We start from the raw sequence: 72,089 nt of genomic DNA on the forward strand, positions 1-72,089 counted from the left end.
TAAAATATATGTTAAAGAGTCATAGGAAGTCTGTATTGTTGGATCTGAACGAGATAAGCTTGGGGTTAAAGCAATACCTATTTCATCACCACTGAGCGACCATGCTGTGAAAAGAACTCCGGTGTACACATTGGGAATAGAGAATCTGAACAACGGTTGGACTTCGCTTGAAGCTGACAGGTCGCTTCGAGTAGCAGCAGGATCAAGTTTCTCGATAAAGTTATCTATGCTACAAGCGGTAATTCCTACCTCAGAGAAAGCAGCTATCACGTCAGTGACGTCAATTCCAGTATCATAGGCACCACGAACTGCTCCACAAGCCGCCTTCGTGAATCCGTCATTATACTTCCAATAGAGCAAATTCGCCTTTAAAAATGCTTCATATGCATATCTTATATCTATATTATAACTAGTTACTAGTCTATAGAACACCGTGTTATAAATCCCACTACTGAAATGCACGTCCATGTTCCATTCATACAGATCCACGTGATTAATAGAATTACCGTCTTGTGACGGATCCGCGAAGTATCTAAAAGCCTTTCCACTACTCTTAACCAAATCTGCACCCACAAGCCAATCGTTTTGTCCGAAATATGCCTCCGAGACCTCTCCTGCCATATCTGAAAATGATTCGTCAATCCCACCAGATTCTCCTTTGTAACGCAAGTTGGAATGCTGCGTTGTAACACCATGCGCCAGCTCGTGACTGACCACGTCCAAACTAACAAGCGGGTACGTCATGTAGTTTCCGTCACCAAACGTCAGGACGTTGGTGTTCGGATTATAAAACGCATTGTCAACATTCTTTCCGTAATGAACTTGTACGGTGGGTTTCAAATCCTGTGTATGTCCGTACCAATTTTTCAATACCTCGCCAGCAATAGTAGCGAAGAAGTAAGCGTCTAAAGCAGGCGAGAAGGCACCATTAACGGAGTCTGGGTAGCCTTCAAGACACGTGAAGTTTGCAACAGGAGGATTTGCAGAGTATCTGGACCCTTTCAGGTCTACAACCTTGACAAATTCGTTTACCAACAGACAAATATCTCCGGACACTGTGGGGTTGAGACATCGAGGTGGAACGCCATAACTGTACTGTTGTGTTTTAGTATTTCCACCGATTCCTATCGCTGCTGTAGGACATCCGCTTTGAGAAGGTGTCCAAGTAGGTTCTGTCGTGACTGTAGCTCTCCATGAGGGAGACCACGACCAGGACGTGGAAGGGGTGGAAGAGATCAGGGTTGTGAGCCATGGGTCAGTCCAACGAGGAACTCGAGATTGAGTTCCATCAGCCTGCCATGAGGTGGTTGCTTCTATAGGTGCTTGGGTAACCATTTTGGGGGTCGTAGTTTGGGTCGTTTGAAGAAGCGGGCTTTTTGTGGGAGGTTTGGGAAGAGGAACTGGGGAAGGTTTCTGAGCAACTGTGGTCCCTAACGGCATGTCATTTGTATTTGGTAGAGTACTTGGATTTCCGGTAGTGACGCCAAAGTGGGGCGAGGTAGGTACGGGAAAAGCTTGGTCCAGAGTGGGTTGAGCTGTATTGACATCAAATTGTGCGGAAGTGGGTATTTGAGTCACGGGAAGAGCATTCGGTTGGTCTGTAGTTGCTACAAATTGAGAAGGCGTGGGCACAGCAGTAAACGGAATAGGGGCTTCTGTTGTCACACCGAATTGAAATCCAGTGGGCCATTCTGTAGGATTCAATGGTTCTTGAGTTGCTACAAGCCGTGAACCATTAGGGTTTAAAGTTGGTTGCGTTTGATCTGTCGCTCCTATTGGTGACCCTGCTGAGAAATTGATTACCTTTGTCCCAGAGGATGGCACGGTGAATCGAACCATTTTATTGAAATTATCCAATATTTCACCAGAACATTTATCAATGGTGTAAAACGGGTGACGTTCGCGAAGCAGAATGAAAAGATCCACCTCGTATGCTCGGTGTGCAACATTCTTGTCGTCCAAAAAGATTGTTTCGACAACTAATTTTTCAGTAATTGGCGTATCGAGTGGCAAACCCTCAGCGTTGAGGACAATGGATATTGCTTGACTGGGAGTGATAGTACAATTAGCTTCGGCAGGCAGATCTGGTTCGATGTTGACCACTACCGTTCCTGTAATGGCACCATCAACATAGTTCCCAAACGAATCTACCTGTGCTTCGACTCCAGCACCGACGACTTTTTTGCCTTGATACAGCTCTTTAAGACGACTTTTCTCCACACCTTGGGCTGTTCGAACTGCATTTGTTTTTAGTAAATCGACGTCGTTTGGCAATCGCAGGACGTTTTTCAATGACCTTGACCTTGTGGAATAAAGACTGAAACTACGAGTGTTGAGAGTGATGTCCTCTACGTTGATGACATGGGCTGTGTGACAAAAACCAATTACCATGAACACTGAAATACAAACAAAAACTAACCAAATATCCACACGCCTTTGTGAAACTTACTTCGGAACTTTGCTTGGGTACATTTTGTTCTGATTTTGCGATATGATTTAAAATATGATTTATGACTGTTACCCAAATTTGTGTAATGTTCTGTTCAATACAACAATCGATACAATTAAAAATGGGGATTGTGATTAAATATGCAACGATGAATGTCGTATATAGCCTACGAGAGGCTGAATTTTGGCCACGATGGTCATTTGTTTTATTATTTTTTTAAATCTAGTGGAAAGATTTCAACAAATAAAGCCTAGTGCCTTGAGACTCGTAATCCCTCTTTGAGTAATATAAGAAATAATGTTATAAGTAAACAACCTTACATCCTCACCTATTAGTATATGAAGACTCATTCTGGAACCGTTCCTGAAACACAAAACGATAAATTGAGCTGGGTTAAGAGCAAAGTGTGATTAACACCGAAAACTGTTACTGGTCATTTTGCTAGCTTGTTGCACACGATATTTTGTAAATATATATGTCCAGTTTCAAATAAAACGCTTTTAACTCTCAAATCTTTTTCTTTTGAACAAATTTTGACGTGGTAAGATAAATGCTAATTTGAATAATCTCTTTAAGGTATACGTGCAGACTTTCAAAATGTAATTTTTCAAAAATATTAAATTTTTGAATTCATTGTGGTGAAGCTAATGAGATGATATAAAATCATAATTAATTACTCTAAACGGTTTAGTCAAGAATAAAGAGTAATCATGTAATTATGATATGCAAATCCGATCAGAGAAACAAATTTTTTAAAAGTCATGAGTTTGAGGTAAACTGTAAATAATCGGAAAAATGTTTATTGATAGGAAATGCCTGTGATCTCGGAAATGAATTAATTATTTTTTTGAATAAAATAGGCTAATTAGGTCAAATATCTTAACCAAATTATAGAATATAATTTAACACGTACTAATTTTAATCATGACGTCATTTGTTAACAAGCTGAAAAGAGAGGGACTTAACAGGTAACCTTGTAGTGATCCTCATTACTTCTTACTTTTGTGTATCATATTCATCAAGCACATGAAATAAAATTGAGTTTTACGCCCGAGACAGGGGCGAGGTATCTGAGATTGCCCGAATCTCTAACATAGTTATGAGATTTTTGCCCGAAAAACTTGCTTCCGAGGCTGCGAAGGGGTGGGATAATTTGTAATCATATTTGCAATATCAGTTCATCATCTTCAGAATATCATTTTGATGAATTTTATAAAATTGATGAAAATGACCAGGAATCATTTTTGAAACATTTAGATTAATTTTTAGCTCTAGTAGAAAAAAATGGCAGGGGTCATGGAGTCAGGAATGGTCAAAAATTTTTAATCGTTGACCAAAGTTATATTTTTAACTGACATAAACCTATTGTCTTGTGTTGCGGTGAAGATTATCCTGAAAAGAATCTCACGCATTCACAACTACACACGAAACCAGCGATTTTATTGTAAGATGGAGAATTTTAATAAGACTTAATTATAGCAAGTCGACGATAAGAAGATTTACTCGTGTTAAGACATTAAAACATATAGTAAACGGTCAGAAGGTGCTGTCTAAAATTGTAAACACGTTTTTTTATATTTTAAAATTATCCTTGGATTTAAGATGAATTTTTGGATTAACTAACAAATAGCCAGAGAGTGTGTTTCTGGTTCAAAAGGTTTAAGATACTATCAATTAGATAAAATTCTTAAATTCGCCATATTAAGAATATAACCATGCACTCAAATAAATGTTGTGCGTGCATAAACCGAAAAATATTGACACCGAGATTTTTGGTTGGTAAAGGTCATGGGTAATGTCTGTAATGAACAAGTTAAGCAGTTTTCGTGCGATTTATTACAGCTTTCGAGTTCAGGTCGAAGCTGTATTGTTTTCGTTATGTTTTTTTATTACAGCTTTCGAGTTGAAATTATGCCCTGAAGCAAATGAACAGAAACTTGGTGCCGTTGGCGTATATTACTGTGTCTGAATAAGCTTGAATTTGAAGATAAATTTAGAAATATAGGAAAGTGCTCTCTGCTTTTAAAACATTGATATTTTGACTTTGATGATCACAATTCTACGTCACTGATAGCCAAATTAATAGGATATTCCTATAGACATTTTGCTTTCGTAGCTGAGAGCTAAATTTCGAATATCCACATCTCTTTTTCAGACATGTGCATCTTTCACAAATATGATTCAAAAATAAGTTTTAGACTCACAATCCGGTTGAGTTTCATAGCGGAAATATGTTTAATCAGCTGGTAAAGCGAATAACCTGACAAAATCACTTGAAAAATCAAGAGTAAAAATCTGATATCCCACAAAAAGTTATAAGGGAGAAAATCGCATTTAAAGTATATCATGTTGTTGCTCCTTTTTTTATTCAAAGCATTTGAATATTTCAATGACAAAATAATGATATTGGCCCTTTCCAGATTTTTATTGATCTTATATCATAAAAATTGTAAATATAGTTTGACCAAAATCGCTTTCAGTGGGATATCAGGTGGTTGCTGTTCGTAAGACAATCATTTTGAAATACATAACTCGTTTTTGAGCAAAAAAAGGATTATCATTTGTTGAAAATTCATATTGGTTGTATCATTTATATTATGTATTTCAAATTTCTTACCTTATATTCTACTGTTCTGTTTCCGTGAGATCGACAACTATTCTTGATAGGAAGCCATATGCACAAATAACAATCTGTACAGTTTCACCTTCACTTAATTGCATTCACTGCGATTTTTTCAATGAAGTTTTTATTCGATTGATCAATTTAGTCTTGGTCATACTGCTAAAAATATTCATTTTATTTTTACACGCACACACAAGCTCATTATTATACAAAATTAAAAATTTCGTGTATAAAAATTTCAAACAAAAGGGAAGGGATTAATATTTTATCGGTGGCTCAATAAAAAGTTAATAAAAGGAAACAATAAGTGTAGTAGAGACAATATAATTATATACTGTGTTAACCCTATCATTCATATTTCAATATATTTTTCAAATAAAGAAAAGAAAGTAAATGTACGAACTTCTAAGATCATAATAAAGGACGGGTTTGTCTATTGTGTAATGGTGTCATCTTTTCAATTAGTTTTATTTTAGTGAAAGTTTTCTATGTTTTTAATATTAATAAGTGCATCTTAGTGGTTTTATCTATCTATCTATGAATAGTTGAAGGAAGAATTTATAATACACTCATGGAACCTGTTTGCCCCCTCCACCAGTTCCACCCAATAGAGTGTTCTGAGCCTATCTATAATAGAATAAGCCTTTGGGGGAATTAGATTGTCGAAAATCAAACGAAATCAAAATCGGTAGGCCAATAGCCTATGTCCTAGATGGTTTGGTAACGGTTGATATTTTTTCCATCCTGGTACTTTATGTCACCAGCTTATTTAGTTCTTCTCGGGTGTAATATATGTCCGGATCATAGAGTTATATAATAAGAACTATTTGGTTTGGATATTGAATGAATTTGTTGTGGTCTTAGTCTGTATAGTTTAGCACAGTTATCTTTGGTTTGTTCCCATTTATGTTGAAAGGGGTGGTAGGGTCTAATTTCCAATATTATTCCATTTTCATAGGCAAAGATTGCGTTACTGTTTTCAATGGAATATATTTATTGATAATTTCGTTTTAAAGAATAAATAATAAGTTTACTTCAACAAAAAAACGAATATTATACGCCACTTTTTGAGATTGCACCCCTTTCAGATACATTGATCAAAGATGGCGGCAAATATGAACTAAAACTTACAAGAAAAGTCAGTAACATATTTTTATTTGTATTTTTGAAAGTAATAAGCTTTGTCATGAACCCAGATTTATTCCCAATCCAAGTGTCATCGAAGTTTTATTTATCCTTACATTTTAAAAGCCATTTTGTCTTTTAGAACAAGTAGAAAACAAACTCATTGGACTTGAGTGTCTTCTTGAAAGGAACTGATCTGAGAAAAATTTGTGATTTGTTGGGCATTGTCATTTTATTCCACACCTGCAGTGCATGGCTCGGCAATATGAGTCTGGTTAGAGCTAGTCTTAGGGCAGCCTAGTCATAGGGCGAGTGAGAACCTTCAGCCCCTCTGTCAGTTATTCGGGTTGACAAGAACATGGGAAGAGACCCTGTGTGCTACTAGGTTGTGGACACCAACCAAAGATCCCTTTACTGTTTGAAAATGAAAAAAGAAGTAATGCCAATGGCATAGGTTATTGTACATAAAAATGTTTCTTTTTAAGTTAAATTGTTTCAGATATCTTGGTCAAATTTGAAAGATGTCGCGCTTCACTCCAGAAAATCCTTCTCCTTTAGTTCGAGGACCTTTAACACGATCTAAAGACAGAGTAAGATCTAAAACACCTCTGACACCTCTCCAACATTTAAAAAAGAAATTTGAAGAAGAATTACAATTTAAAGTAAAGAAAGATGATGAGATTAGTCCAATTTTATACAATCTTAGAAATACTCCAGGTAATTTTCTCTAGAAGTCCATCTTTATATGTCTTTTCCATATCTCTGAACCTTATGAATAATGTTTCTTTTCACTAATGATCCCATTGTCACTGACAGTTGGAACTTTTTTCATTTGTTGATAAAGATCAATTTCATAAAAAATTGAATTTTAAGTAGGTAAATTTAAGGTATAGATCTACTTTGAGCAAAGGTTGATAATAAAGAGAATGTTATTATTAATCTAAAGTAAATAACCTAACTGAATCTGAACTCAGTTTTGACTTGATCATTATTATTTCAGTTAAAACATTAAAAGAGAAACAGAAGGTATTGGCTAGGAAACATGAAGAAGTGAGAAAGAGAAGTGATAATGTTAAAGTTGGTGGTGGTGTGTCTCTGTGGCCAGAAATGGAAAACATGAGATTAAGACATGAAGAAATCCTACAGTTAATTTTCACATCTCTTTTACTGGTTTTACTACTGGCTATTGCCTTCTATAAGTTCCATGGTAAGAGACATCGCACTTCGAAATGCTACGTTGGATAATGCTAGGAAAGTTCTATAACATTGACATTTTATTGATTATGAAATTTGATAATCGATAATCGAAATTATAGATTCCAGCCCTATCTATGTCTCCTTTGAGACTGAGTTTGTCAACTTCATATCCAATAAAATATTTTTCTAGTTATGGTTTTTCAAAAGTTATGAAACTTTCTTTTCAGTTTCAGTTCATATTTGCCACCATCTTTGATCAGTGAATTTTTTAGGCTCATCACATATTTGCTGCCTTTTTAATAAAGAATTTTTATCATTATTTGTGTTTTCTAGGTTCATCACTATCCAGTTTAATAAGTTATACAGAAGAAATTCATAAATTCTCCATGATACACCCTGTTGATACAAGAAACAATAACAGTTTAAAGATGACTTTGTTAGTCTGGCATAAAAACTACAGAATATTAATAGTAAGTCATTCTATCGAGTTTCTTATAATATGTTAGTGTCAGTATGAAAAATATGTTAATACCACACACTTTCTCTTAAATTCTGCTTTGCTTATTCATTTCTATGAGTCTAATATTTGCATTCGAATTCGAAAATTGACTGATCAACAAAGTTATAAACCATTGAATTTTATTTATTGTTCATCAAACAAGGATTAATTCTTCCACAAATAGTAATGAAAAAGTGTTGTTCAAATGTAAACAAAAACCTGTAAATTTGTGTTCAATGGGATAAAGATTATCTCACATCTATAATTTTGCAGTTATGTCACTGATATTTTATATTTCAGAGAAAGATTGAGAGAGAGTTTGATATGACGAGACTATCCCCACCCTATCAGATGTTTTTATTATTATATATATCTGCCATCTTGTTACTGGTATATTTCCTTATTGATAATGTCTTCAGTAAAAATAAACTTTCACCTAGAAGAATTAAAAATTGGTGAGTAAATGAAGTTTATAAATGTATGAGAATCCAGCTTGAAAAGATTTGGTGATATTGAAGTTGCTATCTCGGTTAGTGAAATGTATCAGTACTGGACAGAAAAACAAAGGTTCTATCTTAGTTAATTGGACAGCAAGCTCCTCCTCAATCTGCGCCCTGCAGACCCTGGGTTTCATCAATCATTTTTAACTTAGATGACTGTTTCATTTTGACCATATTAATTCTGCTGGCTTAAAGACTCATTTTTGGCATTTTTATAAATCATGAAGTAGGGGGGAGAAGGAATGGCCACAAAATTGTAAATAGGGGCTCACTGGCAATTCTTTCACATTGATAAGAAATTTGAACATTAGTTCTGAAAGGGCAGCCCCCTTTCACACCTTTCCTCTCGTGACACAATAAAACATTGAGTCTTATGATTTACAAATTTGACAGATAATTTATTATTTCATATTTTCCTCTTCAGGGTGAGATTACTAATATTAGTAACAACATGGTCTGTTTTAATATCTTACTGGTTAATCTGGGCTTATAGACTTGAACAATCAGTACATCATAATATAATCCTTATAACAGATGTTTTGGTATGTGAATCGTATTTATTCCATGTTAAAAGAAATTTCGGAAGTACCAAGAGAAGTCTACTTCCAAAGCATAAAGGAAAAAGGACAATTCCATATTTAACTAGTGTAATAAATTTGTGGACCCTGTCTGCTGGATGGTACTTGGGCAAACCTCTTTGATATGAAGATAATCTGTATTTATTAACAGCAAGAGGAACTGTCTAGAGTCATTTCTTATTTAAGGTCACTTCATTTTCGTCTCTAGTTTTTGAGAATTTTTACAATTTGGCATAATAATTGTTGATTGAAAACTAATCTGTTGTTCCAATCTGTTTCAGGGAGATGTTATTGATAAAGATTTAGATGTAGAAGTTTTAAACAATGTGATATTTTATTGGAGGACACGATTGTTACCTCCCAGTGGGCGGAGCCTTATTTTAATATTAGGTGTATTACCTGTCAGTGATGTTATACATTATCTACAGTATTATAGTTTACCTATATTAACTGTTATTCTAACACCTATAGTTAAACTGATACTAGCACTCTCACAAATATACTCTTGGAAAAAAATTATATAGTGGAGAACTATTAAATTGAAGATAGATATATAGAGTCGAGCTGCATTCAACTAATTGCTGATAATCAGGAAACTCTGATATCATATATTACATATTATTTATAAATCACATTGACCAACATACATCATAAAATCTATACAACATATACTTTTGTCTGCATCCAGTATTGTACATATAGCTGACAGAGTAAACCTAAGTGATGTAAAGCCTACCCTTTCAGAAGGGTGTCTGTGTATTCAAAGATGTTTTGTTCGGAATTAATGTGAATGTGTCCTGACAAATCATGAAGTTATAAATTTAATCACAAGAATATACCAAAGAAGAATGATCTTATAATATTCATATATATATGCTCAACTTGTTGATATCTTTTTATAATTAATCTATTTTCTAGTTTTATTTAGGATTATATTTCATTTTGTCTGATTTTTTAAAATGTTAATTAATACTTATAGCACATGATATTGTAGAAATCTCCTAGTTGAAACTTTCATATGTATTTATTACATGATGAACAATACTCAAATGGGCATTTTAGATTATTTTTAGTTTTTATAGTGCTATAAATTATATTGTAATTCTTATTTTCCTCTTATTTTTTTATATTATTTGATAGTGCTGTATTTTAGTAATTTTATTTTCAAAAATACTTTTGTTTTATTTGCATGATAATTCTTCTCTAGTGGCTATGTTAATCCCTGTCAGTGATGCAGGTCGGATGGGCTGACATTAAAAAATGTGTCTAGTTGTTCATCCCAATAAACAGAGGTTCCTATGTGCTACAGGCTGTAGCTGGTTAAGATCCCTTGACAGTTGGAAATTAAAAGAAAGTGGGAGAATGCTGTTGTACTACAAAAATTTCCGGACACTGCAATGTCTTCATTTGCCCAATGAGATGCCGAAAAGTGTGACATTTCTCATACGAATTTGATGCATATCAAGGGAGCTGGTATATTTTAACTTATTGTACACTGCACAGTATTGCTTGTCTATCTTAGTCCAATAACTTGCACAAAGGTGTGGGGATGTGGATCTGCAAATGCCTTTTCTCATAGACTATAATTCATTCTGCTCTGTCTTGAGGGGTTGACTCAAAGTGAGAAAATGTTTGGAAGGATATCAGATTATTATTGTGAAGTGCAAAATGTAAACACTGGTTTGATAAAATGTATAAAGTACAAAGCTTGGTTATTAAAGTAATAATTTTAATAAACATATAAAACTTGGTGGTAGATCTATATATAAAAAACCTATCTAACTATCACAGAGGGCGATGGTTACCGATGATTACGTATATTCAATTTTCTGGCTTGTAACTTCAGAGAATATGACATTTCTTCTATAGCCCCGTCAGATGTCTATAGAATTCATTTTTTTTGTTCAAATTTTGAAAAAGACTTTTTCAAAATTATTTACAGTTCACTATAATTCTAGCACTTATTCAACTTATCCAATTATTGATGCTGTATTATTTGTGGCATTCTCTATATTGTATATAACTGTATCTGTGGTCTATTATCTTATAACTATGTGTAGAGAGTGATTTATCGTCTGATAACTGTATGTGTAGCACTATCTGATAATAATACAGCATCTTCCTGTATTCCACACATTCTTCTTAATCTTAATATCTCTTCTTTATATCTGAAATTACAGAAAATATAGAGAGCTGAAACTTAATAGCAAATTGCTAATGTATAGTAGTACAACAAGTTCTCCAAAAGGTTTTTTACATCTGAAATAGCAGTAAATACAGAGTGCTGACACACAGCTAAATTCTGATGCATATTGTAACAAAAAAAGGCTATAAAAGTCAAAATAAACATATTGATAAGTACATTATCTAAGTTACAGGTGCTCTGTAGTGTAAACTATATTGTGCACTACTAGATCTGTCACTACAACCACATTTCCACAAAGTGATCAGGTTTGAATTGGAAATTAAATGGAACAAGATCTTTTACTCATGTCTGCAGCAGTTGTTTCAAATAAATATTTATTCCTTTTGAAAACTCCTTTTGCAGTATTATTGAAAAATGCAAGTTTTTATGGCTATGAAAGTTGGAAATTATAGGGAAAACCTACCTTACTAAATGATTATCAATATAATCTTGACTTTCTCTCAACTGTTCTTTTAATACATTATTTTCACTGAGTAACCTGGCTCTCTCCTGTTCTAACCCTTGTTGGGTATTCAATGTAAACTCTCTCATTTGTTTACGTAAGCTTCCCCACGAATCACTACTAGGACCATCTTTATTATTATCACTACTATATAATCCCATCTACAAATACAGATATCTCTTAGTTTACATACATTATAAATACAAATATTGAAATTATCCAACCTATATTGCAGTGAGTTTGATTTCTTTGTTCTGAGTGAATGAATGAATAGATAGCACTAAGGCCATACAAAATAAACAGTCTGTATAACAGGCCCAAAAATACCTGATTGTTGCCTAAATATTAAATGTACATTAAATTTGTGGTAATAAATAATAAATGCTTTGGCTCACTCTGAATTATTCCAGTTGAAAATCTTAAAAAGCGCTGAATGAATAAATGAAACTATAATGTTATCAGATAGGCTATAGGGGAGTTCAGATGTAAGGAATAGGAACAGTACCCCGCTCATCCTCTCAAGACAATGCCTCCTTCTGGAGCCATACAGTGTCTACCTTCACCCCATGAGATCACCACAACCAATGTTATAATATTTGACAATCCTTTCAGTTTTTATAGAACATTTCTTAATAAGAATGACACATTTGCCATTAATTCATATTTAAACTCATGACTGAATTACAATTCACATTTTAGACCCTTTCCATTCCAGAAGTGAAAAAGCTCAGTTGTTAGCAAACCCCAAACAACACCACAATCTTTTAGAAAACCCACAGCTTACCCTTATTTTATGAGATTCACTATCCGATCTCATATTAGATAATTCAGCTTTTAGACGTCCAATTTCCTTCAAATGAGCAGACTGGATATCAGCATCTGATAAATTGAGGTGATGTTCGTCAGGTCCCATATCAGCCTCTGATATTCCACGAGCTTCACACAGTTGACGCATATTTCTACAAAAGATTGGAATATTATTTCAGTTGAAATCTTGAATAGGGTGTATCAACATGGATGAACACCATAACATGAATGACTGTAAATAACATGTTAATTAATTTTAAAATTCTGTGTACATGTACAAGAGTCTATTTCTACTAATAATTTACCTATAAGCAATCAAGACTTCTTCAAATTTACGTAGAATATTTTGTAATCGATGTTTGTAATTTTGAGCTGCTTGACTGAGTTGATTTTCTCGGTCTCTGTGAGAACGTCTGATATCTTTCAACATACTATGAGTGTATTCTCTCAATCGGGCTTCAGTTGCAGCATTAGGCACACCACTTCCCTTGTCTACATACTCCTAAAACATAATATAATTTGTATAAGTTTAGTCAAGCTTAAATATTATGTGGATTTTATGTCTTTATTCAAAAATAGAGAAAATTTTGATCGCTACTGTTTCAATTACAATTCATTCTACCTCAAATGAAAATGGATTGTACTATGTTCGAAAACATACTTGGATGGGCATCAGTAGCAGTTCCATGAATTATTAGAAGGAGGGGCTGAAAATGGGCCTCGTTATTGTCAAGGAGGCTCACAGGCTTTTCTTTCACATATTGAATAATAAGAGGGGTAGCCAAAACTGGGCCAGCCTCACTTCTGGAGAGCCATGGCACTGATGCGCATATATATCAGATGTCTAACCACCAGAGAATTGGAATGATTTTGATTAAAACAAGATTAAACAAATAGGGAGCTAACTGACTTAATTGGGGGACAACTGTGAAGGTTGAGCCTCCCCTGCACCCCAGTGGATTAACTTACTGAGATATCTTCTATATATTTGACTAATCTAGCTCGATAATCTTCACCAATATCTTTCACTTTATGTTGCATTCTATTTAACTGAGTCTGAATAGATTCATTTTCTCCTCGTAATATTATCAATTTCTACAAATATAAAACACTTATTGTATGTATAAAGAATGGAAAACTTTTCGCTCTTCAATATCATAAATTCTGAAAATAAATCCCCCTAAAGAAAAAAAGCAAGGGATCAAAAATATAAAAATATTGGTTCATTAGACAAATCTGAACTTTGACATACAAAGTAAGGATCAACTTTACTATGGTATAATAAAGCGAGCTATATAGTCACACATGTTCTCTTTCAAACATCTACCTCTAAGCCTGTAAAGTGAATGATAGATTGACCATATCCTTTTAATATCTTTAACAAAAGTTCAGAACAACATTATAAACTTACAGCATTTAATTCTGAAACTTGATGTTGTCTCTCTCTGGCCAGATTTCTTGCTTGTGTCAATTCCTTGTATATATTAGTCCTAAAACATAATTGTATAATCTTAAAATCATCCGACATATATTATGGCTTTGATTGAATCCGAAAGTTTGCTCTTGAGGCAAAACTTGAAAACATGTGGAGCTGGTCTACAATAAGTATTGTGAAGGGTGCTTCTAGCAAGGCCAGGCATTACCATTTTTTTTTAGGACCTATGAGCGAGGCAAATCTTGGAAACTCCATGTGAATGCTGTATCACTTCCAGACAAATCAGATAGTTAACCTCTTAAAATAACTCGTTTTTTCTTGATACTACGCCATATATAGAAAACACATATATAGAAAACACATATATAGAAAACACATATATAGAAAATAGAAAACACATATATAGAAAATACATATAGAAAAAGAAAGGGAAATTTCTGGTAGGACAGGCTTATGCGATTTTCGTGCATTTCTGGTAGTTCTGAAGATTATTTACATATATTCAAGACCTAAATGAACCTCCAAAAATGGCGAACCATGCACTTTTAAAACTCTGAAAAAATTGATAATGTATACTTACAATCTTCCTTCTAGTCTCTCAGTATCATTGCCTTTGTCTTTCTTTAATCTGGAAATCTCATTTTCATAGAATCGGTTCCTACTCAATATCTGAAAACAAACATTCATTTCAAATGGCTGCACAGGAGCATGTAAAGGAGATATGATGTGCTTTCTAATTATGACATACAAGGTATTGCCTTACTCTGAGTAAATACCTAGTTTGGGGATATGATATGAATGTAAAGCCACTTCATAACAGAGGTGGTGCTGGTCATTAAAGATTGGGCCTTTTCTGTGAAATCCACTTGATTATGCTTTAAGGATGATTTTAAGAAATAAGGGTTTGACAGTACTTACATTTTCTGCAGTACGATCTCTATCACTCTGATCACCTATAATTTGATCAACTCGAATACGACCATTGGAGTTTTTAGCCACCAGTGCTTTAATTCTGGCTATTTCAGCGTTAGGATCCCCAACTGTCGTATCTCCATTAGTTAATACTCGAACTTGTCTCATCAAGGCAGCTTTAGCATTCACTAGATTTCAACAGTTCAATGGCTAGCTCTTCATTTCTTGCAACCTATAATGACAATATTAATTGTAAGTCTCAGGAAAAGATCAACAATCCAAGCCCTCGATCCCTACCAAAGTTAATCTTTTAAGCTTTTAGCCGCTGATTCAAAAAGAGTTTCCTTTCTCATGACTGTCTAAACCCAAACTGCATGCTAGACCTTTCAACCTGATCCTCATTCTTCTATTGGAAGATGTCACTAGAAGGTATTGAGCAATGGAGGGAGGGGGTACAATGAGCAAGAATAAAGAATAAAGGGACAACAGAATTTAGTTCACTTACCTCCCTTGTGTGTTCTTTACTTAAAGCTGAATAATTTGATTTCAAGCCTACATATTCATCAGCTAGATCTTTCCTATCTTTCTCCATGTCAGCCAGTTTCTCCTTTGCATTCTTAGCTCCCTTTAAATGTCTATCTCTTTCTGTTTCTGCCTCTAATAACTGGTTTTCTAACGTTATTATCTGGAATAAACCCAAAAAATGAAGCACTGTTGACTAAAATGTTATTGTCTTAAATCATCTTTCGTAAGTGGTTTAAGGGTCCCTTTGTTTCTGATATTCTCTGATGTTCTATCATCATTATTATTTGTGAAAAAACATTTTTCATTTAGCAAACTGTTGGTTGCAACACTAAAATGAATTGCATTTAAAGTTAAGTTAAGCAATCAACAACAATTACTTACCTTATTTGTCAGTTCAAATTTGGTGGCTTCAGCATCCTCCTTGATCTTATTATTCTCTATCTGCATCTCAACTAGTGACTGAGACACCTATATAATAAAATAGACATGAAATGATTACTTCTATAGAAAATCAATGTCAATATCAGCACATTGAAGTAGATTTTGCAATGGCTCTGCAAAGATCTTTAATGTTGAAAATCTGTATCCTGGGCCTTTGTTTGTTTTCTATCTTAATGACCAGAGAAAAGGGGATAAAGATTAGAGGATATTTTGTGGCCAATCCCTTGACAGCTAGAATACAAGTGAACTATTGACACATACCTTTAGTTTCTCCTCCTCACTAGCCAGTAATTGTTGTGACAGATCAGTTTTAGTGTTAGATAAATTACCAAACTTTCCTGTCAGCGATTCCAATCGATGCTGTAATCTCTCATTCTGGTCTTTTAATATCAACTGGAAGAAAGAAGGATCAAGATTTAAAGTGTGTTTATAACTGTGAACATGCTCTGCTGCGTCCATTTTGGACATTTTTCAAAAAACACTATTATAATATCTGTCATCCAGTCTCATGCATTAACCAAGTTGATTTTTATATGCAGTATTTTTTTTCAATGTTTTAAAGCACCCAGGGATAAATTAAAATTCCCTAACATATGAATCAGAAGGTTTGGTATTCAACAGGCATGAATTAGAAGCAACAGAACTTACATTTTCAGTTTGTAACGCTCGTAACTCGTCATCTCCCTGTCCAAGGGGAATAACTTTAAAATTAGTTGTTGTTGGAACATCTTGAACTGTAGTGGTCACTTGTGGAATGGTGAAACCCAGTGGTGAAGCCCTCAATCCTTCAAATACAGGAACATTGGTCACTTCCACAGGACTGGACCGGGTAGTGGTTGTGTGGTTGATAACTGATCTATACTGAGCCATTAGACTCTGAAAGAGACAAAATAATTACATTTAGAACTAAGCTTGAAACTAACCTTTAAGGAAGCCTTTACTTTAAAAGGGCACCAAAATTGTAAGTTTTTGCTCTGAGAATCGTTTTGGAGATGTAATTTCATGGATTCCAATGGATTCTTATATTCTTAAATGCCTCATAAGGATATGAATTCATGAATGACAGATTGTACGAAAGATTAAGCCACATTATCTACAGTATTAAGATGCCACAAAAACAGAGATAGCCTGTCTAAGGAATGTTATTAAGAGATATTTGGACAAAATTAATAAATCAAACTCACTTGTGCCAGATTATCATTAACTATAGGAAAATTCTTTACTTGAGATAAATTCAGAGCAAATTTAAGAACACCATTAGCTATTTGTTCTGTAGTTCGTGGTTTTAAACAGATGATAGCTCTAGTTTTACAATTTCCTCCAAGTTGTTCTTTTAATAACTTACTCAACACACTCTGACTGGAGAAAAAATAATGAAAAAGATGTTTTCTCTTACAATGTTACTATAATAGGTTTTAAGAAGGGAATACTGCAGGTTTTAGTTCGTGATCAGTTAAATGAGAACTGATATCATCTTGTCATATACAAACCAGTTGAGTATAATGGGTGATATCAGTTAATTGGAAGTACCACATTCTCCTTGTTTTAATATTGAGGTAGATTATTTTTACTTAAGGAGCCATACCATAACTTATCATCTTTACGCCAAATCAAAAGTCCATAACTCACCAGTAAATTCAGAACCATAAGAGATGTCTGAACTAAACTGAATTTTTTGCGTGTAATGAGAATAAAGCACACATTGTAGAAAAAGTGTTACTTACTCGTAATTAATAATTCGTTCTGGTTGTGGATTAGCCGCTAAAGAAGTTACCACATAATTTAGACCAATCAGTGACTTACTTATATTCACCCGTTCTCTCTGTCGTAGCTCGTCAGGATGTACTGAGAGCTTCTCTAAACCTGGTAGTTCCACTACTGTTAATCGAGATTTATTGGGTTTCACACTCTCTCCTACTTTCTGAAAACACAGAAAAGATTTATTTATTATATTTATTACAGGCATCAGTTTATTTTTTAGATTTGCAATGATGGTGAACAAGGTTGTCCTCGAGGTCATCCTACTACCTATTAACTTCAAACTGCGTTTTATATATCACGTTTAGTTCTCATCTAAATAATAAATGACCATTTCAATTTCAATATTGTCTTTTTTATTAAACAATGTATATCAATTAATCTTCGCTAAAAAAAAAATTCAGTTCAGTTATTAAGATAACTTCATTGATATTAGCTGATTAAACCTGAATTTCTAAAAAATCTAAAATCTCTATAAGTGCATTGAAAATGTCTCAAAACTGGAGTTCATTTAATCTCAAGATCTCCATTATTTGAATGTATAGATATTTTTAGTTTAACTATAATCTAAAGTGTCAAGATATGAAACATGCACTATTCAATTCAATTCTTAACTTTACATCTTTGATAAAAATTTATCTAATAAAATTTATACAATTTTATGTAGTTTTTTAATCTAATAAAGATTCTTCTTCCAAATATTGTACTAAATATTGAATATTACTAAATATTGAATATTACTAAATATTGAATATTACTAAATATTGAGTATTTTACTAAATATTGAATATTTTACTAAATATTGAATATTTTACTAAATATTGAATATTTTACTAAATATTAAATATTTTACTAAATATAAATATTTTACTAAATATAAATATTTTACTAAATATAAATATTTTACTAATATTAAATATATGACTAAATAGTAAATATTTTACTAGAAAATAATCGATGATAATGATTCACATGCAACTGAAAAGAACAGGTTTGGTGGCATTACCTTCTCTTGTAATCAAAAAAGATTATGTTAAGCTTGGGACTGTTTGACTGAATAGTTTATCTGAGATTTTAATATCAAACAATAATATTAACGTCCATAAAATGCTATGAATGAAAGTAAATCTTAGAATATATAAATCAAGATTATATCCAAAATATTTGCAAATGTTATCTCTAAAACTAAGAGTAACTTAAAAAGTTAATTTCTACTTCAACTTGCATTTTGTTGAATTAAAGAAGATCTTACCACTTCTTTAAACTTGAGAAGTTATTACATTTAATACTACTACTGACTAATACTATCAAGAAATAATACTTGCTAAATTTATCTAATAAAAACTACAAAATGTGTTCTCAATCTAATTTAAACTTACTTTTCATTTCACCTAATCCTGTAAAAATTTTAACATTTTATCAAAGAAAGTTCAAAGACTTTCAAAATGGCTGTGATATGTTTTGGTTGTTAATGACAACAAAACCAAAAGGTTTTTATTGAAAAGGATATGAATGAAATGAATTGTTGGAGGTGTTTTGTATTGACTCTGTGCTATTTCTAATAAAGCCATTTTGTATTAGTTGACACTAGTAGAGCCTGAATAGACCAGTCATGACTATAGACTATCCTCGGTACAATGTACTCAATGTCTTGTATTGTTTAGATTTCTTATCACACAAAGTCAATATTGGTGATTTTACAAGTTTATAAAATGAATTTTTACTAAATTACTAAACATTTAAAAGATAAAAGATAGTTTCTTTAAGAAAAGTTAGAATTTTACAATTCTGAATGCAGAAAACAATGGTGAATGTGTTTAAATGTTTTGAATTGTGATACATAGCAACAAAACAAAATAATAATATCAATATTTCAACAGTGTTAAGTATAAGAATCTCTTATGAATTTTCTGATGTTCTATCTAGTAATTTCATGCTTATAAAACCCACTAAAATTATGACTCTGTGGTAATTAAAAAATCCTAATTAAGTTCTTCACAAGAGCAAGAAGAGAAAAACATAAAGCGAAATATTTTCTAATTAATTTTAGAGACTAAATTTTACATCATTATACTCATAAGAAAAATCCCAGAAAATGCCTCATTCTGTCATTGGTTACTTTCACAGAAATTCTTAAGAAATGTGTGTCAATCACAAGAACAACCTTTGGTTTCTTCTTGAATTTCTGGAGATTCAATCATTAAGCATCTTATACAGAGACTAACTCAATACAATCTATCTCGTTACTATCTGAGCTTTCCTACTGCCCCCATAAAACACAGACAACTGCAGACAAACTGCTCTGTTCTGATTGATACCCAAATAAAATAGAAAAACAATAAAATTCACCACTTCTAAATCAACATGTGTTACAATAGCAGCATGTTTTTCAGCAGGACCAAAATCTGTCATGGTTTCAGTCTGTCGGCCCCAACCCTGAAGAAATTGGGATGCAGCAGAACTGGCATTTCTTACATGTATCTTCATAGCATTCTGGAAGAAATTTAAAATAAGACATCAATGTCAAGTCAGATCCTCTCCCTGTTTCTCAAAATATCTTTCAATAAAATTCAATCAAATATTTATTGTAGGCAAGTCTACCGGAAAAGTTTGTCTTAAGATGTCTTTTTCTTTTGTAAGATCTACCTCAATGCTAAAGGCTATAGATGTTATTTGAAAAACATATAATTCAAAAAAAGATCGCTTAATAGCACTTTCTTCTCTAGACTATTAAAGGAGATATATAAACTGAAACTAAACGGAAACAAACCTTAGCTTCTACACCATCTCTAGGAGTTTCAATCAACTCAACATAATTTGATCCTCCACCAGGAGGGTTTAATAAATCTTTAATTCGTTCATTATAAACTTCTAACATCTGTAGAGTAACCTTCGGATCACGTCTCATTAAATTTGTTTCTGGTATATACCGCTCTGAAATATTCGTTTTGCTTTAAGATTAAACACCCTAAATTTCATAATTTAAAGAACTTTTATGTATAAATATGCAAGTACAGATTTCAAAGATACAAATCTTTAAAAAGATCATTAATCAGAGGTTTGGATTAGGAAGAGTTGGTATACACTATCCATACAAGAAACCAAGCTGTTTGTAAGTTGGTATCATTCTTTATTTAAATATCAGTATTCATCCCCCTTCTGTGAGACTGTCTATTTCAATGATTAAACACTCTTCAAAGCATATTACCATTCTCATAATACTTAAATTTCTAAATTAAACTACTAAATTTTAACATACCACCAGTTAGTTTAGCAAATAAATAGTCAAATATCATTGGTACTATTCCATTATTAGTTTGACTGAGACCAGCTGTAGTAAATGATTTACCACTACCAGTTTCCCCTGCCACTAGTATACATACATTGTACCCAGATAGATACAACTCTACTAATAACTCTAATGAATTGTGGAAGATCTCTTGGGTCTTTGTTTTGGGGTGGTATAGTTTCTGAAAGCTAATATGTGATAAAATTTTCTAAAAAAGCCATTTGAGATAAAATTGATGTCTTTAATATTCTAATTCATGGTACATAAAAGGCCTAAATGTTCTTAAAATATATGAAATACTAAGACATGGTACATAAAATAGAGAAAAAAGAACTTCAAAATATTTACAATAGTTCATTATGAAATATTGGACTGAAAAGTCAAAATTTGGTTATATGTATTTTTACTTTTTTTTAAACTATTGTAAGCAAGTAGGACATTTTATGACTTTAATTTCATTAAGTAACGTGGATCTAAATCTAATTATTGAAATATGTAAGGTGCTCAAATTGAATTCACTTCAGATTTATTCAAGAGTTTTTAATATTACTTACTTAAAATGTAAGGATTGAGGTCCAGCTATAACCATATTTCTTTCATAGTCAATTTCCATATCAACCACCCTACCCTGACCCAGACTCATTGGTCTTATTCTTCCTATTACTTCTATATTCATCTTTTTTTTTATCTAATTTCTGAAAGGAAATTGCTGATATGGGTTTTCATAGCAATGAAATTCATTCAAGAGTTAACTAAGGGGCAATTCCATGGTAACGGACGTACATTTCAGACAATTTTCTATCCTTACCAGTAAAAGTTTAAGGCTGAAATGTTATTTGCAATATTTAAAAAATGAATGGTTTAAAACAGAGAACCATTATGCCTTTCAGTGGGTAATATTTTTTTCTGTAGCTACAAATGGCTCTATTTATTTGATAATTCAAGTTTAGTAACGGACATACAACCCAAAAGTTGTAAATTATGAAACCGTACGTTTAATACTGAAAGTCTGTGAATTATGGATTTCCAAAAAAAATTCTTCAGGATATATTTCTGCATATATTGAACAGTTAATCAACAATTAGTAAACATTCTAATATAAGCTGTGTTGCAGATGTTCTTTCATTTCAATTTACCATATCTGAGAAAATTGTTTCAAATTTCTATGTTTGTAATAGAAAACGGGATTGAGAAAAGGGTTTAAAGATTATAGATTCTTTGATTGAAGTCAAAAAGTCCCAAGAAGTTGTTTTTGGAAAGTTAGTAATTTTGGGAGTGGGTAAGTATTCTTAAAATTATGTAAATGACGTTGTCATCTAATACAACGGGTTATAAGCCAATTAATGTAGCTGAAGGATTGGGTCTGATTAGCCTACTGGATGCCGCTGGATAAGTGGATAGTGAAACGGAAAAATCAGAAATTAAACTTTCAAAGACTCACAATGACAGATTCTCAATTGTCTTCATTTGGCATGAATACGAAAGGATAACTAATTTTGAGTCCTAAAATCTCTTCTAGAAATTAGTTAATTGTTCTAAATATGTCATTCATTATTATTTATTCTTTCTTTGATCATGATAAAATATTTTACTTTGTTTACATTCGCAACACAGATTCTTATCCCATCAGTAGAAGAGCTACAGAAAAGGGACACTACCAGATTATATAATTTCAATATTCAGACTACAAATAACTCGTTGCAAGTTTGAGCTTGTTGACAATCTCCATTTTGTCTGTCATGTGACTGAAATCTAAAGATTCCATTGGTCAATATCTTAAATCACGTGGTAAGCAACCATTCATAGTTTACAAAATGGCTGTCAAGTCGAAGGAATTTTCGGGTCATGTGAAGAATAAATCGTAATTTTTATGGATTTCGCGATGAAATAAAACAAGATGTAATAGGTAAGTTACGGTTCCATTTTTGTCTTCTGCAAATAACCATTAAGCTGACGTAGTGCTTTTTAGAGCTGATATTGCATATAAATCATCATGATGCAGATTTTTTTTTTTACTTTGTTGATCTGAGTGGAGTGATGAGAGGCCATGGCATAGCCTATCTATGAAATGATAAGTAGCTTACCTATTAAAGATATATCCGACCATTTGATACCTGATCCGTCATGCAGATAATTACATACCATTTGGTTCTGTTGCCTTGTTAAGCAACTTCCAAAGACAGTTAAGGCATATAAACTTGCCTCTTTTCTGTCTCTCTTCAGTTTGAAGTAGCTTTATTACTATTAGAGAAGGCATTAAGTTGATCAATGTTTTTAATGAATGAATAACTCTTTCTGCAATATCTCTACTGCATCTACTACCCAAGTCTGCTGACTAAAACAAATTAAATTGTTGCTTGGTATAAATAATGTATGATGTGTGATTGTATTTTTAATGCAGACATGTTTGACACACTCTTCGCTCAAATTTGTGTGGAGGTTTAGTCTGGAAAGGAATTTCCCCACAATTGAGTTGGTGGCTGAGTGTGTTAGATGGATGCTTGCTAACCTCAATCTCCATTCCGTCATTGGACCTGGGTGAATATATATCTTTGGATATACTGTAGCTGCAACTAATGAATTCCTTTGCATATTTCAGAGACATCCACCAAAACACCAACTATTACAACATCACCTATGTTGAGTTAAGATATATAGCTCTAGTTAACAATGGAATTTCGAAGTGGAAATTTGTTATTTACATCTAAATTTGATTCTGGAAATTTAGCTAATGTTGAACGAGTTTGTAAAGACGAGGATGAAGGAGGAGGAGGTAAGTCATCATGTTTAGTTGTAGAAAGATATTGATGATTTGAAGTTATAAATTCTGAAGGATTATAAGTTATTTCGAATATTTGTCTTGTTAAATTCACAGTGCAATGTCATTTCTAGTTTGAGCTCTATAAAAAAGGTCAAGTGGGGATTAGTTCACTGAGCAACTGGTTTTGGTGTGTTTTAATGTGAAAATATCATGTAGGGATTTTGTCACTGTGTACTAGCTTTGTGAAAGAAAAGACAATGAACTGTGTGTGGTAATTGAAACTAATTATTTTCCAGGTGGAAACAACAACTTTTCATTTGTTCCAGGTATAGATCTGAAACCAGATTATGAATATAATGTATGGACTAAACCAGACTGTGCTGGCACAGAATATGAAAATGGCAATAGGTAAGTGTGCAAGAAAAGCTTTACTTTATATTTTGTGCATTGAAAAATATGTTGTTTGTTTTACCTGATTGTGCCATTATTGCACCATAGATATCCTAAAATGAGCTATCACCAAACGTCCTTTAATATTTAGATATATACAAAAAGATGATTAAAAATCTGTGATTAACTTATTTGTCATTTTAATCATTACAGATCTTGGTTTTATTTTGGTATACGAGGCTGGGCACCAAATCGTTTGATAAAGATCAACATAATGAACCTCAACAGACAGGGTAAACTCTACAGTCAAGGTCATACACCATTTGTTAAAACTATACCTGGTAAACCAAAATGGGAGAGACTTAGAGATAGACCATCGTTTGAGGTTTGTATTTAGAATGGACTTTAGACTAGAATAATAGTATATTGAAAATGAATGTAAATATTGATTGTTTTTATACATCAGTCGAGGCCATATCAAAGTTTTTCAAATGTAAAATACATAAGCTTACATGTACATTTATTCATATTAGTATTCAAGATAGTGTTTATGTTACAATGGTCACAAACTAGGTTTTGCTTCAAGCAAAAAATGTGTGGGGTATTAAATCATGTGGTTTGGTAGTAAACAGACATCTTTATATTGCTAAGGCATGTGGTGTAATGCCTGTAGAAATTTCAAAGGTCCTAAATGAAACTAGACAGACATTTTATTGTATCATTATCGTACCTGATCTCTATTGATGTTATATTTCAGATGGTAGATGGGCAGTTTATTCTATCATTTATCTACAGATTTCCAGAATTTAAAGGCTCTACAACCTATTTTGCTTTCTGTTTCCCCTGGTCTTATACAGAATCTCAGAACCAGATGTCAGAGCTAGACAATAGGTTTGAGAAATGTAAAACATTTGACACTTCAACGTAAGTATTTCTTTTCAACGGTTCACTGTACCAAAAGATTTTGAATATCAGAACATAAAGAGATGTGTTTGATGTGGATGTGTTTGAGCTATTTTGTATTTGTATGCTTGTGAAAAATAATGATGTGATGTCACAATGTAAACAAATCTGTATAAATGATGTTCATTGTTTTGCAACATGCCACTGATGCTTCTATTGCAATATGAAAACTAAATTTTCTAAATAATTGTCTATAATTGCACTTGGAAAAACCTGTAATAAGCCTTTTGGGGTCTCTTTGGCTTAAAAATCGGGCCCCATTTCTCCAAGAACTGCGCCCAAGGTGAGGAGACATTTATGAATCTGTGCTATTTATTTCAGGCCAGTAAATTCTATCTACTACCATCGTGAGTTAGTGTGTTTAACTTTAGATAAACTACGTGTTGATTTATTAACTATAACATCTTGTCATGGTATAACTAAAGATACAGAACCCAGATTTGATAAACATCTATTTCCCGATCAGAGAAATCCCAGGTGTAAAAGATTTAAAGGGAAAAAGGTGAGTTCCTTTTTATTTGTCTGTGATATCAGTTCAGTGGAAGCGGACGTTAAGTTATAATCAACCAACCAGGTTCTTTTTAGTCTATTGTCAAATCATCTAACGGTTTGTCATAATTGATATGGGCTTGATAAGTCTCTTTCTGTATATTAGTAATGGTCCTTGCTTATTCCTACACTTTGCACACAGTTAACTCCGACAAATAGGATACCTAATCAGCTAGAATAGAAATCAAGTGATAGATATCATTTAAATTGCATACAGACTACAATAAATTAAGATCATTATTCAAAACTATATAATGAATGATTAAGACAGCATTTACTTGAATTATGTCTATTTCTAATTTCTAGCCAATATTCAATCATATTTTTTGTTGTCTTTGCAGGTTTATTTTCTAAGTAGTCGTGTACATCCAGGAGAAACGCCTGGTAGTTTTGTCTATAATGGTTTCCTGGAATTTATTTTACGAGAAAAAGACCCAAGAGCTATTCAGTTGCGAAAACAATATGTGTTCAAATTGATACCGATGTTAAACCCTGATGGGGTTATGAGAGGACATTATCGTACAGACCCAAGGGGAGTCAATTTGAATCGGGTTTATCTAGACCCTAGTCCAGCATTACACCCGTCTATTTATGCCGCTAAAAGTTTGTTAGTATATCATCATATTTATAATAGAAATATATCGGAAGGAGAGACAGAAACATTTCAGATTGGATTTCCGACATCAGAGAATCTAGAGTTCAGTCCTCAGTCCACCTCGCGAACTGTAGTTCCCAACAGTGCTAGTTGTGATGATATATCAGATACAGAAACAGGGGCAAACGCTGTAGTAGTTATGTCCCCTCATTGCTATTCGAATCTGGACCAATCAGATGGCTCAAATTTTAATAACAACATGAACCAATCAACTCATAAAATTGTGCTTTTAAAACATCAAGTTGTTGAACCGTTGAATTTAGCTGATTTAGATGGTACTGATACTTCAATCAGTGATTCTGGCCTGGCGCCAGAGATGTTCAATAACCCCTTCTCTCAAGTTTCCTCATCTTGTACAAGTGTTTTAAGTAACTTTGACCAAACAAAAGGTGAAGGTCGGAAGGTGAACAGTGAATTACGTTTACAATTATCGGAATTGACCATGTCTGAAGACTATCGTGGAGACAGTGCTTTTACTGACAAACTATCTGATTCAGATCCAAATTTAGAAACAGAACATCTAGGTAACGAAGGGTCAGAAGATGAAGGCGATTATGTCCCCTCGTCTAATATCAATGCCCCACATCTCGTGAATCCTAAATTATTAACAATATTACCCAGTGACAGTGGTATAGCTTTCTACGTGGATCTCCATGGACATGCATCAAAACGAGGAGCATTTATTTATGGTAATTATGTTGAAAATGAGGAAATGCAGGTAAATATAGGTCTACAATCTTATTAAGATATTCAAGATCTAGATGTTTGGTTTTGCATTTATCTATCACTAATTAAGATTTCAAAAATTTGTCTGCAAAACAATTGTCTTCCAGCTTTGACCTTCCTTCAGGAACAAATTTGTCTCTTTGAAATATATGTCAGACAGTAGGTTTCAGGACATCCAAGTTCTAACATTGGAATATCAAATATCAATTGTTGTTTTTTTTGTTTTATTTTATCTAGGTAGATAACATGTTATACACCAAACTGATCTCTCTAAATACAGCACATTTTGATTTTACTGGCTGTAATTTTTCTGAACGTAATATGTATTCGAAAGATAAACGTGATGGTATGTCTAAAGAAGGCAGTGGACGAGTTTCTACTTTAAAAGCTATAGGTATCATTCACAGGTATGTACATTGAGTCTGAAACATGCTAGATACTGGTATCTGGTTGATATATTTTGGCTGGGGTATGGTCAGAACCATCAAGTTGCTTTGTTATCTAGTTAAGCATTCTTTATCAAGCTATTTTTTACACTTAATTTACAAATATTATTTACAGTATCTCTTGTACTTGTAGTTGTATAAGTTTGTACTTGTATTTATCTTAGTTTGTACTTGTATTTATCTATTATCTAAGTTTGTACTTGTATTTATCTAAGTTTGTACTTGTAGTTATCTAAGTTTGTACTTGAAATTAACAAAGTTTGTACTTGTAGTTTTCTAAGTTTGTACTTGAAATTAACTAAGATTGTACTTGTAGTTATCTAAGTTTGTACTATTGTCTATTTCAGTTATACTCTAGAATGTAACTATAATACTGGTCGGATGGTAAATCCAGTACCTCCCGCTCAAAACGATGATGGTCGAGCCACCCCACCCCCATTAGCTGGGTTCCCTCCTAAATATACTCAAGCTCATTATGAAGAGGTTAGTCAAAGTGATGTTAATACTTATTTTAGCCCCTATTTTAGTGCGTCTGTTGCATTAGCCTTATCAAGTGCAGAAAAATAGGATGTAAGCTCATGTTTATTTGATGTATTAGTGCTGTCGAGTTGATGTCTGTACTAATACTGTTATAACAGTATAAAAATATGACTGAACATACTTTTATATCATAAATAAGAAAAGTGACAGGTTAATGAATATTTGCTAAGTAAGCTTTTATGATTTTTAATGAAACTTTTTATTATACGCCCACATCTCTCTATGTGGACGTATAGTGTCGGCACCCCTGTTCGTCCGTCCGTCCGTCAACATTTGCTTGTAAAAAACTAGAGTTTTTGATGAAATCAAATGAAATTCGGTATGTGTATACATATTCATAACTTCGAATTTGAGCTATTTCCGACCGTTAGAAGCAGAGTTATTGCCCTTGCCCCAAAATCTTGAATATGCTATTACTCTCTTAGTTTTCAACCGATTTTGATGAAACTTAAAATGGATGTTATTGGACCTAAATTGAAAGGTTTAAGAAAGTTTAGTTTACTGCCGATTAAATTTAAGGCTTTTTCAAAATTTAGGCCTCTTACGTCAGTTTTGAGGAGTTATCGTCCTTTAACCTCTATACAGTAAGTGCTTCTATGAACATCATTTGCTTGTAAACACTCTAAAAACTAGATTTTTTGATGGAATCAAATGAAATTCGGTATGTCTAGACATATTCATAAAATGAAGATCAAGTTCAAATTTGAGCTATTTTCGACTGTAAGAAGCAGAGTTATTGCCCTTGCCCCAAAACCTTTAATATTTTCCATCCGCATGCCGCGGTGGGCGTATATGGCTGTGGTCCACTATCTTTTATCAGGACTAGATGTTCTTTTGATGACGACTCCTAGATAGAGTATTAGATATAGTTGACCCTTAAAAACTTATTTAATTTGTGTTTTCAGATTGGTAAAGCCTTAGCCATAGCAGCATTAGATATGACCGATTCCAATCCCTGGTCTCGTATTGGTTCCTCAGAGCATTGTAGCCTGCAGGGGGTCAGGGAATCAGTCAGGAGATTTCTACGTAGTCTAAGAGGAGGACCTCGTGGTGGGAAAAACGGTTTGAGCAGGATTATGAATCGTATTGGGTGAGTTGTTGTCACTATATTTAATAATATTAAGTCATGCCTTGTTTTAATCACTTTACTAAGACTAAGAACAGTGTCTATTGTCTGAAGTCTTCGCATCAAAAAATCAGTATTATAAAAGACCATTTCTCAACCTTCAATTTAACTGTAATGATGCAATGAACATAATTAAGAAGAGTCTCCCTGACTATTTGATGCCCAAATTCCCCTCAAATATGACTCCAGGACCTCAGAGATATTTGGATCAAGGTTCTTAAGTAAATAGCACTATGGACCTGCACCTTATTTCGAATTCCGCCGCGCGCCATTTTGCATGCATCTATCGAGATAGGAAACAGGGAACAGGCAACAAACAGCCAGGGAGACTTTTCTTTAACACATAGCTAAATTACTTTCATCACATGTGGCTTAAAATGGTAATGAAATTTCTGTATATCGGTATTTAATTAATTATAGAAATACTAGCTCCAGTAATCAAAACAACAACAGACAGATCAACAAAGGAAACCCTTCCGAGTCGACTATTCAGTCACGCAGGAGGTTGTCATCAGATACTACTTTAGCGCCAGGCAATCCTGCAAGAAGAATGTCAACTGATATTACCACTGGCAGGAATATAACTAATTTCAAAACACAGAATAATACCAGGAAGGAACTAGCACCTGTTAAAGAATGTAAGTTGAAGACTAGCTGATGAAAAAATGTATTTTTGTCAGTTATCTTTTATGTTGGCTCAGTCAGATTCCTATTAAAAAGGTCGACTTTCTCCTTTTTTTCACATTTTGCACAGATCAGACAACTTATTGAGTCATTTGTAAACTCCTTGTTGAAAAATTAAGCCACAAAGCTTCTGGAAGAGTTGGCATGTAAATGAAACTAACACTGGTTATATCAGTATGATATTGTTTGAGGTGAAAGCTTAGCGGAAAACTTAATCAATTAATTTTTCTTTATAGCTTCAAGAGGGAATCAATCTAGACGTCCATTGTATAATCCATCCCATAATAGTGCAAAAACTGCCTCTACTGCGTCTGCTCCAGTATTAGCTATGACACGAGGTCATGTTGATGATGTCACATATCATAGACACATGTCAGCTGATGATAATATTCGTCGATCATCGGCAGAAAATTCGCAGCGTTTGAGGAACAATAGTTTGGTGAGATTTTCTTTTGATTTTTCATTATATAAAATTTCACCTCCAAAAGATTTAACCTTTCTTTTTTGTTGCAACATAAAAAAACATCTAATAAAACCAGAAACATTTCAATGAAAAGACAATGTCTCAAAATGTCATCATGAGAATAAATTCTACTTGTCCAACTTCAGTAGAATTACAACATGTTCATCAACTATTAACTAAAATTATTTGATGTTTCAGCTCAATATAGCCAGTAAGAAGCAAGGACCACCCACAAAACTGCCCTTACCCACAGGATCAGTTGGTGTTCATTTTCCTCCGAACGTGGACATGAATACATCAGGCCGATTTCTCAACAATAATGCTCAACCAAGACGACATGACTCTGGGTCACGGAGAACTCTGGAAGATACAATGTTTCATAATGATAGCACTCTCATGACAAGTGACAATAATTTGATGTCTGTACGATCTGGAGCTCCGTCCTCTGGGCATTCTGGGAAACGTATCGCTCAATCTTCTGGAAACTCTCTCAATCGTGTACCAATGTCTTCAGCTTTATCCACAACCAGTTCTGGTTTGAGAACAAATTCTGGAAACAGAATGGGTATGTCGTCAGGTAATTCTGTTACTAGGCAACCGATTAGATCAACTGGTGATGAAGATGCTATAAGTGCTGGGTAAGAAAATGTCTTCTCTTTCTATTTTTGAATTCAAATTTGGACATGTAGTAATATTGATAACATTTTGACATAACTGCCTCTGTCATTTACTTTCTGCTTGATGTGCGCTTCAGAAATGTCCTAATTTACTATGAGATTTACTCAGATACTTGTGAAGATTATGGTATATTTATGGTGACATTGGGTGAAAGGCTTACTTATTGCAAGTAATCACCTAGCAAACTGCAATCCAACTCATTAACGACTGAGCTATTCCACTGCCATAATTATAATGTAATGTCTGATTGGGTATTTCCTGAAAGTACTCTATGAAAACTGTACATAACCAATAGCTCACATTGTTAAATTCATTATTTATGTATCTTTTGTTATACAGAGAATCACCAAAGAGGAAAAAGAAATTCTCGTATTTAAAACGTAAACCTGGAGTACAGAGTCCTAAAGCTATGTATGTCCGCGGACAGGATTCATCTATATATAGTAACAAAGAAATAGACCAGAAAGCTAAACGAAGTCGGAGACGAAAATCTACACGTAAACTCTCCTTTTTATCTGATGATGAAGGTAAGAATAGTTGATGAAATATTTTTGATTTGTTTGATACTTATGAAATAACTATAATGTGATTGTGGTATCTTGTAAATTATTTGTTGTAATAACTATTTCTTGAAATATTTTCAACTAACATTAAGCTTGTATACAGTGAAATCTATGTATGGACCAGTAAAAATATGTCGGATACAAAGAAAAAAACCTTTTGAATCTGTTTAAATTTGATATTAACTGATCAATGTTTGTAAACTAGATATAACTCCACCGTCCAATAATACTGTTGCTGGGAATGCTGTTAACTTAACACCCAGGTAACTTTTGCTTTATAGAAATCATCTTATAGATATAAGCCTAGTTTTATTTTAATTTGTCATGTTTTATTGCTTACAACTTCATATGAAAAGCTAAAGAGATTCTTTGACTCAAAATAGTTTTACATTAGCTATTGACATAAACGAAGTATTTTAAATCATTATTTTATCATTCTCTTGGACTTTTTTTTTAGCTTTTTAAAAATGAATGAGATAGATTTATATTCAAATTTTAATAAAAGATAATAAAAATTCTTTATTGATTATTTTGATTAGACCTTAATAATAGTCATATTTTCTCAAATTATTTGAATTTATATTAGATAGTATAGATAGTTAAAAGGTTTTGGACTAATCATGGTATTTTTTCTGTTTTTTTCCGCTACGCTAGGATAATATCATTAACTATGGTAGGTGTAGGTTTAGAATTTGTTTGGAATAAATTTAGTCTGAAACTTGCTGAATCAGGTCCCTGATTTCTGCTGGCCACGAACCCTGATTGTTATCAGCAGTAGCATCAGGCTCTCGATTTTATAAGTTCCCAACCAGACAGTCATTTTAACTGATAAATTATACAATCTAGCACTTTACATAAAAAATGTCCTTAAGATCAAAACTGCAGTCAGTCATTTTGGAGCTCCAATCTGACCTGACTGGTTGTCATCTTTATTTTGAATATTTTTTGAAGACTTATATAAATTTCACAGGCGTTAGTTTCTCTAAAACATACGAAAGCCTGTTAAAAGCTGGGAAAGAGTCAACAAAGTTCAGACTAACATGAATCTATTTCTTAGTCCTACACTATATATAGACTTGTAGATACATTTTGAGATTAAATATATAGTGAAAATAAATAATATCTATAGTACATGTTAAATAATATATCAATTCAGTTATAGTACAAATGATTCTCTTTGTTTATATGAATACAATCTAAAACAAATAACATTTACATTGAAAAACAATGATTCAAGGAATTAACTTCTTATAAATCTTATGTTTCTTATTACTTTCTATATGGCTGTGTTTTATTTTAATAAGCTTAATACTTCTATTTTCAGTGGAGTGAGATTCTTTCCTTTTTGTACTTTACTTTTTTTCACTCAATTCCCTTTTTTTACTTTTTCTGCTTCATTGTTTAGCAATTGAATTATTTGTATTATTCGTTGTTATTTGAGTTACTGGTTTTTAATCAAAGGCAGGGCAGTTGATTTGAAAATATGCACCAGACAATTCATATATATCTATATTATATTTCATATGGTAAAATTTGATGATTTTCCACAAACACTCATTGAATGAATGAAAAGTATAATCAGACTTTGATATGTTGAATTTCCTTTTATAACGCCATGATGATAAATACATGAGTGAATTATCAAGTGTAATAAGTGTCTATACAAATATGATATAAATCTATTTTTAAATGAAGAATTTCTGTAAAATTGGTCCTTTATCATGAAAAATTAAGAGTATTATAGTCATTGCAGTTCAGTTCAAATTGTCATAAAGAGTTATCTATCTTCTATAATCTAATAATGGTCTGTTCTTTTCTTTTTTTATTTCAGACATATCATCAATTACAGCCAACAAGTCACATACCCTTCGCACCTCCCTCAAAAACACAAAACATCGACCATAAACCCTTATGTAAGTATCTTATAAAAGATGTTTTATATTTTGTCTGTTCACTTATTCACATGTCAAATGACTGCTAACATCTGTCAGAATCACAGAGAATCTCATTATTTTTATACGCCCACATCTCTCTGTGTGGACGTATATTGTCGGCACCCCTGTCCGTCGGTTAACATTTGCTTGTAAACGCTCTAAAAAGATAGATTTTTTGATGGAATCAAATGAAATTCGGTATGTGTATACATATTCATAAAACAAAGCTGAAGTTCGAATTTGAGCTATTTTCGACCGTTAGAAGCAAAGTTATTGCCCTTGCCCCAAAATCTTGAATATTTACCATCTGCATGCCGTGGTGGGCGTATATGTCTGTGGTCCACTATCTTTTTATTTAGTCAGCTGAAAATGTGCAATTGCCATCAGATGCTAATGATTACAAAGAATTGCTACTTGTCCATACTTGTTAGCTTTTGATAGATTTTATTCTTTGATTCAGCAGCAGATCACATATTAAAACTTTGACCATGGATTGATGTAATTATGAACATTTCTTATTTCTTCAGAAAAAATTACCCAGTTCCACTTATGATTTATCTATTTGGAGAAGACCAACTGTTACCAAGAAAAGTGTATTTTGGATAGATTTTTAGCTTGTTGTTTTTAGAACAATAGTGTCAGTTTACCAAATCATTGTACATTCACATAAATAGCTTTAAAAGTAAACTGCACATTTTGACCACAATATTATTTATCAAGGCCTAAAAACTCCAGATCAAACACATTGAAATTTCAATGATTTAAGGATTATCCAAGATTAGATCTGATTCTGGAACATGCTAGAGTTATATATCAAATATTAACTTATTGAAGCAAATGACAGAAAGTAACTATATATCGAATCTTATAAACCATATCCCAATATGAAGCTTTAATTAATAATTTTATAGATCTGATTTTATATAATACTCTTTATTTATTTAAAAACAATGTATTTTTGTTATATCAGTATTTTACTTGTCCATGTGATTTTAATGTATTTTATTTGTTACCATATCCCAATCCAAAGAAATATCCTAAAACTTGCTATAATTAAAAACTTAATACTGTTGAAAACTATTTCAATATTCTATACATATCATCATTCAAACATTAAAGAAAAACTACCTCTTAGAATAAACATAAAATTGAGATTTTCATAATTGGCCAATAAGAGTATATATATTTATGGACCTACACAACCCTCTGTAATCTGATAAATCCTTAAAACTAGTAATGATTGAAAAACGCTTAATAACATCGTTTTATAAAATCATCAGATTATATAGGTTAGCGTGAATAATTACTCTTATTAGCCAAGTTTTAGAATTTAAATGTTAGGTACATTATAAGAGGTAGCATCTCTTTAAATTATTTGAAAACTTGTTTTGTAGCACTCTGACAAGCAATGTTAAATTAAATTATTTTAGTTGAACCTGATCACTGCCGATTTTAAGGCAAACAGCAGAAATCTTAAATACCAGTCCTACCATTCAGCAACAGTTACACAAAACAAATGGTTTTAATTCATTGTTAAAAAGTAGTACAAATTTTTTTAATGAAATAATTTGTGAATATCAATTATATGCAAACAATTGTCAGTATTAATGCTGTAAAATCCAATGTAAAAGTATTATTAGTATTAAACTAGGATACCGGAGTTGAGTTGTTTTGTTACACCTCCATAGTGTGAACATATTGAGCCTGTCCACTTGACAGAATGTGAACACAATAAATGAGGCTAATGGGAAACAAAACTGAAGGGGTAAACTTTTTTAGGCAACATTTAACTCTGCCAATGTTTTGATAAGGTTCCTTTTTATTTCCATTTATATGCAATATCTTCGATTTCAAGCCATTTACAAACTGATACAAGAAAATATTTCTGAAGACACTGATGGACAGAAATAAAGTGTCTTGTTGGTCTAATAGACAGCACAAATTGGAGTGGGTAGAAAATAGCATACTTGCAATGAAGGATGAAATATTGATAACAAATGATGCAACTCAATAAATGTTCATGATGTCACATGATTTTCAAATCAGCCACCCACAGTTCTCCACATGGTTTGTTCTGGACGAACCTGCTGATTGTAGGAGTCCAGACAACCCCCTCTCATATGGTTTTGAACTATTTGCCTCCGATAAAGCTTTTTGGATAAGGCAACCACAGTCCCAACTCATGATAAAGGGTTGTTTTAATAACCAAAAAAAGTAAATGGTTTATACTGTTTTATTTGAACAGTCTATTTCAATAACAAATAATTGGCTAATTTCTTTCTAAGTTTACACATAATTTTGATGTAAGTTTTGAAACAAAGTTGAATATTGTAAGAATGGTGTAAACACAGTACTTGGATCTATGTCATGTGTAAAATGAGTCAATGGACTCTCAAAGTATTCTGCCAGCACTATTGAAATGTTGTGAATGTGATTTGATTTCTCAATGATGAACATAAAAACGTGAAACTAAATATACATGAAATCACAGAATTTGTCAAAGAGTATCATCGAAGACAGCAGCCTTTTGAATTTCCCTTTCCACCATTTTATTATTAAACTCAGGATGTTGCCATAGCTTCTTCCTTGGTCTCTGTTGGTGCATCCTTTGCCTGCAAAAAAACAAAATCACTTTAATAAGTTTGGTTTAATTTTTACTACTTTCTAATCAATACCTTAATTTGAGCTAATCAATAGAAATGCACATCCCAATGTGAGTACTGAAGCCTGCAAGAGCAAAGATACAGTACATCATAACCAAATGGAGAAAATCAATAAATTTAGTTCATTAAAGCATACGTGAACTTATGTTTGGAAATGATTGGACACAGAACACAAAACCATCCTGAATTTGCTATCACCTGCTGGTGTTCGAGAATGCATTTTACAAACACACTCACATCATACTTTTACAAAATGTGATATACCTTGTCCTCCTTGTGTTCTACACCGTTGGTTTTAGCATCACCACCACTAGTAATCTCCTGTTTAGCTTTTTTATTATCACTGTCAGCTTCAGCATCTTCTGATGGTTTTCTCTATAAACACATTGTATACATGTACATACAAATTCATACAATATATACTGAATATATATATATTGCAGGCATGATCAATTTTAGAATTGCAATAGAAAAGACTGACAAAATCTCTATATGACAATGAGCCTATGCCACTTACTGGACACAACTGCCACATCAGACGTTGAGAAGAGCCCACCTTATGTTGCCAAGACATGTTGAAAAAATCATTTCATCAGGACAGCAGGTTAAAAATTGGGGTTTCTACTATTCAGATACAAGATAATTAAGCAGAAAAAGACAATGCAAAGACACCAAACTGGCCTCTTTCCAACTTTCTACAGTGTTTCTGGGAAACGAGAATCAAATAGAATAGTCAGCCTTAGTAACTAAGTTATCTTAACTTCTTGAATTAACTTTTAGTTCAAAAATCCTACCTTTTTCCGAATCAAATGACTAATATCTGAGGCTTTCTTTTCTGGCTGAAAAACAAATAACAAATAACTGTAGAGATTAAATAAACGGAACTTACAGAAGTCTTATATCAAGTCTTAACTATATCTTAATTGACTGAAGGTATAATATTGCATGACAATGAGATTTAATCCTTCAAAGGCATATATAAGAGGAACAATTTCATGATAAAGAAATTAAATAGAAGTATTTATCAATAATTGTTTTATTGTTCTATCACTTAGCTTGTCTTGCTAATTTATTTTGACCCACCAAGACATCTTGGTGAAACCACTGCAATTATATGTACCTCATTTGCTGATACAGTTTTTGCTGAACCAAAATCTGCTTCTTCACCTAACTGGAAAATACAAGAGTAAGGAGATTATTTTACTGAAAAGACAAGCTATGACTCGAGTTCGGCAATACTCTTAGTGTATTCACCCAGCCTTAACTTTTGAAATCTATTTCTTGACAAATCAAGGATTTTAGATGCCCAAAAGCAAGCATGACTCAAAACAAATTACTAAAGAAACTTTGATAGATGGCTTGGTCATTAAGCCTTAATCAATGCTGATCATGTGAAAATAGTCAGTGGATAATATTTTTGTTTGTAAAAAAAGTGCCTTTAAATAGAGATTTGTATTGTATTGTGTTTGTTGATAAATATTTCATAACTTACCATTTTTCCACCTAAAGCTTCTTTTGTCAAATCTTTTAACTGGTCTATACTCTTCTGGTCTTCTACTGTGTCTTCTATCTGTAATAAGTTGTTCATGTAATCCATAAGTCATAATATGAATCTAGGTGTATTTCCCTATCAAATTTCTATCAGTCTTACATATCTTAACTTTGGATAATTTCTCACTGGACCAGTAGTACCGTATATTTCCGAATATAATGTGCAAGCATGTATAATGCGCACCCCTTCCTTACCCATCGAAATCTGGAAAAATGCGCACCAATGTTGACAAAATTTTTTTACAAGAGAAGATTGTTAATATAACATGTTATCCAGTTAATATCATAATATCAATTCAGTCTATTTCCCTACCATCATAGCGTTTTTACAACTCTCCTTTGTTTTAGATTACTAAGTGAAAGATAGCCCAATCTGATAATGACCATCTACATGCCTTTCATATATAAAATAAGCAAACAATTTTGACCCAGCCTAATTTTTGAACAGCAACCTGGCTCAGAACTTACTTTGGCTCGGATGTCTGGTAAAATTTCTTTTAAATCTTTTATTTCCTGTTCTGCCTGTTTGATAGGATCTTCAAAACCTTCGCTTTCTACAACATAATCACAAACAATGGGAAAATGGGAAAATGGAAATATGGAGAATATCATCTACGGTTCTTTTGTTAATATTCAAATTATGCTAATCTTTCTACACACTAATGAGCTTGTGAGTCATAATAAATCTCAAATCTGTTGAGAAGTCCTTCAGTTTTATACTGAGTTCTAAATGAATGAATGAATGATTGGAGTTTTACGTCTTACTTTTCTGCACCATGTGGGCTTATGAAGACATGCAATGCCGTGCAGGGTGTGATGAGGTAAATTTTGCCAGGTTGAAAATCCGAAGGTATTATCTCGACCTTTGCCGGGATTGAACCCTGGACCTTCAGGTTAGCAAGCAAGCATCTTAACTCACTGAGCCTCCAAGGCTCCCTAGTTCTCAATGAAGAGACTAGGTTTTCTTTGAAGTGATTCACAAGGATCTTAAACAGATTTAAGGTCACAAAATGCTTTTTCAAGTAAGTCTGGACAATCTGTATCTACATTAATGAGGAACTTGAATAGGTCAATGTACAGTTCCCGTTATATAATTTCATAATACAAATAAACATACCTCCCTCTTTCTTCTCTTTGGGTCCTTCTTTAATAAAATCTTCTAATTTACCTAGAATATCACAAACATGATGAATTTCATCAATTTTTGGTGTTTTCACTGTTTTAACAAACTGCAATAGCTTTTTAATTATTATTCAAACAATTTTTTAATTTTAGTAGTTTTTAACCAGAATTTATATTAATATTTTTTTTTAATCATCTATTTTTTTTTTAACACTGTTGTGTAAAGCGTAATCGAACACTGATGTGGAATTTGCGCGATAAATCAAACTATTACTACTACTATCGTATTTCTAATATCATGTACCGGTACATTATGAAGTTTTTTAGATTTCAGTGACAATGCAAGATTGACTTTTGGTATATCTTCAGTGTGGTATTCAAGGGGTGAAAGTGTAAAAATAGGTCAAAATGTAACTATTCCTTACAACTTGATCACATAAAATCTTACCTATTTTACTTTCTATAGTTTTAATAGCTGCTCTGTAGTGATCTATAGATTGTTCAAACTGTTTCATAAAACCATATGCTAACCCTAGTTGATAATGACTGAAATACAACAATATATAGCAATTAACATATAGCAATAAGGTATGATATTTGATCTTATTGGACTCTAGTTTCCTTCCATTCATTGTGAACACTGTCTTCTTATTGTTAAGTGAACAATATTCACTTTTACTCACATTTAAAATCCACAAATCCATAAATTTATTTACTATAATCATTAGAAATGAAATACCAGATTCTTGCTAGACATCTAATGCCTATTAAACTGCTATAAGGCACAAAGAAATAATAATCTACCTTTCTGCTAGTAATCTGTCTTCTGGTTCTAGATGTTTTTCTTGTAATTTTAAACAATCTTTAAAATCTGCTATAGCCTGGTCATATTGCTCAGTTTCTAGACTCACTTCACCTAGTTTTAAATGGGCTTCAGCTGCTCGTAATTGTGCTTCTTTGGTTTCATCTCTGAAAAATGATATCAATGTAGGTTAAGAGCTTATTGAACAAAAAATCTCGATTTCAATTGTGGCCAATAAGAGTACCTATATATTATTCAGTGGACTTACCTAGTGTCATAACCTAACAAAATCCTAGGATAATCTGATAAATCCATAAAACTAAGAAGGCCTTATTATTCAAAAGCGCTTAAAATTCAATGTTCATTCTAAGATGTAGAATACTTTTTATTGACAAGCGCTCATCAAATCAAGACTAAGAAATATTGCGGTCATTAAAATATATATCTCTTTGTGTATCAAGTTTTTGAGCTTGGATACTTACTTTAAATAAATCATTTTCGCCAATTCTAACATTTCCCAAGCTAACTGTAAATTAGATACATCATCTGGATCTTCCTAAAAAAAGAAATCCAAAATGACATGGTATTATATGAAGAATTTATTAAAGCAATCAAAGCCATGCAATGAGCAAAGTAAATGATACTAGAGCAGACTACAGTTCACAAAAACAGCTATTTCCATCCTAGACGGCCCAGCACATGGCAAGATATCTAAAAAAAAAAACGTTGTTTCCAAACCACAAAAGCAAAGCATGTGAAATCCCAAAATGAAAAAAATTATTTGCCAGCTTGTCCAGCAAAATGGCTGAATATTTAAATCATTAACTGACATCTGTTTTGGCTTCTCCATCTTCTTCCTCTTCCTCTGCTTCATCATCTTCCTCACCCTCTTCGCATTCTTCTTCATCTTCCCCCTCTTCTCCTTCTCCTTCCTTACTCTCACCCGTATCTGCAATTAAAAATCAAACCGTCAAAAATGGTTAGGCATAGAAAATCATTATTTAATTATCATTTTCTATAAAGTGTCAAGACAAAATGTAGAACAGATGGCATTTCTTTCAAAAATTAGTTTTCTTTTGATTTTTGAGAACCTAGGCACACAGGGCTTTGTTGTGTCAACCAAAGAGAGTACATTTGACATATCAGTGTAGTTTCTCATATGAAGTCAGGACTGTAATCTGAAAGCTCAAATACCAAGCAAAGTATCTATTCGGTAGTGATGTCATCCTTCAGATGACATTGATATCAAAACAAAGAACAAAACTGAACAGTAACAAAAACAATCAACTAGAACTGAACATCAAACAAAACAATATATTTTAGCTCAATATAAATTGTGAAAAAAGAAAATGGTTTGTCCCTTTAAATCTCTGAAAATAAAACGTGCAAAGTGGCAAGTAAAACTTCATGCAGTTAGACAATTCATTGAAAGAATTCAATAATTCAAAGAAAACCTGGATCTTTCTCTGCCATTTCAACATCTGCGTTCTCTTCTTTGGGTTTCTCATCACCTTTTTCTTCCTTTTTTTCGGCATCTTTAGAATCAGCTTCAGGCTTTACTTCTGGTTTTGCTTCTTCAGATTTCTTCTCTTTGCCATCTTCCTTTTTCTCTTCTGGCTTTTCTTGATTTTCTGTTGTATCCATACCTTCTTCAGTCTTTTCGGTTTTGTCTTCTGCCTTTTTCGCTTCTTTATAAGATTTTTCTTTTACAATTTCCTCTTCAGTCTTCTCAGATTTTTCTTCAGTCTTTTCTGCTTCTTTTTCAACCTTTTTTTCTTCTGGCTTTTCAGATTTTTCTTTTGGTTTTTCAGATTTTTCTTCTGGTTTTTCAGATTTTTCTTCTGGTTTTTCAGTTTTTTCTTCAGACTTTGTTCCTTCTTTATCTGTTTCCTTTGATTCCTCAGTTGCTTTATCATTTGGTTTTTCATCATTCTTTGACTTCTCTTTATCAGCTTCAGAAGGTTTTGCTTCATCTACATCCATTGAACTTTCTTCTTTTGGTTTCTCTGCCTCATCTTTTTTGTCATCTTTTGTCTTCTCATCCTTAATTTCATCTTTTTTCTCTGCTTTTTCATCTTTCTTGGCCTCTTTTTCATCTTTCTTGGCCTCTTTTTCATCTTTCTTGGCCTCTTTTTCATCTTTCTTACCCTCCTTTTCCTCTGCCATAGCATCATATACCTCCTCTCGTAGTTTTTCACGCTCTTCACCTGTTTACACATTTAATAAATTGGCAATTGGATTTGTAGCACTTACGATTACACTCTTTACAGTAATGTTAACTATTCTTTATCAAGGATTTAGTCTTCATTTGAAGATCACTGAGGAGACAACATATCTCTTGAACCTAACAATATTTTGAATTCCATTCTCAGAAATGAAAACAATAGATCCAAAATGTCTAATGAACAGAATTGAATTTCAGCACATATCTCCTTTATAACATTAACATTCAAGGGACAAAACACAACATTTAACGAAAAAGTCGAGAATACAAAAAAATGAACATCTTACCTGGAAGTTTATTAGCGTTTTCAAATTGTTGATCTTTTTCTTCTTTCTCTTCATCAGCTGTTTCTTCATCTTCAACATCAACTGAAAATTACAAATTTTATATAATCAGTTACCAACATAATATTCATTATATACCTGATGACGGTGTGAGAACCACATTGAAACGTTGAAGTAATAAATATTCTAGAAGTATATATCCATAAATTGTCTTATTTAACATAATATTCATTGTCTTACACTCCTTTTATTGTTCTGTCAAATTTTATCCAGACTGGAAAGTCAAAACTGTTGACCTAATGAGGTTTATATTCATGCAATTTTGTACATATTACAAACATCCTGGAAAAAGCCACGGAAAGGATAAGTTTTCTGTTAAGTTTCACGCCATTCCTCAAAAATTCTATTTTACTAAATGGTTGCATATGTGAAACTGTTATTAATATAAGTTTGATATCTGATGTCCATCTTAACAACATTTGATAAATTGTCAATTACCTCCTTGTAATGCATTGCCTAATACTCCAGTTTCCATTCTTGCTAAATCTAATAATGATCGTCCATAGCAAAAATATGCTTCAGCACATTCCTTTGCCATCTCGCCATAATTTTTAGATCTAAATTACCAAATCATATAGTTAAATTTTCAGAATTAATTGTTCCTGAAAGTAATGTCAATTGTCACTAGCAACTGGAACATCCATCAAATGTGAATAAAGCGAGCCTCTTAATTACTGTGCAGAAATGTCAGTATTTCGACTTAATAGCTCATTGAAATCAGTAGTTCAAAATTGTACATATCTGCTAGAGATCAATCTTGTGTTGAAATAAAAAAATATTTGACTTCAAAACAATCTGATAAGTTTCAATTGTAAAATTTACATTTATATAGACAGCTTCCACGTTTTGTCAGAATTCAATCATAAATTGATAAATAACCCTTACAAGAGTTGACAAGCATCTTGAAACTGATTGACAGCTGCCGGAATTTCACCACAAATCAGATTTCTTTTTCCTTGTGCCATCAGATTAACTGCTGTTGTTGTATCCTTGGCCCTTAAAGAGACAATAATTCACTACATTCAAGCGAGAGGGTGTTCAGTCAAATTGTTTACAGTTAACAAAGTGAGTTAACTTGCCTACAAACTAAAATATGACTTGTCTAAAAAACAAAAAGACTACTTGCCTACAAAGAAATTATCGTAATAAAGATGTTGTTGGTTTGAATTAAAATTCTAATCGAATGTTGATTACTGAAGGCTAGATTTACCAAGAAAGAATCATACCCACGCTATAATAGAGTCACGACTGTCATTTTTAATTGGAAGGTTTTAAGTTGAAAGACAAGACAAAACTATGTTTTAAGTTTACTGTTAGTAGAAAAGTTGTAATATGATGAATATAAAGAAAGTATTTCTTGTACCAGTCAACAAATAGGGTTTACGATCATTTCAATTTTGTAGACGAGTTGACTTGATGAGTTCTCTCACAAAATTTTCTCAACGAATTGACTGGTAGGTATTCAGCAAGAGCATCCCTCACCGGAATCGTAAGTTATTGGTTATAAGTTGGATGATACTAATTGCCATTTAACTTTTTACAGTAATATCAATTATAGGGACAAAAATAGGTATTAAATCAAAACAATTAATCAGTGATAAAAAATATACATTCAACAAACGGTCTGGAAGACAAAGGCTACTTTGTTTTGATCCTAATCTACTCAGACATTTTCATTTAGTTTTCTAAAAAGAAAGACGAAAAACCGCGCTGTCAATTAAAATTTGGATGATACCTTTCTTCTGGGGTAGGTTCAGCAGTGCTAGAGCTTGCGGCATTTTCAGTAGCCATGTCAGCCAGAGTATTTTTCATAGCAAATAACAGATCTGACGATTCACCACCGACAGCATGAAAAGTTCGCGCCTTCTTGTGCACCTCTTTCCCGCAGTAATCTCAAAACCCAATTTCACAAGGAGAAAATTATTTTTTTATTTGGTTATTACAATAATTTAGACCAATCTAGTTTAAGAAAACAAAAACTGTAAAAAAAATTTAAGTTGTCAAACATAATTCGTGACGGAGAAATTATCTAATGGTTTATTTTTTCCATTGACATTTTGCTTAGAGACTAATTTCTAAGGTGCACAAGAAACAATGACGTCATGATTCCTTTCTAGACGGCCATTAGAGAACCTCGTGGGTCTGTTTATTACAACTTATAAATAAGGTATATCCCCTTTGTTTATTATCCTATTGTTACCTAATTAGGCCCGAGGCTGTTTAAGCGCAAAGGGCTTGAATCTGTGTCGCCTTGATCCCATGTAGCCCTGAAATTCTAACGTTATGAACTCTTATTTCAGAAACAAAATCATACGCACATTTCGACTCATCCAATCTTTGACAATTAGGCTTAGCACATAAGACTATCACAACTTGATCCTCTTTTGTCTTTTTACTTGATTAATTCATGTGGGTCTGATACTGATGACAAATGAAGAATTGGTTTGTCTGAACTACTTTTTTTAACATCCTTGATTCTTTGTTCAGATTTATTTGGTTGATCTTGTTTGTGCATGCTCCTCCTAAAGCCTTAGTCTTGAGTTTGAAAGGATAACAAATAGGTACAACTGTTTACTGGTATGGAATAATTAATACAATTGCATGTGATTGTGAATAAAATTCATGTATTATAATTATAAAATAGTAAGAAGCTATTATTACCAGTACTTCACATGTGCCATGCCACAGCTTCCCCCCTTTATCATTTATATGGTGACCTGATCTTAGTGATTTCTATCCCAATTGCAAGTGGGTCCCATCAATAACTCGTCATTGAAAACCTTTGATTAAGACTTAATGGTGTCATTAAGATAAATCCAATTAATTCAATTCTTGTTTTAGATTTAAAGATATAAGTTGAAAAAATGAATCCTGAAAAATTAAAGTTATTACAAAATAAAGCTGAACAAGTTCGTATTGGAGGCAAGGTAAATATATGTAATTGATTTTGAGAACAAAGAGAGATTATGGATTGATGCAGTTCTACCTTATTGGTTATTGAATAGACATGTTGTAAATGAATATGTTATCATTAGCTAATAATTGTTGAAATAAGGACACTGAGTAGTAAAATAACCTAAACAGGATCTTAATATTGATGAATATTTGCCATATAACTGATGTTCTTATGTTGTGTTATTTTCACTTTCTTTCTGAGATAAACGAATCTAATTAATGTTATATTTTTGTTCAGGGTAGTGCCAGACGAAAGCGAAAAGTTCAACATAGAACTACCATCACAGATGATAAAAAATTACAGAGTTCCCTGAAAAGACTGGGTGTTAATTCCATACCTGGCATCGAAGAGGTAAACAATCAACTCTTGTTGTTAAGTTTTAACAATAGCTCTTGATATCGACCGTAAAAATACATGCACTTCTCTCAAAGTGGGCAGTTATATCAGTTAAATTACTTCTGAAACTGATTTTTGAAACAGTCAGCTTCTCTGAAATATATCCTACATACAATATTCTGACATGAATAGGAAAAAATATTTTTAAGAAATTTTTTATCTCTGGTATTGCTGATTTGACTTGAATAATCTAGTCTTGATTTTGAACTAATGATCAGATAGTATTAATGTTAATGTTTTACAGGTTAATATGATCAAAGAAGATGGTCAAGTAATCCATTTTAATAATCCAAAAGTTCAAGCATCATTAGCTGCCAACACCTTCGCAGTCACTGGACATGCTGAAATGAAACGTAAGTTGGATTCTTTCAGTGGCAATATGCAATTCTTGTCTTTTAGTGAATATTAAAGTTGTCTTCCTAAAATGCAAAATTAAACGATATTTTTGTCAAGGGAAACTAAATACAATCTGAACCAATTAAAAGACAGATTTTTTGATGTTTGATAATGAAATTTATTCAGCCTTTCTTTACTAATTTGAATCAGCATAATAACTAACAAATTTACAGAATCAATGAGTCTGAAGATGGAGTTAGAGATGGGCTCCCTTAATTTCATATATGAAAATGCTAATATTTATATGAAAAGAAAGAAGAGGTGTTCTAATGACTTGGATAAATACCAGTTTGTCTCACAAGTCCATAATTAATTCATAATTAGCTAAATTAGAGGAGAATTACAATCAGAATTCCAATGAGTGATGGATTAAAAAAGGTCAAAAAGTCATGGACATTTGTGATTGGTTAAATCTCTTAATTAAATGCGTTAAGAACGTAATGATTTGATTAAGAATACCTGATAATTCATTAGAAACAACAATGAATCAAAAGGGGTGCTTAATTTGACACTAATATGCCATAGAATGCTATTTTGATGCTTTAGGACTATTGATACATATTAAGTATTTTAAAATAAAGTTGTCAACTATTATATCAATTTCCTTTTAGAAATCGCCGATATGTTACCTGGTATATTAAACCAATTAGGAGCTGAGAGTTTGAGTAGTTTAAAAAAATTAGCATCAACAGTTGCAGGTATGATATAGACATTACTTTATCTCTTAATTCATTTGGGAACTACATTAGTGTGATATTTTAAAAATTGCTTCACAAAGGTCCAGTAAGTGAAAACTGTCTGGTAGATTGTAAAGTGCAGAACTCCAGTTTTCAACTTATGCACTCCTAATATTTGCACATTTCACTAGAATAATAAATCGGAATAGTGTTCTTGTTCATGGTAGATTAGATCCCCTTTCATTAACTCCCTGAAACAATCGCTTTGCATTTCTGAATTACTTATCTTGTAAATCTTTCCAGAAGTAGGTAATTTCCTATAAAATTGATGTATTCCAATGCTGAAATCCACAGTCCCTACTTGTGACCTAGTCCAGTGCTTCTATAAGAGAGTATCTCTTATAAAACCTTATACTAGAATCAATTATCAATCAATTATGATTTGCTTATTTTTCATCAATACATGTAGCAATTTTACTCCCCAGAGATGCTGACAGATAACCCAAGGTTCATGTTATAATTAAATTTTATATGATTTCAGGAGATACCAAGGGAACAAGTGGGGATGTTGATGATGACGATGATGTACCTGGTAAGTTGATAAAATTTCTCACACATGGGTAGAAGAACAGATGGGGAAATTCCGTAAGCAGGCCTGTAACAACAGGGGGGGCAAGGCAACCCTAAAAAAAATGGATTGCCCCCCTTTAAAAATTCCATCAGCCGACCAGTTCTATTACTGCAAGTAAACACCATTGCCCCTCCAAACAGTCAAGTCTGGCTATGTGCCTGTAATTAAGTCAAAAAAACTAGTGACAACTTACTTGGTCATTTGAAAATGTGAGGGACTTCATCTATGAAATATAGTTTTAAATGCCTTAAACCTTACTCTTATTGTTAACTCTGAGTGGGAGTCATAAAATTTAGTGGAAGAACATAATTTCACTGTTTGTCTCTCTTGTGACATAGTCCTGAGAAAAAATATTAAGAAATTTCAAAGAAAATTCCTTCAATCTATATCTTGTGTCCTATAATAAAGAGTTATACTGTTCTTTTTCAGATTTGATCGAGAATTTTGATGAAGCCTCGAAAGGAGAAGGGGATTAGATTTGTGCGAATCTATAATCATGCATATTTTTTATTTTACAATTATCTATTGCGCGTGATCCTCTGTACAAACTGTTCAATTCAGCATGTAATGGGAATCTTCTGCCTGTTTTATTGGAAGTAATGAGTTATCTTTCCATGTATACTGCCATCAGCCCTTAAACATGTTGAAATTTTTAGTTCAGCTTCTTTTGGTAAGAACTTATCATTGATGGTTAAAATTTGAAATACACACAGAAAGAAACAAATTTTAGTTTTCTTATTATCAAGTACCTGCTAAAAATTATTTATCATTATCTGAATGTATTTCAAATTCTCATTATTAAAAATGTAATAAAAATTGAAGTATAAAACTGTATTTATTTTAATTGGGCATGCTTATTTGACTGTTTTTAAGACAAATTTGATTTGGAAATCAAAACAGGGCATTATAATGATACCACAGTTAAGCGTTGAATAAAAAATGGTGTTTCTTATAGCATGGAAAATGCATAGAAGTATTGAAGCAAATGTCATGTCATTGTTCTTTCAATTACAAAATTTATTGGTCACTTTTAAAAAGACCAATGAGTCTTAAGTGTGCATTGATATGAATTGTGATGCCAAAACATATTGAATTGGAAATTCTAAGCCAACACAGCAAATGCCACTTGGTCCACGGTAAAGAAGCACAATTCTTAAGAGTCACATAATTTGAGCATTAATTCAATAACAAATCAGAAGCACATTATCAATCGTAATCTTCACTATATAGATCTTCTGAATCAAATTTAATTTCTTCTAATAGTTCGTTGATATTCTCCATTACTTCTTGTATACTGTAATTAAACATATCAGACATAAATTACACTTTACATCTCAATAATTAACAAATTAGCAAGCTTACTATATACAGCATTTGGTAGTTCTATTTGGAAATGTTTTCTAAAGACTATGAAATTGGTCAATTCTTAATTGAACAAAAGTTTGGATATCTTTTCATCAAGTAACTATTAGTAAGCTAAAACACTATTCTATTGGAATGAAACTAATATAAAAAAAAAAGGAAAAAAACCTTTTTCTAGCATCTGTTATTTCTATCTGAAATTTCTCATCGTCTGGATGATCCTTACTATGTTGTCTTGACAACTGTAAACTAGCAGTCTGGAAAAAATATTAAAATCAAATATGGTCTACATATGTATAGAAATAAACAAAAGATAGCTATCTTTCCTGACCTACAACTGAAATGCTCTTCATACATTTTATCATAATATTTCACACTTTACTAATCTTAATAGCATTTCAATGAATTAATGATGGATGCTTTCAATACATTATTATAAAGATCTAAACACAAGCAGGACATTATATTTTTTTTTTCAATAAAGTAAGCATTTTAATATGTAATATATATTAATTGTCTTAATCTACATATAAGAATACCATGATAATGCATTTATCTCTAACACAGTTGATCTTGCAATCTTAATAATAAAAGAGTGGCATCGGGTGTCGAGTGATACACATGACCTGTAAGTAATAATACCAAGGTATTGGGTCTTCAAAACTTACCAAATCCAATTTCTTCTTTTCTTCCTCTTGTAGTTTTTCCATATTATTTGCTATTTGTGTTAAATTATGGTCGTTACACATAGAGTTTTTAATGTCCAATATTTCTAGGGATATATTTTGAAATGTTTGTGTTATTTCATGAACTAATTGACGATATAGTGGAAAATTCAACAATGGAGCACTTTCTAAATATGCCTTGAAACCTCTGAAAAATAAATTTTTTCTATGAAACTTTCTTACATGCTTCATAAATCATATTTTATCATTTTATCTGGAATCAGACATTACTGGCAAATGTAGTAAAATATTCATACTTAAAGAAATCATTTTTAATAATCTTATTCCTGATATGCCTATTTAAGCTTATCACTTTAGTACATTCTTTAAAATGCAATCTTCACACTACAATTAAGTACTCTACCACGAAGAAAAATCAGATAAGTAAAGTGAGTATTAGGGGGTGAGATCTGACTCTCAGAAGCACTGGCACAAGAATTAGAATTTTCTTGCCTTGATAAGGATTGGAACCCACAGCTCCTAATCACCTAGCATTGCTAGGCTAGCAAACTACAATCCAACTGGCTAATGACTCAGCTATTCCATTGCTACAAAAAGACCATGTCAGTAGGAAAATTTATTAGTAAATGACCTCTAGGAAAACTTACTCTTCGAACAATTTATATGTTTGGACCCTTTCTTCTTGTAATGAGTAAAATCTTTTGAGTAGAGTTTTGGGGTCTTTTACATTATCATTCACATTACTGTCTGAATCAACCTCCATCTTTCAATCTATCTGAAATAAATAATGAAATTATTGTTAACTACACCAGAGCCTTGGTTAACACTGAGTAAAATTTCTTTTTTTCAGGGGAACACTTGAAGAAACCCTCGACTCAAACAACAGGTATCTGATTCTGGTCGAAAAAATTAAATATAATCAGATATTGTTTTAATTGTGACAATTAAATCTTATTTCTATCGACTTGAGTCATGTGCTTGTGCAAACGACAGATTTAGCCTTAAGATAAAACTTCAAAAATTTCACAATTTAATTGCAGACTTACAGTTTTTATAAAGCAAGTGAATGTCAAGTAGACAAGAGTCAACAGAAATGTTCACTAGAAGATCTACTATGAATTGTAACAAAGTTGATCTATATCTATTTCACTGACTTAAACCAACTGGCAATACGGATATTTGTAGGTTTATTTGTATATTTGAAAAAATTCCTCACAATTTCTTTTTCGGGAATGACAAGCAATATTTGTGAAATCTAAAATTTAGTAACACTGTAATTTTTGACACGAAACTTTATAATTTTCTAAACTAATGTCAACTTTCGTCTATGTTTTGAGAATAATAGAATGGTTTGAGCTAAATATTAAATAAATGTTATTCTGATTGAAATATCTTACAATCATTTAAAAGTAATCAAATTTTTAAGATAGTATTCGCATCGGTATATCTGATTTCAAGGTCTGAATTTGTTCAAAACCAAGATGTCTGCGCCCTTGAATCTTTGTGAAAATTGTAAACAAAACCTTTTTTATCACAATTTCTTCACTATTTTATGACTTACGGATCAACAGTCCCAACTTTGAGTAGATGAATATGGGAGATGTAAATGTCACCTCTAAAACTGAGCATGAACGATTTGTGTCGGGCCATTCTGGAACATCTCAACTTGAAATTGCATTGCAACTTTCAGTTCCTGTTGCAGCAGTCCTTCTCAGAGATGCCTTGTTTATGTTTTTAACATTGAATCATTGGAAACCTCCATTATGGTAAGTGTAGGCTATGAGTACGGTGTTAAGCTAAATCTTCTGGCTAGATTTTTTTTTTACTCATCACACCTTTCCTTCTGTGACTGAGTACGCCTAAAGTTGCTAAAGTGACTAAAAAAGTAACAGTAATTGCAACAATAATAATAATGGTTTATTCAAGGTCATGACATTGTCATAAGACTAAGAATATGAGTGGACCTGTTCCAAAAGAAAACTTACTGATGCAAACATATAACTTTAAGTTTAAGCTTTTTTTTTTTTGAAAAAAAATGATAAATGATTGCTATTTTTTTTTCAGGATTAGGTTTGGTATTGACTATATGCTAGCAGTCTTTCCATTGTTATTGATGGCTACATTACTCAATGAATTCAGTGTAAAATGTTTAATGACTTTACTTTGTGGTGGACTTCTACTGATAGGGATGATCATGGTGTCAAAGAAGAAAACAGCTAAAAAGAAACAAATATCATGGCTGGACATCAACATGTCTGGGAAAAGACTGTTTATTGACTATTATCGAGCCTTTATCAATGTAGGTACAGCAGTAGTGATATTAGCAGTAGACTTCCAGATATTTCCAAGAAGATTTGCCAAGACTGAAACTTACGGTACTGGGTTAATGGACAGTGGAGTTGGTTGTTTTGTTATGGCCAATGCTATAGTGTCACCTGAAGCCAGAGGAAAGCATCAAGGAGACAGGTAAGGTATTTCATATTTGCATTTAAGGGACAGGTAGGCTATTTTTTTGACCAATCATACCTTAGTCTCAGAAACTGGAATTTTTAGCTGAGCTAATCAGTAATAGTGTTCACAGCTCACTGTGATATATATAGAATAGTGAGTAAAATTCCTAGTTTGAAGTATTCTTTTGGAATTATGTATTTTCTGTACATTTCTAGTACTTCTGAAGACTATTTACAAATATTCAAGACTGGAATCAACCTCCCAAATTGGCACACCTGTCCCTTTAAGGCAGTAGGTCTGAGAAAATCCATTCATAAAACTACTTATTTTGCATCCAAAAAAGTAAAACATTATGAGATCTCCTTATACTTCTACTGTCATTGGCCCAGTATTTGCTCACCTGTCCTCAAGAGCATGTGATGCAATCTTAGGGTCTTCATTTTTTTCATTCTGTGCCTCCAATAAACTGATGTTTCCCCAATCTAAATCATAACATGTTATCTCTGTTACAGATCAATAGCAGGAAGATGTAAAATGATCCTTAATTCGATCAAGTCCTGTCTACCTCTAGTTCTACTAGGACTAGTCAGAGTGGTTTCAGTTAAAAATTTAGACTACCATGAACATGTCACTGAATATGGTGTCCATTGGAATTTCTTTATTACATTAGCAGCTGTAAAGGTAAATATTTTAGTATTTTCTTGTCTTAACTTTACTTACATCATTGGTGTTAACTGCTAAATGTTATTATCATGTTATCATTGAAAGTTTTCTAAAGGATTGAATATTCTAGATACCCTTTTACCAGACATATTGTTGATGACAGATCATATCATATTGATGTAATTTTAGACAATCTACTAAAAGTGAAGACAGTGGGATGGCTCAGAGTCAGTCTGAGATCAGTTGCTCGCTGCATGACAAAATCTCACATGCCAACTGATGCCATAGCCAGCAGTCATCTCAGGTTTTCGTCTTTCTTTTACAGATATTCTCAACAGTATTATTCACAGTATTTCCAGTCAGTTTTAGTGGAATAGTCAGTATTATAATAGCAGTGTTGTACCAATATGTCTTGTCCTATAGAGGTCTGTCTGACTATATCAGGAATGGAAGAAATGGTCAAGATGTTAGAACTGACTTGATAGATGCTAATAGAGAGGGAATTTATTCTTCTATTGGTTATATTGCTATCTATATGGCTGGCGTGCAATTAGGAACTTTTATTTTCCAAAAAAGGTAGGCCTTGCCTTTATATAATGATATGATATATATTTTTTTGACGTTATTGTTCAGTAAAAAGGGTTGTAAAGAGGTTTTTTTTATGTGTGTATCTCTTTAATGTGTAATTAAGGACAAGGTAACATACACCAGCTGGCAGGTAACTCCATTACAGACTATAGTATTTCAGAAGTTATTGATTGGTTCGATCTCATCAAAATTTGATTCCTACTCATCATGCCTGTTAGACACTTCAAACTAAGTCCCATGCTGTAAGTGATAAATATAAAACAATTGTCAGATCATCAATCTTCCAAAGTTTATAGTGATTTAAATGTATGAAACAATAATTCTATGTTTCTGTCAACTAAACCTAGTGTTAGATGGTGATGAGAACATAGTCTCATGAAAGCACTGGCCTAGGTCACAAGTAAAAATTTATGATAAAACAAGGTACAAGTTAAAGGTTAAGATAATTAGATATGTTAACTTTGGATGTCTCTGTAATACTATCTGTGGTAGTATCATTTCTCTAGCTGAAATAGCTGAAAATATAAGAGTCAATATTCTTCTGATATATCAATAAACCTAGTGTTATTAATTTTTTCTAATAGACTCTACTTTGTTTTTTGTAGAGAAAGACTATATGATTGGTGTAAAGTATTAGGTTATATTGTAGTAATATGTATAATATCTAATGGTCTCCTGTATCTAGTTCAGCCACATGTAGAACCTATATCACGCAGATTGTGTAATGCTGCCTATATATTATGGATGGTGAGTAACCAGGAACTTTAGTGTAGTGATTAGAATGAAAATTTAAGTAATTTGTTACAATCTGATCCTAATGGTCCATACTTACATTTGTAGTGACGAGATTTGTTCTTATGCTGTATAGTCCATTTGCAGATTTTGTACTGATTTTTCAAAATGTGAGATAATAAATTTGAAACTCAACTCTTCTGAGAGTTAAGCAATACTGTATTTAAGCACTTATTTTATCATATATTGAATATCTTCATATGTAAAGCAAAAAAGACCTGATAGGTACAAGTGAGTTTTTTTGTAAATTTCAGATCAAGTTTATTATAGATTATTAGTTAGTAAATTGTAAGTAAAAATCTAAAATTGTAATTTCAGGTTAACTTAAATCATATATTGTTAGCGGGCTATTTAATAGTTGATATGGTTTTAACAGTAGTTAGACACTGGTGTAAAGGTATGTAGTGTAGATAACTTACAATTCTTGTAATGCTTTACAGGATAGTTGTCTAAATAATTACTTGATCTAGATGAGGACACAATATCAGTCATCAGCCACTAAGTAAAGAATGAAAATTTGTCTTTTATACATTTATACAGGTATACAGGTATACATTTTATGTGAATATAACAAATGATCTCATAAAAATCATCAAAGCAGATTGGTTCATTTCCAACCTATTATATTATAAGTTTGTAGCAGGTGAGACTCGCAAAAATGGACACCTATTAGTGTTAAGGTACCGATTTTAGTCAAAGTTTATAAAAGGACATTTGCTTGCACAACATGGTATCCCTTTCAAGGGTTATTTATAGTCAATGTGGTAATATAATATAGGTAAGGGCATATTTTGTCAACACTTTTGCCATGTCTGTGCGAGATCATTCCCTAATTATAAGGTAAAGACATTTAACAAGTTTTTTTTGAAATCCTGACGATGACTGTATACTTTATTTTCAGAATCTTTGAAAAAAGTGAAAACCAAAGACAGTGATTTAACATCGTGTATTATTTCAGCTGTGAATTATAACGGTTTAGGCTTTTTTCTACTCTCTAATTTATCTACAGGTATTGTGAACCTGTCAATCAAAACTATTCATACTCCGCCCACTTTATCATTTATAGTATTGTTTATTTATACTTTTATATTATCTGTTATTATTGTTGGTTTATTCAAATTTAAAATCTCTTTGAAGTTTTGGTAGAATAAATTATTTTTTTTAAAGCAAATGCATTCTTTTCTAATCAGGCAACCTACCAACACATTGCAAATATAAACTTACTTCCATATTAATAGATTCATCAGTAGTCCATGATTCAGTGATATGAAAAAAGCAATTAACATCCATATTTTAGGGCGAAATTTTGTTTACTAGTTAATGTCAGTAAACCAAGAATTTCTAAATACATTTACTACTGGTGATAAAAGAATACAAACTGACAAAACTACAGCACTGTACAGAATATTCATTTCATAGAATAAGCAGCAAGGTATGCTTTAGGCAAAGACAGAGGAAGCAATTGACCTTATAATGCTGAAATGATGTGAATTCTGTAGTCTACCTACATCTACACCAAGAACTAGAATAGAACAAAACATCTTTACTGATTGATTTATTACAATCTAACTGTGAAAAGTACAACAACAATTTAATTACAATCTATTACAAATTTGATCAGGCAAAATGATGGCAATGAACTGAACTGACAATATATTAAATGACTGTACCTCAAATCATAGCAGTGGATGCTGGCATTATCTCACTAAATGCTTCTTTTAATAATAGATATGGCATTGGTAAGTGACTTATCCATTGAAAGCTTTAGTAGCCCTGCTTAGAATATGAAAGGCCAATAGGGCTTTAATCTGTAATTTTACAGCTGTTCACCAAAACTCTGTAAGTCTCAGTAATATATATTGATATATATTGATTGATATAGCCAGATCCTTAAAGGCAGGCAAATAAGTGTGCCTTACAGCTTAGTCAGCTTAATAAAGAGACGACTGTATTCCTTACAATAAACTATAGGTTTAAGGTCAAGTCAGTTTGTCGTTTCAATGAGGTCGTTTCAATGAGGTAGCCTATGGATTAAAAAAAAGAGAATTTAGTGGGATAATGCCTCACAATACAACAACTGTCATTCTATATTGTTTTATAATTTAGAGTTCATTTTCTTCATTAATTTTTCTAATTTCATAGCCAAGGTCATGTCCCCTTTAATTTTTAATTTTCCTGACATAAAGGCCATTGTTGGGTTGAGGTTTCCACTGAACATCTTGGTGAAATCTGTGCTGTCTAGGCTCATAGTACAGGTAGCATCACCCCCTGGAATCTCTCCCTCACCCACAGCTCCGGACCCATTCTTTAAATCCATGTACCATGTACCAGGGTAGTCTCCTGAAAACAGGAAAATTCATGAATTAATGAAAAATAAAGTCACTCCAGCAATTGACATAAACTAATAGACATGGTGATTTTCATTTTTACATCGGAGTAATGTTATTGGACAACATCCTTGCTTTGATCTTTTCAATCTACCATAATCTGATAAAAACTAGCTTCAATTGCTACTCTATTATGTCTAATGTGAGTCCGAATTTGGATGACAAAAGCTCAAAAACTTTTCATCGACTTAGAACTAATCTGAGATCTCACAAAAGCAAGGAAGCTTGCCTAGTCTCATTGAAATACAATGTAAGTTCAAAAGTGTAGCTTCTATTCTTCTAACAAGAAAAGAGTATTTGACAGGCAGGGTTGATAGCAGTTTAATTCTATAAGGATATATACACAGATTGGATAATAGAAAATTTACCTGATAAATTAAACTGGAATGTTCCATTAATAGATTTAACTAAATCTTCGCTCAGTAATGATTTGACTTGTTGAAAGGTTTTAGCAGGACCATCTCCAGAGGATGAGCTAGCAGATGGTTTAAATGCAGGCTTAGCACCCTGATCTACCATTTGTTTGTGGAGAGCTTCTGGATCTTCAGAGTCTAAGAAGAAATCTGGTAACAATGTGGAGCCTGAAATAGATAGTTTTGTAGTTGTAACAAAAACCTGTTCTTTAGACTCTCTTAGATGGATATTTATAACAAAAAACGCAAAACCTTTCTAATTAGACTCCATTTTATCCCATCCACAAACCAATTTACCCAAGTCAGTCACTGGGACGTGGATCACTGCCAAGTTTGAAGGTTACATCATCTTGACAAATGTCCTAGCAAGCTTCAAAATTGCTGAGCCACTGGGCACCCATTATTCGTGGATATTGAATCTGTCAAATGAATGCTCAGCTGACAGGCATCCAGACAGAATATGACAACAATGAAAATCAATGAAAACCAAAAAAAAATTGAGTAGTACCTGGTACACAAGAATACTGTTCTAGATCAGTTATACCAGCATCTCTCACAACTTCATCATCTATAGCAAAATTACCCGTATAACTTTTACTGTCCTTAGTTAACATGATATAGGCTGCATCAGATATAATATCTACTGTACGACATTGAGCCTGTACCTCTTTACCACCTCCCAACATCTCCATGGCTGCTGTATAGATAGCTAGAAAATAAAATAATAGACAGCTAGAAAATATTTTGATATTATCAGTTCAGGATTAACTGAGTAGTGTACTAAGAGACCACTCAAGGGAATAATGGAAAACGGTCTCTTAAAGGAGGTGGTCTCTTAGAGAATTGGGTCAGAATAAACACCAAAATTATTTTGTATTGACAGTTCACTGTACTTATTTTTAAAAAGTTCATAATAATAGTGAGTTTTGAACATACAAAATGATATCACAATAAACTCTTTAAACATCAAAGTATTCTTGTCACCCGTTCTAATAACTACTTGAGGGCGAGTTCAGTTTAATTATTGGCAGCATATCAAACTTACACTTTCACTTTATTGCAGATTTAGAAATCTAACAACATATTCAAGTAAAATCTATTATATTACCTGTTCTGGGCCATAATGCATTGACAGCTATACCATCATTCTTAAACTCTTCTGCCATACCCAAAACACACATAGACATACCATATTTAGCCATGGTGTATGCTGAAAGAAGATCAGGTTTAAATTGATTTTCTCTTCAGGTAACAACACAAACAGAAGCAAAAACCTGTTCTTCGTCAATTTCCAACTGTCAATGGATCATAAACATCACATCATATGATCACATGGTTTTTCATTCCTATATTCCATTCATATTTTCTTGATATTTTGATTGGAATATTGACTGAATATATTTTGTTTTTAAGTATAGGTATATATATTTGTTTTATGTATTCATAAATGGGAATATATCTTTAATATAGAGCAAAAATTAAGGACAAAAAGAATATTGAAATGTAAATTTAAAAAAAAAATTCATATTTCTATTGTAAAAAAAAAAGGATATAAGCATATTTCTTTCATCATAAAGTTCAAGTAAAAAGACAGTAGACAAATTTGCCATTTTACACAAAAATAATCGACGACATCGTAAACACGTTTCTTACCTACATGACCTCTGAACCATATAGGATTTAAATTTAATGGAGGACTCAGATTTAAAATATGTGGATTTTTACCATTCTTTAAATATGGATGACAAACTCTAGAGCTAAAACAGAAACAAAAAATAGTACAAATATTTCAATATTGTCATTACATGGCACATCTAATTGAGTGTATTTTTTATAATTCATTATACATGTAACCTACTAATCTTGGCTAATTCTGTTTTGCTATTCCTAGCAAGGGGTTGCACAAACAAAACATATGGTAGATTGTTTCAGTCATACATTGCACTCTTAATATGCTTTCCATATGCAGGAGTATTACAAAAGTTACATTATGTGCATATGATGATTACCAATTTTTCCTAATTTATGAAGGTCTGCATGACAGATGTACAATTCCAGACAAGCTATAAACTGAAACTTAAAAATTTTACAAAGAAAATTACCATAAATATGTTCCTCTAGTATTAATACCCATCATTAAATCAAATTTCTTCATGGGAGTATCTTGTGTATTGGTAAGGCTGATGGCACTGGCATTGTTCACTAGGATATCTATTCCACCAAACTTAGCTACACTCTCTTCTACAGCTTTATTAACTTCATCCTCATTCCTTATATCCACTATACAGGGTAGACATTTACCACCTAACTTCTCAACTATAATATAATATATAAACTAGAGTTATCAATACACATACTTACCTGCAAGGAAGCATATAACTTAAACCACCCTTAGTTTCAAAATGAATTCACTCAATAAGTGAAACTGTATCAAATTCTTATCAAATGCAAGTGAGAAATATAAGGGGTATCAGTATCATTAGATGAAGGACACATTGTAGACATAGGTCTATTGCAAAATGTCTTCCTACAAGTTTGAAACCTTAAACAATTTGCAAATCTTTATTAGTCTAGCTACATTGAGAACTAAAAGTCAAATGAGAAAACTCTGCCCAATTTCATTTCAAGTAACTTGGTCTAAAATTTGATCTCACCCTCCTCTGCAGCAGAGTAAATGGTACCAGGTAATTTTGGATGTGGTTTCGCAGTTTTAGCAGCTATTACTATATTTGCACCATCTTTAGCTGCTTTCAAGGCTATGGCCTTACCAATCCCTCGACTGGCTCCAGTTATAAACAGCGTCTTTCCAGCCAATTTTCTGTAGGTAAGAAAGTTAATATTTCATAATCTAGTACATAACAGTAATAAAGACACTATAGACCGAGTGCTTCAAAATCTAAATCTTGATGTTCAAGTCAATTACATCAAAAATCCAAGATGTCAAACCACCAAAAACCATTATTGGCATCTTGAACTCATAAATCTAATAGTTATTCAGAAGTAGCAAAAATGAAAAATTCGAATCCACTTTGCACTTACATTTTATTTATCACATCATGTAAAACCAATCCCAATGCAATTTGGCTTGCACTATGCAAAACTTGAAGAAAGTTTTAGACATTTAAATACCTACCCTGTATTAGCTGCCATTTTATCAGGTTCAAGTAGAAAACACTGTCTGTGGTATTCTGGTTTCAGTCAAATTGTTTCAACAAACTCTCTTATTCTGAATTTGAGTGAACTTTGTACTTTTGTTTATCTTCACAAGTCTGAGACTTGTAATTAATCTGGCAACACTGTATACGCTGTGTACAAATTCTAGAATCAATGTTGAATTTTTTTTATATAGAATCAGAAAGGGAAAGAATATTATATTCAAGTAAGCGATGGTTATGCTGAAAAGCATCTTCGTTTATTTGATTATTACAGTATATTTATCGAGAAAAATAATTAAATGTTACATAATCATAAACGCATTATATTTTTCAAAAAGAAAAAAGCATTCAGTTTCTTTTTCTTTTATATTTATTATTTGTATACACAGCTTGTAATCAAACAATGATTTTGAATGAACTTTGGTCAACGATCAGAGAATAATAATTCTATAACTTAACAACTTCTTCTTTTGTATGTTAGGAAATAATACATTGATGTTTGTATCAACTTGTCCATTGAATCTGACATTTTTTTCTTTTTTACTGGGTGCCTCTCTTCACCACAAAAGACAAGACCACTAATTTGACTAAAAAAAATATGTTAGTAACATGTACATCATTATGTCCTTCATGTAGGACTAACAGTGTGAATAAAAAACATTTGTTTATTTTTCAGACACTCTGTAGAAGGCCACTCTAGAACCTTGCAGGATAAAGCTGGTGATAAAAGATGGCACAAGAAAATAGAAGGAAAGTGTATGTGGTTGGTGTTGGAATGACAAAGTTTGAGAAGCCATTTTCTAAGAAATGGGATTATCCTGATATGGCTAGAGAAGCAGGTAATCTCAGCTTAATTTTTAAACCTTTGCCTTTATACTTTTCAAATTAATCGCTTAATCTATGATTGACTTCATGATAATACCAGTCCAAGGTTAGGCTTGTCCTCAACCTTATTGTGGTACATACAGACATTGTAGAATATTTGGTAATGTTTTATGCATTCAATGATGATTCAGCTTTGTAGAGATACCAAATGTTATTCCAAATTTGTCTTTTGTCATGGTTAACCTCCAAAAATGGATTGGAGCAACCGCCATAAAAAAAAGACATTTTATGTCTGACCCTTAAAAGAGCAATATCCCATCCGTATATCAAATCCTAGAAGCATGATTTTTGGGGCTACACTGTCTAAAACTATTTACTATACTGTTTGAAATATTATATATTGAATGATATTTTATCTGTAGGTAAAGAAGCTCTATCTGATGCAGGCTTACAATATTCTGACATCCAGTCAGCTGTAGTTAGTTATTGTTATGGGGAACCTACCAGTGGACAGAGAGCTATCTATGAGCTAGGGTTGACTGGAGTACCTGTATATAATGTCAATAATAACTGTTCTTCTGGCTCCTCAGCTTTAATGTTAGCTAGACGACTGATACAGAGTGGGGTAGAAGACTGTGTTATGGCTCTTGGTAGGTTTATGATTAATGATACTATTGGGGTCATAGAAGATACTCTTGTAAACAAGGACTGGCCTAGATCACAAGAAGAGTACCATATTTTAATTTAATTTCATTTATCTATTTTCTGGTAAAGAGATAAAAATACCGTACATAAATTTATTGACTAAAGAAAAAAGAAAAAAGAAATTATCACAAATATAATTTTAATAAAAGACTTACTGATTCTTATCTAGTCTCTGATAGACAAATTCACATTATTCCATGCATACTACAATGATTGTTGTTAGATGTTGTCCTGCAAGCATAGTTAATTTATACATTATGTTGCAGAAGAAAATCTCTTAATTGAGGCATGCAGATTAACTAATTGATGGACAAAATATCAGAGCTTCAGGAGCAATTGGAATGGCATTGATTCATTTTGACTAACTGTTGTTTTTTTGTAATATTTTAGGGTTTGAAAAAATGGAACAGGGACTGTCAGAAAAGTACACTGATAAAACATCACCAGTTAAACGTCATTTTGATCACATGACTGCTCTAGGTGCGGAGCCTGGGATTATTAAAGAGAATATGAACAATATGACTTCAGATGTCATCAAATTATTTGTTTATGCTGGTCGAGAGTACCTCAAAAAGTATCCCCATGCAAAATATGAGGACTTCGTTGAAGTGGCATACAAAAATCGTAAACAAGGGCTGAACAATCCTAAAGCTTCCTTACAAAGACTTCCTGATAGAGACACAATAAGTAAAAAGGGCATGCTCTCTTTCCCAGTTACATTTTGGATGTCAGCTCCCACTGCTGATGGTAGCGCAGCTGCGATTGTGTGCTCAGAAGAATTCGTTAGAAAACATGGCCTGGAAGGGAATGCAGTTGAAATTATTGCTCAGAACATGGTAACAGATTTGCCCTCTTCATTTGATAAAAGTTTTATGGACCTCTCTGGCTTCAATATGGCCAAACTTGCTGCAGACAAATGTTACAAGGAAGCCAATATATTGCCTTCAGATATTGATGTGGCAGAGGTTCACGATTGTTTCTCATTAAATGAGTTGTTTATGTACGAGGCTCTACAGTTCTGTGGTGAAGGGCGTGGATGTGACTTAATTCGTCAGTCGGCTTGGAAGAAAAATAAAAATGGTGGAGAAGTTTGTTGGATGGGAAAGCGTGTGGTTAATCCTTCAGGTGGATTAGAGTCCAAAGGTCATCCTATTGGTGCCACAGGTAGTGTACATTGTTACTGTATTCAAAGATAGTAGTCCATGGCCAAGATTCACACCGAAAAAAAAGTCTAATATATATAAGTATTGTGAAAAGTGTAATGAAAACAGTAGTTTAGTGTTATAACAATACTCTTTTTAGATTTCCAACTTTCTAGAAATTGGCCTCTACTCCTTGCCACATGTGCAATAAAAGTTTTTTTTCATGCCAGCCTTTATGATGTTTTACTGACAAAGGGAACTCGTCATGAAATTTTACCTTGGTTTGCAAGCTAGACTTGAGTAACAAATACTTCCATATTTGACATAATCTGGGGGATTTCCAATTTACATCCTTAGAAGGAAGTATATATGTATCTTTGTTGTAAACAAGCATATTTTTTTTTTACCTGCTGTCATTCTTTTATATAATATCTAATTCACAATATATTTTTTCATTTAAAGGTTTAGCACAATGTTATGAGTTGGTGAATCAGTTGAGAGGTAAATCTGGTAAAAGACAAGTTGATGAAGCTAAAACGGCATTACAACATAATTTTGGTATAGGTGGAGCTGCTGTTGTTACTATTTATAGACAATTTCAACCAAATTACCCACAAGCACGAATGTGATATGATTTTGTATTCATAACTACTTAAGAATAAACTTGGTGCACCAATAACTTTTCTAGAAGAGTGCTTCTCAACCTCTGTGAGATCATTCCTCCCTGAAAGGCTTCTTCCAAATCTATTCCCATGGTTTTTCTATTCCTCCCCTGTTGAGAAGCACTGTGCTAGAATATATTCTTCTATCTATATATATAGATATAGATATAAAACTATTGTTATTGAGAAATATTTTATTGTTAAATATATTGTGTAACATAAAATATGAAAGGACCAGGAACTGGTGGGTTACTGGTTGTTTCATGTATTTGTTGGTCGTTTCTGGTCGGTTCACGTTTTAGTAAGTACGATTGTGTAAATAATAAATAAATAAATATAACAAAAGTCAAAAATATCACAGACTGATTACAACATAGTGCAGGATGGGTATTTGTGCACATTCGGGATGTTTTGAAAAAAAAACTGATTAGTCCTAAAAATAATTAGAAGTAGGTTAAGTTGTAATGAACACAGTTAAAGTGTTACTAGTCAAACTTGACTTAACCAAGCTGTCAGGGGAATGCTCAAACATAGGTGCTTACTTGAGGGTATTGCTTCACCCAGGCATGTATTTAATATTCTGCCTAAAGATAAGGAAGACTGTTCAATGTTTTGATTTGTCCCAGATGTACACAGACATCCATCCTCAACTTTACACTATTAACTAGGTAAAAGAAGTCAGAAATAAAACTCAGTATTTCTTTTCAAATATCATCAAATATTTTCTTAACCAACTAAAACAGCTCAACCCAATGGTTGCTGAAATTGATCTCTATTGGCCAGTAAAACAAAAATTTGCCCTCACTCTAAAATGTTTTTGAAATATATTTCAAAATAATATCTATATATTTACAAAGAATATTTTATCAAAGTTTATAGTATAATCATTATAAAAGTATTTTTTATAGAGTGTTGTTAACTTGTGAATATAAAAAAATTATGTAAAATGTTTAAAAATAAAAATTGATATGTATCCATTATTAATTAAGATTTAGAAGCAGAGAGCACATATAACAGAACAACACAAGGGAAGATATTATGGTATAACACTTTTTTATTTAAGTAGTAATATATTCCCGTGTTTTTTTAGTTATCCATACTGAATTTCCAAGACGTGTCCTGTCTAGAAACCAAATTGTACTGACTGCTTCCCACTGGGAAACTTCCTACTTTACAGGAGTACAGAATAACTAATTAGGTATATGATAACCTTAAATCATAAGAAGATATAACAAAGGAATAATGCTACAAGAGAGATCCTGACATATGACCAGTATCAATATTGGACAACCAATCAGAAATATATAATAAACATGTGATATTTCTCTCTAGAGACCATGCAGCTGTACTGATGTGTCCCGAATAGAATCAAGTGGTAATTACAACTTCCAAGTAGGTAACTTAGCAGAGGTAAAACATACAGCATAAGACTGAGCACTGACGATACAAAATTAGTGCAAATAAGTTACATGATTAACTACAAACAAGGACTTGATAAAGGGAATAGTTATCTAATTACTCACTTTACAAGCTGTATACATTTTAAAGTATTGTAAAGAGTTTTCTGAATATTTTATGTGACAGTATTAATTTGTACAATTTCAATTTTCAGTTAGACTTTTGTGGGTCCTGCAATTCTTGCAATTATGGCAAAGGCTCTTAGATATTATATGCAGCTTTTGCAATGGTGATGTCATATACAGTTCAGCAGTAGTTCCATAATTGCAGGAACCACAGATATCAGACAGAAATTGAATTGGTTGAAAAAGTCCAAAATTGTCACCTAGGAACCCTATTTACAATTACTTTAAATGGTAAAGGAAATAAATGGACAACTATATTCTTTAACAAAACAAAAATACAGCAAATATTCAAGTTCAAACTGACTACATTTAAAACAATGGGAGGCAAGATTCGTTCAGGTTAAAACCTTGGAACAGTGAAATTTAACATTGAAATGTGATAGAAGTAATGCTTCACTTTACTGAACGACCATGAAGTGACCATGAAGTCAATAAAAAATTGATTGTAAAGATCATATGCCAAAACGAGCTGAAGGATCTTGGTATATTTTAACATTCATAGTTTTATGTAGTTGAATGAAGTGTCAACCTTTAAAAAGTTAAAATCAATAGAGCCAATGTGATTCAGATATACTCAAATGCACTAAAAGATCTACTTCTCTATAGAATTAGCTTGCACAAAATATTTAAAGTTCTAATGCCCAAGTGATAGTTCATAAGATAGTCCAATGTATTAAGATTCTACTACAGTGACCAAAAGAGAGTTTTTTTTTGTAAAGAGCTCATGTAAATAAAAATTTCAGAATGGCTTTTAAGAATCTTGCCGTTTTGTTTTTAAATGAACATCTCAATGTTCACGTCATGCCTTCGACTTTATTTTGATAGAGTTTAGAATAACGTTGACTAAATGTTTGTGGATTCCAGGAGGCTGGCGGTTTATCTCTACTTGTTACATACCTGTAATATATAATAAATATTCTTCAATAGATAATATAACTTGAGTCATAACATTCTCATTGCGGATCAATTTGGAGTTTATTTTGCCTAAACCAACCAAAAACATATTGACTTTAAATGGTTCTAAAAATTAACGACAAGATATTTTCGTTATAACTTTTAAATAAGTGTAGGGACAAATCTCCAGATTTAAGTCTCGTGTTTTTTTATTAATTTGAACACTTTAGTTCCCTATTACAGTTTTTCCTTACCTATAGCCATTTTGTTGTAGATAGGGGTGTGGTAGGAGTGGTCCCAGTATACCATTAATTTTTTTTTTGATATAAGAAATTCTAGGGATTTGTCAAAACATTTCTAATAGGTTAAATATAGGATCTTATTAAAGACAGACCAATATCACTTACCCATAACCATTTCGTTGTAGATTAGGAGGTTGTGAATCTTGTTCAGTGTCACTATTAGACTGGGGCGCAGACTTGGCTTCAGTGGCAAACTGATAAACTATCAATAAACAATCTTTACATAGCTGTACAATCCTTCGACAACAATATAACTCATATTCATTGATACTATCAGAACTCTTACTAAATATAGTCTCCCATGTATTCCTGAAAAGATAAAGACAGAGTCGTGTTGTCTTGAACTTTAGACTGCCATGTAGGGGTGAAACCTGACAACTATGGTTTCACTTAAAGGAATATATGCATCACAAATTGCTGATAATGATAAATTTCTGTTATCATTTCAGTCATCTGTCCTCCTTCCGAATGATGTATCTTCAATGAAATAAAAACAACCTGTTTTCATTTTAGAAAGTGATTATCGTCTAAAGTTTTATAGACCTTTTTTAAGTTCAGATATAAATACAACATTAAGGAAATCTTACCCTATAGATGCAAAACAGTTCCATAATCCTTGTCCATGACTCCATAGCAACCTGTTAAAAACACGACTAAATATACGATAAATCCTGAGAGAATCTATATCTGAACATTTCCAGATTCTCTGTAAGACTGCTCGGACATTAGACCGAACTATATCAATCACTTTACGTCGTTTTATAGAATCTAACTTCACCAGCCAGTAATTTGCTATTCGTGGTTTGTGAAACTTCATATTCTCATGTAACTGAAATAAAACAAATTAAATAAGAGAGTAACTTGATTGATTTCACATACTCATAATGATGGTGGTCGCTCATCATTTCTTTGAAAAGTCAAAGGTTACATTGTGGTTTATTGTGGTTACATATTGAAGGTGTTGATGAGCAGGATTCACAGCAAATGCAAATTCTTACATAGTACCATAGGTTCATATCTAAATCTTTGTTTAAATAAGAGTTCAGCCAATCAGAGTTCTGTATGTTTTAGGGTAGCAACTTACTTGAAGCATATGATACCATTCTACAAACTGCATTCCCTGATGTGAATCTATATTCAAACTTATAATTAGACATTAAAATAAAACATTGAAAAAGTAGAAGAATATTGACATACCCTATCTAATAAGTTATCAGCCTCAGAATCAGATTTACCAGGGAATTTGATTCTCATTTCGTTGAGAGCTGTTAATGTTTTACGTGTCAATTCATCTTCCTTATCACGGACAATATTAGACAGTACATTCTCATCCTGTAAATAAAAACAGAATATGCTAAACAAGTACTTACCAGATTGCTTTCAAATAGTGGCTTAACTAAATGGGTGGGGACCCCTGGACTTGAAAGGGTAGGGGCCCCTCCTCTGAAGAAATCTTTCTAAGCATCTGCTCTCCTTCATTTTTTTCTGGGTTTTTCAACATTAATTTACCAAATAAGATTTTTTGTGTAGTTATATGTATACAATATCAAACAGTGTGTTCGTATTCCGCTTTTACGAACAGGTTGGGTTCCATGGATTCCCCAGCTTTTCTCCAAATCAAATGATCTTTTCAATAAAATCTGTGATTTCTGAGATATTCATTATTTGACACCAACTTTCATTTTCTGACAGACCTTTAAAAAGTAATCAGATATGATATTGAATAGTCCTTCTAGCTAGGAAACAATTCTTTGGGAAACTCACCAGTCCATTTCTTGAAGTTGTTTTATTATTTCCTACAACACGAGTCAATGACCTTGACCTCTGTAGTGATGTGTTACTACCAGGTCGTTGATTTTGGGTTTTTTCAGAGTTACTACGGTGATGGGAAGACTGTGGTCTGGATCGAGAGTGAGGTCTTTTGATTATGGAATCATCATCACTGTCATCTTCGTCATCATTGGAAACTGTTGGCAGGTTTTCTGGCATACTGGTAAGAGGCTAACAAAAAATAAATTTTGAAATTAGTAAATAAAAAAATACATACAGTCTTCCATTTTAGCATCTTTGACTATCAGCAATCAATTACAAAATGGTGAACAGTCAATATTAACAGGGAAACCTGATGCAATTTCACTCAGTTTGACAAGCCCTTTTTCAGGTACAAAATACACGAAAATATACAGTAGTAGCAAAATAATAAATATTGTCTGTGAAAGATGAAAGTCTACAAAAAACTGTACATACTTTAGGAGCTCTGGGTGGTCTATGACTAGGAAATAATCGGCCATCTTTCTCGTCAGCTTCACACTGTTCTATTTGATCTAATATATCTTCTTCCTGAATATTCATAACAGTTATTATTGAATGATTCTTAAAGGATATTAACAGGAACTCTGTTGACTAGCTGTGACACCAGAGTTTAAACTCTATATTCATTCTAAGAGATAGTATTCCATTTATTACAAAGCTATTGGTGTTCTGAGAGGAAATTTTGATGAAAAATCAGATTGTTTTTGACAAAGTTAATAGCAAATGAACATGATAATGCAGTTATCAAATTGCATTACTAACAATAAATAGAAAAGCAAAAATAATATTCATAGTGGTGGAAGCTCTCTTCCCAGATTCCACAATGCTTAAAGATAAATCTACCATGGTAGGCTAATGGTTTTATGTGTCAGTCCCTGCACCCCCTTCCCACCCCTCTACCATATATCAGTTTTTATCAAAACCTCACCCTTAATCTATTATTATATGTCCTTTCTATTTCTTTCTGCATATTGTTATTACGACCGGAGAGCATGGTAGCGAAAGCAGTCGTCATTAAATTACAATATCTTTCTTGACGTAATCTATCATCACTAGGAAATATTCGACGAAATCGACCCAAGTTTCTGTTTTCATAGTCTTCTCTAGTTGTTGCTTTACGAACTTTGTTTAACTGTTCTTTCTGAAATACAAGAAAAATAATATATAAAATATACAGAAAAATATCTGCCATAAATTAATTCTAAGCTGATAACTTGACAAAGAGTGCCAGTCATGTCTGATTCAAGCATAAAAATGATTTATACAACTTTTTTGTGAAGTAGGGACATCATAATGTTCAGTAAGACTGCAGATTTTACTCTGCCAGTCATGTCTAATTTAAGTTTCAAATGTCTGATTTATACAATAAACAGTCCCAGCTGTAAACATTCAAAAGCAATACCTTTGATTTTGGCTGCATTGTGTCCATTTATTGAAACCTGAATCTTTCTAAAGTATTGGTCCATAAGGGAAATTATATATGCAATCCTTATATCATAGTACGATCTGAAAATCAATCAATTAGGGACTGAATAAAAATACAAACAAAACATATTTTACCAGTTCTTCCTTCTTTTTAGCAATATTTTGTTGTTTTCGTTGTAATTCTGTCATGTCTGAACCATCTCCTTTCTTTGTTGTTCGAAACAATCTCTTCTGAGCCTCGGCTTTTTGATTTGCTAAATTCCTTCTTTTATCACTAATTCTACAAACAATTAAATAACATCACATATTAATTATATCACATTATTCTGAATGTAAACGGTTAAAGAAACACCATACATACAGTGTGCAATTTTCTGATTTAGTTCAGATAAGATTTGAACAACATTTAGAAGTGGAGAAAAAAAAAACATAAGGGGTATGTTAAGGTATAACTCACTTCTTTAATAACACAGCACATAACGTTTCAACACAATTTTCACGTGTCGTCATCAGATCAAATGGAAGTTGTGGGTAAACATGAGGATATATAACAAGAAGGAAGCCATGTACATGATATTAAAGAAGTGAGTTATACCATAATATACCCCTTGTGTTTTTTTTTGTTATGATTTAGTTCAGTCTTAAAAATGAGACAATACAATTTTTGATCCACATCAATTTCAGAATTACACTACACTGAAAATTTTGAACAGAAATAATGCTATGACTGTGGCATAATTTCCACCAACTTAAAATACCATGGGAAAGAAAACCTGATTTGTTACTACAATCAAATTATGATGCCAGTCCTAATGACAGATTGATCTTAACTGAAACACAGTGTCGATAAAATCTGCTATCCTACACTTGATAGTGTATTGGTAGAAAATTAAAGAGAAGAGTAAGGGATATTTTCATGAAATAAGTTCAATGATTCTAGTGTTTCAGTCATCTGATAGGTCAATCACTAAAATCAATTTTAAATCTAGCTTTCAGATTTCAGATTTCAATTAAATTTATGTGAAACAGGGCCCTGAATTCAAGTGAAAATTTCTCCTGACTTACTTGATATTAAGAAGTTTGAGTGTATCTTCTACTAGAGCTGATTTAATATCATAGTCTATCTTTTCATCAGTTCCAAAACTTGGTGAACGATTTATCTATAATGACACAAATTACAATATTTTGATTAGAGTATGAAATAGTGAATAGACTAGACTAATTATCAGACTTTACTGAGCTTTATCTCAATAGATCATATTCACCCAAATCTAAATGTTTCTTAACCTTCTAACACAGGTGTGAATAACATATCTCTGAACTCAAGTAATATAACATAAATTAAAGGAATTTCATTATGTGCTGTCACCTCGTAACAGCCCCTTGTGTTGAAATATTTTTTGAAGAGGATGAGGCACATTTGGATTCAAAAAAGAAGAATTAAACATAATAGAAGGATTGTCTTTTGCAAGGCAATAAGGTTTCATAGGTCAACTGTTTTTATCTACTGTAGACAAACATCAGATCTAAAGCAGCTTCAGAGAACCTTACTAACACAAATGGATTAATCTACATCCATCTTACCTCAATCAACCAAGGTCTACATTTCCTATCTACCATAAAATCAAATCCCAGAATTTCAAAACAGACACTATCACCAGCAGTAGACTGGCCAGGTCTACACATTCTATAGGCATGTAACACATGAGGTTCTGCTGCTATCATTGTCTTTACTATCATTTCAGATATATCAGTCCATAATTTATTTACATCGTGGTGATTTCGTCGTAAATATTCGTTAAGATACTGAATAGAACGTTTACTTCCTGTATCAACACCCATACTTTTCTCATACGTCTCACTGTGTTTATTAATTGAATAGTTTGTTAGATGCATATAAAGCCGGCCCTGAAAAATAAAGTTGGATTTGTATTATTAAGGACAAAATGACATATAAACTTTCCTAGCCAAATAAAAAGACTGTTGAACTGTAGAAAACTCAATTTGGATTTTCATTCAAAAACGTGATACAGATACCGTAGTTGAAGTATTGAGATCACTTCATCCCTTCACATGTACAGTATAACAAATCTCATACTCCACACAATTCAATCCATCATTTATTAACACATTTAGCTCTGAAACGCATTTAAGTAGTATGATATGAACAGAACCAAAATCATACTCACTACATTACTGTCATTGGGGGGAATGTAGCGCTCTGTACACAATCTAACTAAACCATCATTTAATAAGAATATACGAAGTGGGTCACATGACGTAACCAACACGTATACCCGTAAATCAAATTTAAAACCATCCAATAATAAAGGTTTATCAATATATTCTTGAACTATTGTGTGTTCAGACTGCATTATCTTTTCTGCATTCCGATATAATGATATCCTGAAAAATTATATAGGAAATGAAGTTATTTAAGATGGAAAATCCTCAAATGAATTCAAAAGCATTTTGAAATGAAATAGAATTCCTGATCAGTTTGAATCTAACTTTCCAGTCTAAAACAAGTTTATGAAAGTAATACAAAAATATGTGTTCCCAACCATGGGTTCAAATCCTCCTAAAGAACTTACCCATGTCCCTGTGCACCATTCGATGGTTTGACTATAAACGTACGTTGTTTTTTCTTTGATTTTAATTCTCGAGCATGGCCCAGTAGTAAGTTATAATCTGAAGGCAATATCCACGTTTTTGGTATAAAATCATATTCATTAGGAAACACCTTCTGTAATCTGAAATATATTAAACACCATATAAATCACTATGATATGTGATAGAAATTCAATGCAACTCAATGTAAATTGGTTCTGTGACTGAAAGGTATCAATGCCTGTGTACATAGACTTAATATAGTCAATGCAATGTTTCTTTATACTTAAGGCAAGGGTAGTCTCCAATTTAACAAACATGCCTATGTGCACAATCTTAAAATAACGATTTACATGTGCATCAGGCAAAGTAGTCTTCAATCTATCAAACGTGAAGTTTGAAAAATAGAAACAATGGCTATTTCTTTATGGCACTTCCTATCATTCAACAGTTTTGAAGATCTTTCAGTTGTTAAAATCTGAGTCAAAGAGTTAAGAGTCAAACTTTGATTGTATGTTAAAACCCCTGAAATGCCCAGTTTGTGATTCTCACTTACCTTAAAATATTTCTCGCCAAGGAATCTTTACGTGTTATCTCTCCCATACC

General features: G+C 32.6%; 9 protein-coding genes across 9 annotated transcripts in view; 5 read left to right on the top strand and 4 right to left on the bottom strand.

The window, feature by feature from the left end:
• Positions 1 to 6,718: 6,718 nt before the first annotated feature.
• On the top strand, positions 6,719 to 9,495 carry LOTGIDRAFT_152486 (hypothetical protein; the record flags this gene model as incomplete). The annotated part of the gene is made up of 6 exons (XM_009045923.1): positions 6,719 to 6,914; positions 7,198 to 7,404; positions 7,728 to 7,864; positions 8,194 to 8,348; positions 8,818 to 8,935; positions 9,253 to 9,495. 6 exons carry the CDS (start codon positions 6,719 to 6,721, stop codon positions 9,493 to 9,495), a joined length of 1,056 nt encoding a protein of 351 aa, XP_009044171.1.
• A 1,544-nt stretch (positions 9,496 to 11,039) lies between these two features.
• Positions 11,040 to 16,198, bottom strand: LOTGIDRAFT_102894 (hypothetical protein; the record flags this gene model as incomplete). Its single annotated transcript, XM_009045924.1, is given in 12 exon segments — positions 11,040 to 11,139; positions 11,581 to 11,763; positions 12,378 to 12,578; positions 12,732 to 12,928; positions 13,396 to 13,521; positions 13,838 to 13,916; positions 14,442 to 14,530; positions 14,780 to 14,949; positions 14,963 to 15,005; positions 15,279 to 15,458; positions 15,680 to 15,766; positions 16,001 to 16,198. 12 exon segments carry the CDS (start codon positions 16,196 to 16,198, stop codon positions 11,040 to 11,042), a joined length of 1,653 nt encoding a protein of 550 aa, XP_009044172.1.
• A 7,258-nt stretch (positions 16,199 to 23,456) lies between these two features.
• On the top strand, positions 23,457 to 28,910 carry LOTGIDRAFT_102525 (hypothetical protein; the record flags this gene model as incomplete). The annotated part of the gene is made up of 10 exons (XM_009045925.1): positions 23,457 to 23,571; positions 23,874 to 23,955; positions 24,151 to 24,322; positions 24,695 to 24,861; positions 25,222 to 25,402; positions 25,791 to 26,237; positions 26,508 to 26,822; positions 27,068 to 27,237; positions 27,624 to 27,759; positions 28,722 to 28,910. The coding sequence occupies 10 exons, from the start codon at positions 23,457 to 23,459 to the stop codon at positions 28,908 to 28,910; spliced, it is 1,974 nt and encodes a 657-aa protein (XP_009044173.1).
• A 9,045-nt stretch (positions 28,911 to 37,955) lies between these two features.
• LOTGIDRAFT_55307 (hypothetical protein) lies at positions 37,956 to 42,947 on the bottom strand (the record flags this gene model as incomplete). The annotated part of the gene is made up of 7 exons (XM_009045926.1): positions 37,956 to 38,014; positions 39,037 to 39,146; positions 39,405 to 39,569; positions 39,885 to 39,958; positions 40,963 to 41,156; positions 42,409 to 42,527; positions 42,856 to 42,947. Coding segments are annotated over 7 exons (813 nt in total), but the record flags the coding sequence as incomplete, so codon positions are not given.
• Positions 42,948 to 44,053: 1,106 nt separating this feature from the next.
• Positions 44,054 to 48,334, top strand: LOTGIDRAFT_181421 (hypothetical protein). The gene is made up of 7 exons (XM_009045927.1): positions 44,054 to 44,137; positions 44,812 to 44,897; positions 45,164 to 45,277; positions 45,567 to 45,675; positions 46,330 to 46,416; positions 46,937 to 46,987; positions 47,456 to 48,334. The coding sequence occupies exons 2-7, from the start codon at positions 44,835 to 44,837 to the stop codon at positions 47,500 to 47,502; spliced, it is 471 nt and encodes a 156-aa protein (XP_009044175.1). The 5' UTR covers positions 44,054 to 44,137; positions 44,812 to 44,834; the 3' UTR covers positions 47,503 to 48,334.
• A 2,223-nt stretch (positions 48,335 to 50,557) lies between these two features.
• On the top strand, positions 50,558 to 54,736 carry LOTGIDRAFT_181424 (hypothetical protein). The gene is made up of 7 exons (XM_009045928.1): positions 50,558 to 50,840; positions 51,139 to 51,540; positions 52,053 to 52,206; positions 52,514 to 52,764; positions 53,382 to 53,523; positions 53,887 to 53,965; positions 54,470 to 54,736. The coding sequence occupies exons 1-7, from the start codon at positions 50,662 to 50,664 to the stop codon at positions 54,712 to 54,714; spliced, it is 1,452 nt and encodes a 483-aa protein (XP_009044176.1). The 5' UTR covers positions 50,558 to 50,661; the 3' UTR covers positions 54,715 to 54,736.
• A 372-nt stretch (positions 54,737 to 55,108) lies between these two features.
• On the bottom strand, positions 55,109 to 59,518 carry LOTGIDRAFT_205585 (hypothetical protein; the record flags this gene model as incomplete). The annotated part of the gene is made up of 8 exons (XM_009045929.1): positions 55,109 to 55,908; positions 56,324 to 56,536; positions 56,877 to 57,077; positions 57,477 to 57,578; positions 58,022 to 58,125; positions 58,471 to 58,684; positions 59,023 to 59,186; positions 59,502 to 59,518. 8 exons carry the CDS (start codon positions 59,516 to 59,518, stop codon positions 55,664 to 55,666), a joined length of 1,260 nt encoding a protein of 419 aa, XP_009044177.1. The 3' UTR covers positions 55,109 to 55,663.
• Positions 59,519 to 59,946: 428 nt separating this feature from the next.
• On the top strand, positions 59,947 to 62,824 carry LOTGIDRAFT_208622 (hypothetical protein; the record flags this gene model as incomplete). The annotated part of the gene is made up of 5 exons (XM_009045930.1): positions 59,947 to 60,020; positions 60,232 to 60,362; positions 60,771 to 60,998; positions 61,444 to 62,220; positions 62,658 to 62,824. Exons 2-5 carry the CDS (start codon positions 60,254 to 60,256, stop codon positions 62,822 to 62,824), a joined length of 1,281 nt encoding a protein of 426 aa, XP_009044178.1. The 5' UTR covers positions 59,947 to 60,020; positions 60,232 to 60,253.
• A 2,410-nt stretch (positions 62,825 to 65,234) lies between these two features.
• Positions 65,235 to 72,089, bottom strand: part of LOTGIDRAFT_228133 (hypothetical protein) — a gene marked incomplete at its 3' end in the record, with an annotated part of 9,039 nt that continues 2,184 nt past the window's right edge. Inside the window, exons 4-16 of the mRNA XM_009045931.1 lie at positions 72,040 to 72,089; positions 71,468 to 71,626; positions 71,063 to 71,279; positions 70,458 to 70,781; positions 69,939 to 70,033; positions 69,009 to 69,153; positions 68,377 to 68,589; positions 67,884 to 67,976; positions 67,401 to 67,637; positions 66,834 to 66,968; positions 66,224 to 66,465; positions 65,742 to 65,945; positions 65,235 to 65,337 (exon numbers count right to left, since the gene is read on the bottom strand). The exon at positions 72,040 to 72,089 is cut by the window's right edge and continues 82 nt beyond it. Of these exons, the coding sequence (XP_009044179.1) occupies positions 65,235 to 65,337; positions 65,742 to 65,945; positions 66,224 to 66,465; positions 66,834 to 66,968; positions 67,401 to 67,637; positions 67,884 to 67,976; positions 68,377 to 68,589; positions 69,009 to 69,153; positions 69,939 to 70,033; positions 70,458 to 70,781; positions 71,063 to 71,279; positions 71,468 to 71,626; positions 72,040 to 72,089 (2,217 nt within the window). The remainder of the gene's footprint in view (positions 65,338 to 65,741; positions 65,946 to 66,223; positions 66,466 to 66,833; positions 66,969 to 67,400; positions 67,638 to 67,883; positions 67,977 to 68,376; positions 68,590 to 69,008; positions 69,154 to 69,938; positions 70,034 to 70,457; positions 70,782 to 71,062; positions 71,280 to 71,467; positions 71,627 to 72,039) is intronic.

This window comes from Lottia gigantea (assembly GCF_000327385.1).
Source record: "Lottia gigantea unplaced genomic scaffold LOTGIsca_1, whole genome shotgun sequence".
Taxonomy (NCBI): Eukaryota; Metazoa; Mollusca; class Gastropoda; family Lottiidae; genus Lottia; species Lottia gigantea.

Coding starts and splice junctions, on each gene's coding strand:
- LOTGIDRAFT_181421 (XM_009045927.1), top strand. CDS start 44,835: ATGAATCCTGAAAAATTAAAGTTATTACAAAATAAAGCTGAACAAGTT. Junction 44,898..45,163: donor AAGTTCGTATTGGAGGCAAG/GTAAATATATGT, acceptor ATTTTTGTTCAG/GGTAGTGCCAGACGAAAGCG. Junction 46,417..46,936: donor ATTAGCATCAACAGTTGCAG/GTATGATATAGA, acceptor ATATGATTTCAG/GAGATACCAAGGGAACAAGT.
- LOTGIDRAFT_181424 (XM_009045928.1), top strand. CDS start 50,662: ATGAATATGGGAGATGTAAATGTCACCTCTAAAACTGAGCATGAACGA. Junction 53,524..53,886: donor CTGCCTATATATTATGGATG/GTGAGTAACCAG, acceptor TTGTAATTTCAG/GTTAACTTAAATCATATATT. Junction 53,966..54,469: donor AGTTAGACACTGGTGTAAAG/GTATGTAGTGTA, acceptor CTTTATTTTCAG/AATCTTTGAAAAAAGTGAAA.